This window comes from Bos indicus, chromosome 15 (genome assembly GCF_029378745.1).
Source record: "Bos indicus isolate NIAB-ARS_2022 breed Sahiwal x Tharparkar chromosome 15, NIAB-ARS_B.indTharparkar_mat_pri_1.0, whole genome shotgun sequence".
Lineage (NCBI taxonomy): Eukaryota > Metazoa > Chordata > Mammalia > Artiodactyla > Bovidae > Bos > Bos indicus.
The window spans coordinates 80,210,788-80,263,779 of record NC_091774.1 but is presented as its reverse complement, the minus strand read 5'-3'; the positions used below and the strand labels follow the sequence as shown (position 1 = coordinate 80,263,779).

The following is a 52,992-nucleotide window of genomic DNA, read 5'->3' as shown; positions in this document are numbered from 1 at the left end:
TGGCCAAAATATTGGAGTTTCAGCTTCAACATCAGTCCTTCCAATAAATATTCTGGACTGATTTCCTTTAGGGTGGACTGGTTGGATCTCCTTGCAGTCCAAGGGACTCTCAAGAGTCTTCTCCAACACCACAGTTCAAAAGCATCAATCCTTCAGCACTCAGCTTAGGAGCTTAGGTGCTGAGCAACTAGTTAAGTACATGCATAATTTCTGTAAATTCTAGACATATGCATACATCATTCGTATTCAACTTTACCTTCTAGACTTGGTTCTGTCTTTAATTAGTTACATGAGCTTGGGAAACCCACTTGAACATTTTGGAGTTCAAGTTATTCATGTATATATGTTGAACCAGTCAATCTTAAAGGAAATCAACCCTGAATATTCATTGGAAGGACTGATGCTGAAGCTAAAGCTCTGATATTTTGGCCACCTGATGCGAAGAGCTGACTTGTTGGAAAAAGCCCTGATGCCAGGAAAGGTTGAAGGCAGGATAGAAGAGGATGACAGATGATGAGATGTTTAGATATTATCACCAACTCAGTGGACATGAATTTGAGCAAACTCCAGGAGATAGTGAAGGATAGGGGGGACCTTGCATGCCGCAGTCCATTGGGTCATGAAGAGTCACTCACCACTTAGTGAGTGAACAACTAACAACAATATGTATTTTATTTCTCCAAAGAAGACATACAGATGGCTAACAAACACATGAAAAGATGCTCAACATCACTCATTATCAGAGAAATGCAAATTAAAACCACTATGAGATACCATTTCACACCAGTCAGAATGGCTGCGATCCAAAAGTCTACAAGCAATAAATGCTGGAGAGGGTGTGGAGAAAAGGGAACTCTCTTACACTGTTGGTGGGAATGCAAACTAGTACAGCCACTATGGAGAATAGTGTGGAGATTCCTTAAAAAAACTGGAAATAGAACTGCCTTATGATCCAGCAATCCCACTGCTGGACATACACACTGAGGAAACCAGAAGGGAAAGAGACACGTGTACCCCAATGTTCATCACAGCACTGTTTATAATAGCCAGGACATGGAAGCAACCTAGATGCCCATCAGCAGATGAATGGATAAGAAAGCTGTGGTACATATCCACAATGGAGTATTACTCAGCCATTAAAAAGAATACATTTGAATCAGTTCTAATGAGATGGATAAAACTGGAACCTATTATACAGAGTGAAGTAAGCCAGAAAGAAAAACACCAATACAGTATACTAACACATATATATGGAATTTAGAAAGATGGTAACAATAACCCTGTGTACGAGACAGCAAAAGAGACACCGATGTATAGATCAGTCTTATGGACTCTGTGAGAGAGGGAGAGGGTGGGGAGATTTGGGAGAATAGCATTGAAACATGTATAATATCATGTATGAAATGAGTCACCAGTCCAGGTTCGATGCACGGTACTGGATGCTTGGGGCTGGTGCACTGGGACAACCCAGAGCGAGGGTAGGGGAGGGAGGAGGGAGGAGGGTTCAGGATGGGGAACGCGGGTATACCTGTGGCGGATTCATTTCGATATTTGGCAAAACTAATACAATATTGTAAAGTTTAAAAAAAAAAAAATGCACTAGACTAGGTTATCGGAGAAGGCAATGGCAACCCACTCCAGTGTTCTTGCCTGGAGAATCCCAGGGATGGGGGAGCCTGGGGGCCGCCATCTATGGGGTCGCACAGAGTCAGACACGACTGAAGAGACTTAACAGCAGCAGCAGCAGGATAGGTTATCTCTCCACTTCCTTCTAATTCTTTAACTGTTTACTTGAAAAACTAGATGCTTTTGATACTTTTGCCAAAACTAATATAAATACAGATAAAGCACTATCTTTAGGTTACAAAATTTATTTCAAATTGTCTTACTCTAGCCCAGTTATCTGGTGCCTCAGACAGTAAACCGTCTTGCTTACAATGCGGGAGACCTGGATTCAATCCCTGAGTCAGAAAGATACTCTGGAGAGGGAAATGGCAACCCACTCCAGTACTCTTGCCTCGAAAATCCCATGGACGGAGAAGCCTGGTAGGCTACATTCCATGCGGTAGCAAAGAGTTGGACACGACTGAGTGACTTCACTTCATTTTCACTTTATTGTATTAATATTATACTCTTTATTTCTAAAAATTCTTATCTTGAGCAACTATAGCAATGTTATTCCACATCTGTGACTCATAGCTTGCCATTTTGAAATGCATTCTTCTAACCTACCTGAGCAGAGGCCGCACAAATTTCTCTTCCTAATAGTTTGAGTAACAGATGACTGCATGCTTTTGCCAGTATCTCTGTCCAAAAGGACTTTATCTCTGAGCGTAATGTGAGATCATCAAAAAAATTACAGTCTGTGCTCAGTTGGGAGGCGAAGGCTGACTGAAGATGTATTAACACAAGTCCATTTTTGAAGAACTGCATATCTACAGCTAAAAATTTCATGAAATATCTAAAGGGTTATTGTTCACTCAGTCATATTCAACTTTTTGTGACCCCATGGACTGCAGCACACCAGGCTTCCCTGTCCTTCACCATCCCCAGGTGTTTGCTCAAACTTATGTCCACTGAGTCATTGATGCCATCCAACCATCTCATTCTCTGCTGTCCACTTCTGCTCCTGCCTTCAATCTTTCCCAGAATCCAGGACTTTTCCAATGAGTCGGCTCTTCACATCAGGTGGCCAAAGTATTGGAGCTTCAGCCTCAGCATCAGTCCTTTCAATGAGGCGTTAAATATTTTAAAAATAGCAGCTTGATTATATTCTATAAGTGATGATCAGGATAGGAATTATATAGGCAGAAACAGTATATTGGAAATATTAAATATTCTATGAATATGCAATGCCTGTTTTATTTCATTAATTAAATTTATAAATGAATCTACATTTGAACAAATGTCCCATCTCTGCTTGTACCTTGATATCTCAATCCCTTTTATTTCTGGATAGTATTCCATTGCATGGATGTATTACAATTTGTTTATCCATTCACCTACTAAAGGATAAATGGTTGTTTTCAGTATCAATTATAAATATGGCTGCAATAAATAAAATTGCAGTTTGAATAAAGAAAATCTATTGGCTAACTCTCTAGAAATGTCATTTTGGAGGTGTCATGAGGATCTACAGCTTTGCTGCTAGATATGGGCTAATTTAATATGATGCAGAGCTTGAAGAAATCCATTTCTAGAGATGAATTTCAAAGCAAATGTGATCTCAGTGGCTTTTCTTGGAAACACTAAAGTTGTAGATAATGTGAAGTCACAGTACTGGTTGATAAAAACAATAGACTAGCAGATCAGCTGCCTATTTAATAGCAATATCAAACTCAAAATTATCAGCCACTAAGGAAAAACAAGTTAAGACCACAGCACTGCTTCACTACGAATACACTAGAATGACTTTAATGAAAATTACTGTCAATACCAAGTGTAAAGATATTAAAATACTCATTTGTCTGTTAGAATAAAAACTTTGGAAAACTTTTATTGGTATTTTCATAAAAGATTTAACATAAGACTTTCCAATCACCCTAGCACTTCTGCTCCAAAATATCAATCCAAGAAAGATAAAAATATGAACATGAGACAGTTACACAAATATACATACCAATAGTATTCATAATAAGCAAAAAGTAGAATAATCCAAATGTCTACCAATCAATAAATGAAGAAACAAAAATGGTATATGCATATAAGCAAATGCTATTCAGTAATAAAAAAATATTTTTAACACATGCTACAACATGACTGAAACACAAAATCTTTTATTAGTGTAAGAAGTCAGACATAGAAGTTTGCACATTTTATGACTCTATTTTAATGAAAATTCCTAAAATGGCAAATATATGAGACACAATGTAGATCACAAGCTGCCTGGAGATATGGATGGAAGTGAAAATTAACAGGAAATCAGCAGAAAGAAACTTTACGTGGTGACAACATAAATATTTACAACTGGAACATGATTGCATATGTACAACTCTATTTATAAACATATACTTTATAAACTTGCAACTTTGGAACTAAATCTGGATAATGATATGGTTGCATAATTACTATAAATTTACTTTAATAAAAGAATACTAATTCACTTAAAATTTATTTCCTCACAATAGGTGCATTTTATGTTGCATATGTATACTTTATTAAAGGTGTTAAAACATTATCAAATTCAATGTAGAGGATATTTTTACATCTCTTGGCTAAGGCCCAATTTATCCAGTCATTATAACATTTGTATAATCAATTATATATATGCTATAAATATTTAAATTTAGTTGAATTTTGTGTAGTGAAAATACGAACTGAACATGATTTGATGCTATGCAATTGTGTTTAGTTCTTTGGAGTGTGAGCTTTTGAGTCAAATTTCCATTTTGAATCCCAACTTTGTCATTTATTAGTTGGAATATTTTGGCAGTTACTCTTCTCAAAGTCATTGTTATTTTATCTGAAAATCTGTTTCAAATTCAAATGCTGTTTGATTTGAGTTAAAAAAAAAAACCAAATGGATTTAATGTAACTACTGAGTAGTCAATATGTCTATAAACTGCTTAACACACTGTCAGAAATAGTACACTTCAAAAATGTATAGCAATCAAAAATTATTTTTTCCATTTTTGTTATTTATTTAATTAACGATTTCCACGTAAATTAATTCACAAGCTGAAATGAACTTTTTATTTCAAAGTGTGGTCATAATAGATGACATAACATTTTAAATTATCTTTTCTTATGTCTTCTTATTTTAGGGATTGTGATGACTTTTGTTCCTTGTCTAAGAGTTGGTTCAACTTTGCTTTTTCATGGACTGTAATCTTATTCTTGTTGTACGTTAAAGGTCTTTGTGGTTTGTCTCTATTGTGACAAATAAGTCATGATGAGCAATATCAGTCCCCACTGAATATCAGAAGCTACTAGGCTGTATGAAAGTTTTCTAAGTCAGGAAATGTTAGTTTCTAACTTTTTGCTTACATCTATTTGGTCAGGAAGCAACAGTTAGAACTGGACGTGGAAAAACAGACTGATTCCAAATAGGAAAAGGAGTACGTCAAAGCTGTATATTGTCACCCTGCTTATTTAACTTATATGCAGAGTACATCATGAGAAACACTGGGCTGGAAGAAGCACAAGCTGGAATCAAGATTGCTGGGAGAAATATCAATAACCTCAAATATGCAGATGACACTACCCTTATGGCAGAAAGTGAAGAGGAACTAAAAAGCCTCTTGATGAAAGTGAAAGAAGAGACTGAAAAAGTTGGCTTAAAGCTCAAAATTCAGAAAACTAAGGTCATGGCATCTGGTCCCATCACTTCATGGGAAATAGACGGGGAAACAGTAGAAACAGTGTAAGACTTTATTTTTTGGGGTTCCAAAATCACTGCAGATGGTGATTGCAGCCACGAAATTTAAAGATGCTTACTCCTTGGAAGGAAAGTTATGACCAACCTAAATAGCATATTGAAAAGCAGAGACATTACTTTGCCAACAAAGGTCCGTCTATTCAAGGCTATGGTTTTTCCAGTGGTCATGTATGGATGTGAGAGTTGGACTGTGAGGAAAGCTGAGCACTGAAGAATTGATGCTTTTGAACAGTGGTGTTGTGGAAGACTCTTGAGAGTGCCTTGGACTGCAAGGATATCCAACCAGTCCATTCTTAAGGACATCAGTCCTGGGTGTTCATTGGAAGGAGTGATGCTAAAGCCGAAACTCCAATACTTTGGTTGCCTAATGTGAAGAGTTGACTCATTGGAAAAGACCCTGAAGCTGGGAGGGATTGGGGGCAGGAGGATGATAGAGGATGAGATGGCTGGATGGCATCATTGACTCAATGGACATGAGTTTGAGTGAACTCCAGGAGTTGGTGATGGACAGCGAGGCCTGGCGTGCTTGGATTCATGGGGTTGCAAAGAGTCAGACACGACTGCGCTACTGAATGACAAGTGGTTAATATGCTCAAGTCACCACCACACAGTCTTATCGTGTCACACTACATGTCCTTGTAGTACGTTTCTCTTGCCTTACATCTTTCTAATTATATACAGTCCTTAAAACCATTTGTGTGTGTTAGTCTCACAGTCTTGTCCAACTTTTGCAACTCCATGGGCTGTCGCCCACCAGGTTCCTCTGTCCATGGGATTCTCCAGACAAGAATACTGGAGTGGATTGACATTTCCTTCTTCTAAGAATGTTTAGGCTTTGAACCTATAGAGTGTTTCCCCTGTAGGTTGTGAATGCATATAACATCAGTTCAGCTCAGCTCAGTCATGTCTGACTCTTTGAAACCCCATGGACTGCAGCATGCCAGGCCTCCCCGTCCATCAGCAATTCCTAGAGTTTACTCAAACCCATGTCCATTGAGTCAGTGACACCATCCAACCATTCAGTGACCTCTCATCCTCTGTCGTCCCCTTCTCCTCCTGCCTTCAATATTTCAAAGCATCAGGGTCTTTTCAAATGAATCAGCTCTTCACATCAGGAGGCCAAAGTACTGGAGTTTCAGCTTCAGCATCAGTCCTTCCAATGAACACCCAGGACTGATCTCCTTTAGGATGGACTGGTTGGATCTCGTTGCAGTCCAAGGGACTCTCAAGAGTCTTTCCAACACCATGGTTCTAAAGCCTCAATTCTTCAGTGCTCAGCTTTCTTTATAGTCCAACTCTCACATCCATACATAACTACTGGAAAAACCATAGCCTTGACTAGACGGACCTGTGTTGGAAAGTAATGTCTCTTGCTTTTTAATATCCTGTCTAGGTTGGTCATAACTTTTCTTCCAAGAAGTGTCTTTTAATTTCATGTCTGCAGTCACCATCAGCAGTGATTTTGGAGCTCCCCCTCAAAATAAAGCCTGCTACAGTTTCTCCATCTATTTGCCATGAAGTGATGGGACCAGATGCCATGATCTTTGTTTTCTGAATGTTGAGTTTTAACCCAACTTTTTCACCCTCCTCTTTCACTTTCATCAATATAACATAGTGCACCTTATACTATAATGTCTTCATGCATTCTGTGTTCTCCTCATTCTCTTTTGATCTCTTGTCTTACTGTATTCATGTTGGTACCTGACTTATTTATCTGTGTTGCTATTTTTGCCTGTCATATCACACTGTTTGACCTGAAACGATGTCAGTTCTTTTTCTTTTTCTTTTTTTGTCTGTGTTGTGTGACATAAGGGATCTTAATTCTCAGACCAGGGATTGCACTTGCACCCCCTGCATTGTAAGTGTGGAGTCTCAACCACTGAACTGCCAAGGAAATACCACAGTATCAATTTTGAGTGCCTGGTTACAAGCTACTCTCTTTCATTTTCTTTAATAAATAGCATTTTCTAATAAGATCACACATTTCTATTTGCAATGATAGTATTAATAGTTCAGTTTGATCACTCAGTTGTGTCCGACTCCCTGCGACCCCATGAACCACAACACGCCAGGCCTCCCTGTCCATCACCAAGTCCCAGAGTTTACCCAAACTCATGTCCATTGAGTCAGTGATGCCATCCAACCATGTCATCCTCTGTCATCCCCTTCTCCTCCTGCCCTCAATCTTTCCCAACATCAGGGTCTTTTCAAATGAGTCAGCTCTTCACATCTGGTGGCCAAAGTATTGGAGTTTCAGCTTTAACATCAGTCCTTCCAATGAACACGCAGGACTGATTTCCTTTAGAATGGACTGGTTGGATCTCCTTGCAGTCCAAGGGACTCTCAAGAGTCTTCTCCAACACCACAGTTCAAAAGCATCAATTCTTCTACGCTCATCTTTCTTTATAGTCCAACTCTCACATCCACACATGACTACTGGAAAAACCATAGCCTTGACTAGATGGACCTTTGTTGACAGTGTAATGTCTGTGCTTTTTAATATGCCGTCTAGGTTGGTCATAACTTTCCTTTCAAGGAGTAAGTGCCTTTTAATTTCAAGGCTGCAATCACTATCTGCAGTGATTTTGGAACCCCCCAAAATAAAGTCAGCCACTGTTTCCACTGTTTCCCCATCTATTTGCCTAGAAGTGATGGGACTAGATGCCATGATCTTAGTTTTCTGAATGTTGAGCTTTAACCCAACTTTTTCACTCTCCTCTCTCACTTTCATCAAGAGGCTCTTTAGTTCTTCACTTTCTGCCATAAGGGTATTAATAGTGGTATTACACATGTACAGATATAGCAAATTCACTGTGCAATTTCTTTGTATTTTAAATATGACATCATTTTAAAGGCAAATGATAAATAGAAGTAAGTGACAAGACAAATTTATTCTGGTCCACAGAAGAGAGGTGTAAAAGAGACACAGTTGGGAAATATTTACCCAGTGTTGTTGAGAAGAAAATTTCTGAAATTAAAAAAGGATATTTAGAGATTTCCTTCCAAATGCAGTTACACCCATAGCACTGTTAGTTTGTACAACCTGATTTTTTTTTTAATTAACCTGATACATTTTATCATGAACCACTGAGGGTTTTAATATTCTCTATTTGAGGATCCAAATGAAACTAACCTTTTTCAGGGATACTATTTGTGTACCAGGTACATGGCTAGTCTAGAAATCCAGACATTTTTAGTAAATTAGTACCAAACAAGACTTACTGTTCTTCTTCACTGGAAATGCCCAGCTTGGTTACATGTACTATATAAATAATACTCCATTAATTTATCCTCATATTGGTTAACTCCGTTCTGGTCACCTGCATATATGCAAATTGTATGATAAATTTTGATATGCACTCAAAAACTATCAGAAATCAAAAAATTGCAAAAACAATTAAATTTTTTTCTTAATAATGCAAGGAACTTTCAAAAACATGATTCATTGAATGCTTACTTATATCAAAACTCAGTACATTTATTAAACATACTACAGAAAACTGACACTTGGAGTAAGGAGAAGGAAAATTCTTATAAACTCCACTACAATTATCATACAGTAGTGCTCAGAGTGAAAGCCATCAGTGATGATGCCTTGTGTTCTTCATTAATAAGTTGTATAAATTGTATTCATTGCCATAAAAATAATTTCAACTGCATTTTGGTTATCATTCAAAATACAAATGTATGAGGAGTGTGTAGCTTTTCCTTGAAACCATACTAAGAAAGAGTTAAGGATTGTTAGAAATAAATTTGTCAGTTTAATTTTGCTATTTGGTGATGAAAAGGATTTAGGCCATCTGCAATTCCAGATGCAGTGATCTGCTACATGCACAGAAAGTAAAAGAAAGCCAAAGACTGAGAAAAACCCACTTACTTCCCTCAGCTATTATTTTCCTTCTTCTGTTTTGACTTATTTAAAATTTTCAAATTCATATCTCCTGACTCCTGGAAATATTTATTTCAATGTAGATGTTTGTATAATCCTTGAGAAAATAAGTGAATAATGCTTTGTTTCTGTATTAAATTCATACATCCAGGAGCTTCAGATTATTTTTTAAATCTGCATCCTAAATTCTAGCACCTTTTAATTCCCAGAGTAGGCTGCATACCTATTAATCAGTCATCTAACCATTGCTTTTTCTGACACAATGGCAGTTTGTCTTAACTCTATATTTATTTACAGATTTCTAAAATTGCATCAGCTTAAAAGAACAGCATGAATTTGTCAGAAATCTCTTTAAGGCGGCTTTCACGTCCTTGTTCCTCAGGCTGTAGATCATGGGGTTCAGCATGGGGATTACCAGAGTATAAAACACGGAGGCCACTTTATCAGTATCCATAGAATGGTTAGTTTGAGGCTGCGCATACATGAATATCATTGTGCCGTAGAAGACAGATACCGCCATCATATGTGATGCACAGGTGGAAAAGGCTTTTTTCCTTCCTTCTGATGAACGTATTTTGAGAATGGACAAAACAATGTTGAAATAAGATATGAGAACTATAATTATGGAAAACGCCAGATTCGTAGCTGCAGATATAAACACAAATGTTTCTGGAAAGGAAGTATCAGAGCAGGACAATGCTAGCAGAGGGGCGATATCACAATAAAAATGATTGATGATATTGCAAGAGCAATAAGTCACAGAGAATACAGAAGATGAGGCCACAATAGCTGTGGAAAAGCTATAGAGGTATGTGAGGGAAACTAGCAGAAGACAGATCCGCCGAGATACAACCGCCATGTAGAGCAGGGGGTTACAAATGGCCACATAGCGGTCATAGGCCATCACAGCTAACAGGAGCACCTCAGCTACAATGAAAACCAAGAACCCCCCCAGTTGGGTGGCGCATTCATAGTAGGAGGTAGTGTGTTTCTTTACTAAAAAGCTGATCAGCATTTTAGGGGCAATGACAGTTGAATTGCCAAGATTGATGATAGCCAAGTGCCTGAGGAAGAAATACATGGGGGTCTGAAGCCGAGAGTCCACACTGGTGAGGGTGATGATACTTAGGTTCCCTGTCACGGTCAGTCCATAGATGACCAGGAAGACAAAGAAGAGTGGGATCTGGAGGTCTGGATGTTCTGAGACTCCTGTGAGAATAAATTCAATGACTCGGGTGAAATTTCCATTAGCCATGTAAGAGTGTAGAAAGTCATCTGGGAAAGAAATGAGAGTGATTACAGTTTTTAAAAATTTCCAGGACTGTTGTTATATGGCAAGGGCAATTTCTGGGGTAAGATTTCTTGGAATTATACTTTGAAAATATATCCATTCCCTTGAGTAAGTGAAAGTCACTCAGTTGTGTCTGACTATTTGTGACCCCATGGACCTTACAGTCCATGGAGTTTACCAGGTCAGAATACTGGAGTGGGTAGCTGTTGCTTTCTCCAGGGGATCTTCCCAACCCACAGATCAGACTCAGGTCTCCCTCATTGCTGACAGATTCTTTACCGTTTGAGTCACCAGTGAAGCCCATCAGTTCCCTTACTTCTGCTAAAATCAAGTGTCCTGTTGGTTTATAACTTCCCAGAGGGTGCAGTAGTACAGTCTATCTGCCAATGCAGGACACATGGGTTCAATCCCTGGATCAGGAAAATCACCTGGAGGAGGGAATGGCTACCTACTCCAGTATTCTCGCCTGGAGAATCCCATGGACAGAGGAGCCTGGTGGTCTACAGTCCATGGCGTTGCAAAAAGTCAGACATGAGTGAGTGACTGAGCACACGCAGGCTGGTTATATACTCTTTTTTTTTTTTTTTTTAAACTTTACAATATTGTATTCGTTTTGCCAAATATCGAAATGAATCCGCCACAGGTATACATGTGTTCCCCATCCTGAACCCTCCTCCCTCCTCCCTCCCATTACCATCCCTCTGGGTCATCCCAGTGCACCAGCCCCAAGCATCAAGTATCGTGCATAGAACCTGGACTGGTGACTCGTTTCATACATGATATATACATGTTTCAATGCCATTCTCCCAAATCTTCCCACCCTCTCCCTCTCCCACAGAGTCCATAAGACTGTTCTATACATCAGTGTCTCTTTTGCTGTCTTGTACACAGGGTTATTGTTACCATCTTTCTAAATTCCCAGACAAGCAAAAGCTGAGAGAATTCTGCACCACCAAACCAGCTCTCCAACAAATACTAAAGGATATTCTCTAGACAGGAAACACAAACACGGTGTATAAATTCAAACCCAAAACAATAAAGTAAATGGCAACGAGATCGTACTTATCAGTAATTACCTTAAACGTAAATGAGTTGAATGCCCCAGGCAAAAGACAAAGACTGGCTGAATGGATACAAAAACAAGACCCCTACATATGTTGTCTACAAGAGACCCACCTCAAAACAGGGGACACATACAGACTGAAAGTGAAGGGCTGGAAAAAGGTTTTCCATGCAAATAGGGACCAAAAGAAAGCAGGAGTAGCAATACTCATATCAGATAAAATAGACTTTAAAACAAAGGCTGTGAAAAGAGACAAAGAAGGTCACTACATAATGATCAAAGGATCAATCCAAGAAGAAGATATAACAATTATAAATATATATGCACCCAACACGGGAGCACCGCAGTATGTAAGACAAATGCTAACAAGTATGAAAGGAGAAATTAACAATAACACAATAAGAGTGGGAGACTTTAATACCCCACTCACACCTATGGATAGATCAACTAAACAGAAAATTAACAAGGAAACACAAACTTTAAATGATACAATAGACCAGTTAGACCTAATTGATATCTATAGGACATTTCATCCCAAAACAATGAATTTCACCTTTTTCTCAAGCGCACATGGAACCTTCTCGAGGATAGATCACATCCTGGGCCATAAATCTAGCCTTGGTAAATTCAAAAAAATAGAAATCATTCCAAGCATCTTTTCTGACCACAATGCAGTAAGATTAGATCTCAATTACAGGAGAAAAACTATTAGAAATTCCAACATATGGAGGCTGAACAACACGCTGCTGAATAAATGCCATATATATGCGTTAGTATACTGTATTGGTGTTTTTCTTTCTGGCTTACTTCACTCTGTATAGTAGGTTCCAGTTTGATCCACCTCATTAGAACCGATTCAAATGTATTCTTTTTAATGGCTGAGTAATACTCCATTGTGTATATGTACCACTGCTTTCTTATCCATTAATTTGCTGATGGACATCTAGGTTGCTTCCATGTCCTGGCTATTATAAACAGTGCTGTGATGAACATTGGGGTACACGTGTCTCTTTCCCTTCTGGTTTCCTCAGTGTGTATGCCCAGCAGTGGGATTGCTGGATCATAAGGCAGTTCTATTTCCAGATTCTTAAGGAATCTTCACACTGTTCTCCATAGTGGCTGTACTACTTTGCATTCCCACCAACAGTGTAATAGGGTTCCCTTTTCTCCACACCCTCTCCAGCATTTATTGCTTGTAGACTTTTGGATCACAGCCATTCTGACTGGCATGAAATGGTACCTCATAGTGGTTTTGATTTGCATTGCTCTGATAATGAGTGATGTTGAGCATCTTTTCATGTGTTTGTTAGCCATCTGTATGTCTTCTTTCGAGAAATGTCTATTTAGTTCTTTGGCCCATTTTTTGATTGGGTTATTTATTTTTCTGGAGTTGAGCTGTAGGAGTTGCTTGTATATTTTTGAGATTAGTTGTTCGTCAGTTGCTTCATTTGTTATTATTTTCTCCCATTCTGAAGGCTGCATTTTCACCTTGCTAATAGTTTCCTTTGTTGTGCAGAAGCTTTTAAGTTTAATTAGGTACCATTTGTTTATTTTTGCTTTTATTTCCCATATTCTGGGAGATGGGTCATAGAGGATCCTGCTGTGATGTATGTCAGAGAGTGTTTTGCCTATGTTCTCCTCTAAGGAGTTTTATAGTTTCTGGTCTTACGTTTAGTTCTTTAATCCATTTTGAGTTTATTTTTGTGTATGGTGTTAGAAAGTGTTCTAGTTTCATTCTTTTACAAGTGGTTGACCAGTTTTCCCAGCACTACTTGTTAAAGAGATTGTCTTTAATCCATTGTATATTCTTGCCTCCTTTGTCAAAGATAAGGTGTCCATATGTGCGTGGATTTATCTCTGGGCTTTCTATTTTGTTCCATTGATCTATATTTCTGTCTTTGTGCCAGTACCATACTGTCTTGATGACTGTGGCTTTGTAGTGGAGCCTGAAGTCAGGTAGGTTGATCCCTCCAGTTCCATTCTTCTTTCTCAAGATAGCTTTGGCTATTCGAGGTTTTTTGTATTTCCATACAAATTGTGAAATTATGTGTTCTAGCTCTGTGAAGAATACCGTTGGTAGCTTGATAGGGATTGCATTGAATTTATAAATTGCTTTGGGTAGTATACTCATTTTCACTATATTGATTCTTCCAATCCACGAACATGGTATATTTCTACATCTATTAGTGTCCTCTTTGATTTCTTTCACCATTGTTTTATAGTTTTCTATATATAGGTCTTTAGTTTCTTTAGGTAGATATATTCCTAAGTATTTTATTCTTGTCGTTGCAATGGTGAATGGAATTGTTTCCTTAATTTCTCTGTTTTCTCATTATTAGTGTATAGGAATGCAAGGGATTTCTGTGTGTTGATTTTGTATCCTGCACCTTTACTATAATCATTGATTAGTTCTAGTAATTTTCTGGTGGAGTCTTTAGGGTTTTCTATGTAGAGGATCATGTCATCTGCAAATAGTGAGAGTTTTACTTCTTCTTTTCCCATTTGGATTCCTTTTATTTCTTTTTCTGCTCTGATTGCTGTGGCCAAAACTTCCAAAACTATGTTGAATAGTAATGGTGAAAGTGGGCACCCTTGTCTTGTTCCTGACTTTAGAGGAAATGCTTTCAATTTTTCACCATTGAGGATAATGTTTGCTGTGAGTTTGTCATATATAGCTTTTATTATGTTGAGGTATGTTCTTCTATTCCTGCTTTCTGGAGAGTTTTTATCCGAAATGGATGTTGAATTTTGTCAAAGGCTTTCTCTGCATCTATTGAGATAATCATTTTTTTTTCAATTTGTTAATGTGGTGTATTACCTTGATTGATTTGTGGATATTGAAGAATACTTGCATCCCTGGGATAAAGCCCACTTGGTCATGGTGTATGATCTTTTTAATGTGTTGTTGGATTCTGATTGCTAGAATTTTGTTAAGGATTTTTGCATCTATGTTCATCAGTGATATTGGCCTGTAGTTTTCTTTTTTTGTGGGATCTTTGTCAGGTTTGGTATTAGGGTGATGGCCTCATAGAATGAGTTTGGAAGTTTACCTTCCTCTGCAATTTTCTGTAAGAGTTTGAGTAGGATAGGTGTTAGCTCTTCTCTAAATTTTTGGTAGAATTCAGCTGTGAAGCTGTCTGGACATGGGCTTTTGTTTGCTGGAAGATTTTTGATTACAGTTTCAATTTCCGTGTTTGTGATGGGTCTGTTAAGATTTTCTATTTCTTCCTGGTCCAGTTTTGGAAAGTTGTACATTTCTAAGAATTTGTCCATTTCTTCTATGTTGTCCATTTTATTGGCATATAATTGTTGATAGTAGTCTCTTATGATTCTTTGTGTTTCTGTGTTATCTGTTGTGATCTCTCCATTTTCATTTATAATTTTATTGATTTGATTTTTCTCCCTTTGTTTCTTGATGAGTCTGGCTAATGGTTTGTCAATTTTATTTTTCCTTTCAAAGAACCAGCTTTTGGCTTTGTTGATTTTTGCTATGGTCTCTTTTGTTTCTTTTGCATTTATTTCTGCTCTAATTTTTAAGATTTCTTTCCTTCTACTAACCCTGGGGTTCTTCATTTCTTCCTTTTCTAGTTGCTTTAGGTGTAGAGTTAGGTTATTTATTTGACTTTTTCCTTGTTTCTTGAGGTATGCCTGTATTGCTATGAACTTTCCCCTTAGGACTGCTTTTACAGTGTCCCACAGGTTTTGGGTTGTTGTGTTTTCATTTTCATTCATTTCTATGGGAATTTTGATTTCTTCTGTGATTTGTTGGTTATTGAGCAGCGTGTTGTTCAGCCTCCATATGTTGGAATTTTTAATAGTTTTTCTTCTGTAATTGAGATCTGCACAATTACTGCATTGTGGTCAAAAATGATGCTTGGAATGATTTCTATTTTTTTGAATTTACCAAGGCTAGATTTATGGCCCTGGATGTGATCTATCCTGGAGAAGGTTCCATGTGCGCTTGAGAAATTGCAAAAGTAAATGTTGAAAAGCAATCACTTAAATCACAGATATTATATTTTTCCTCTAAGTTTCTTTTAAAGCTCCACGTTGTATTTTTTGCCAATTTCCACATTTCTTTGCCATCTTAAGCACCCCCTCTCCTCCTTCTTTAGGTCAAGCTGTCATTAACACTGTCATGGACTACTGTATCCTTCTCTTCTTTAGGCTACCATTCTCTCAGATTTGTTGATAAGTAAGTAGGAGTCATTAAAACTTTCTGATTAATCAAACATGTAATCTGAGATATCTTTAAGAATAATTGAAAAAGCCTTGGTCTCATATTCAATGCATTCCACACTCAGGTCTGTATCACTTTTCTAGTCATATCGTTCCACCAGACATACACTCAACACTAGTCCCTCTGTTTCCCTACTGATATTAAAAGATACCAGTTGAGTAAAGACAAGCAATCTAGAAAATAAACATTTTTTCCCCCTCAGATTTTCTTTTCTCTTTAAGATACTACAGAGGTTCTGACTTCACAAACCAGAAATCTGGTCTGATCCAAGGAGTGGAGTTGAGAAGGAAAGACAGTGCTGGAGATTGCTGAGCCAATTCTATTCCTTCTTTCTAGATGGTGTTGTCTGCTGTTTCTCTGGAGAAGGTAATGTCACCCCACTCCAGTACTCTTGCCTGGAAAATCCCATGGACAGAGGAGCCTGGTGGGCTGCAGTCCATGGGGTCGCTAAGAGTCGGACACGACTGAGCGACTTCACTTTCACTTCTCACTTTCATGCATTGGAGAAGGAAATGGCAACCCACTCCAGTGTTCTTGCCTGGAGAATCCCAGAATGGGGGAGCCTGGTGGGCTACCGTCTATGGGGTCGCACAGAGTCGGACACGACTGAAGCGACTTAGCAGCAGCAGCAGCAGCTGTTTCTCTACTGAGTCCCACTCTGATTTACAGGGGTAACATGGCTTGCTATCTTTTTTTTTTTTTTTAAATAGAAAGAGAAACACATTGGATTAAGCAATGGAATTCAGATTTATAGTATCAGTTTTACCACTTTGAAGTCTTCATTTCTACTAAGAATCATCCTTATGTTTATTAGACATGTCTTCATTTTCAGTGTCAGCTATTACACTCTTCTACATTTCCAGATCCTTGCACCTTGCCCATTTTTAAAAATTTTTATTTTAAACAATGTGGTAAGAATACATAACTTGAAATATGCCCTGTTAAGAGATTTATGGCTGAACAGAACAGTATTGTTAAATACAGACACAATGCCGTGCAGCAGATCTCTAGATCTTATTCACCTCATGTAACTGAAACTTTATACTTGTTGATTAGCAACTGTCTATATGGTCCAGCTTACAACTTCCAGGTATTTATCAAAAGGAATTTCTATCAGGATGTTTAAGAGAAAGTGAAACCCTACCCATTCTGCTCTTTGGGAAATGATATCTCTGGTCATTTTCTAATATCCTGATTAAACATTTTATATACTTTCATTTAGGGCTAACCATTAGAGGACAATCCCACAGGTAGAGGAGCCTGGTGGGCTGCAGTCCATGGGTTCGTAAGAGTCAGACACGACTTAGACATTAAATCACAGAGTACAAAATTATGCAATGGGATGACTGACTTTTCAATCTTCAGACTTGGTGATAGCAGTTAGGAATTATTTGAGGTTCATAGCTTTCTCCATAACTCTTAAAAAAAACTCCATAACTCCATAACATTTTTTTAATTCTATTCATTTGCCAGTCTATTCACTCAGTTTGTAAATATTTGTCTGAAAAGAAACAAACATATGAACAAACATAAGCATAAGCAATCAGTAGGGAAAACAACTAAAACATCTCTCAATTTAAGCATGGGAGTTTATTCACATATATATGGAATAATATAGTAAAATTATTCAGTTCATAAAATGATTCATGAGTAACACATATCTTAAAATATTATTTTTCTAAGATTGCACTGGCTGTTTGTTTTTGTTGTTGTTCAGTCGCTAAGTCATGTTCAACCCCTGGCAACCCCATGGATTGTAGACCACCAAGCTCCTCCATCCATGGGATTTTCCAGGAAATAATACTGGAGAGGGTTGCCATTTCCTTCTCCAGGGGATCTTCCCAGACCAGGGATCAAATCTAAGTCTCCTGCATTGGCAGGGGAATTCTTTACCACTGATCCACCAAAGAAGACCTGTGTTGGGTATATTTATAGAAAAAAAGTCAAATATTACAGGCTGCTACTGCTAAGTCACTTCAGTCGTGTCTGACTCTGTGTGGCCACATAGATGGCATCCCACCAGGCTCCCCTGTCCCTGCGATTCTTCAGGCAAGAATACTGGAGTGGTTTGCCATTTCCTTCTCCAAATGAGCCAGATATTAAAACATAGTTATTATTTACCTGAAATTTAAATTCAACTGAACATCCTGTATTTTATCTGGAAATCTTAACTTTACTAATTTTAACAGATTAATTTGCTGATGATTTTCAGATATTCCTAATTACTTCTTCACTTGCAATATCCAACTACCAATTTTCATTTTCACAAACCAAATGAATATATGACCTCTAGTCAATTCATAGGATTTAATATCCTAAAACTGCCATGCTTTTCCAGGAAAACCAGTTAACAAAAGAGATAATGAAATTTTTGTGATGTAAAGAATAAGCTGTCAGTGACTGAAAGAGTATCCATAGTTAAGAATTAAGTGAAATTACCAAAATCTTGGTGTTAAGCAACATCTACAATTCTTATTTACTCACCTTTAATGAAGAATTCGAATTTCTGCTCTCAAATTACTCTGACTTGTCTTTGGGTAGGGGCAATTTATATGTTCCCTCTCTCCTTGTGATGTTCCCTGAGGAAGTAGTATGAAATTTATTCAGATGATTCTCCCCAAATTATATGAGTTTTTTTTTTTTTAATTGCCTGTGATGTCTTTGAATTACCTAGGATAACCTGCATATTCCCTAGTGAAAAATTGTAAGGAACAGTTTAAGGAAAGGAAGAACACAGTGTAATTTATCTGTACAGTTGCAGGGAGACACTTACTTAAAGACAGCTATTACAGTAACAATGAAAAAGATGGATGTGCTTTCTCACAGTAAAATTACAACTGTTTCAGAAGTTATGATAAAATTGCAAGCAAATCATCATCATTGGATAGGATTTTTTTACTTTATTTTATTTTAACTTTACAATATTGTATTGGTTTTGCCATATATCAAAATGAATCCACTTATAAATGGAAATAGAGATGAAATTATCTCATTGTGAGTTTAATTTTCATTTACTTAATCACTAATGACATTGGACATTTGTCAATGTATTTGCTGGTCATTCATATATATATATACATTTTAAAGTGTCTAAATTTTGTCCATTTTAATCAATCTTTTATTGATTTTTTTGGACTTTTTATAAGTGTGTTAGATGAAATTGCTTTTGGAGATTTTCTATAAGTTTTCTTAATTTATTTCATATTGAGGGAAATTTGCTTTTCAGTGTTTTGTTATTTTCTGCCATATAGCAATGCAAATCAGCCATAATTATACATGTACCACATCCCGCTGAGGTTTCCCTCCCCTCCACCTATTCCACCCCTCTAAGTCATGACAAAGTGCCAGTCTGGGCCCCTGTGTTATATAGCAACTTCTCACCAGCTATCTGTTTTACATGTGGAGGTGTATATACGTCAGTGCTACTTTCTCCATTCATCATGTTCTCCTTTTCCTCCACTGTATCCACAAGTCCATTCTCTATATCTGAGTTTCCATTCCTTTTCTGCAAATAGATTCATCAATACCATTTTTTTTCTAGATTCACTCTCTCTCTCTCTCTATGTGTGTGTGTGTGTGTGTATGTTAATAGGCAACATTTGTTTTTCTCTTTATTACTTACTTCACTCTATATAACAGGTTGCAATTTCATCCACATCCCTAGAATGGAGTTAAATCCATTCTTTTTGAGGCTGAGTAATACCATTTCTGTCCTTTATCGAGCCCATCTTTGCATGAAATGTTCCCTTGGTATCTCTAATTTTCTTGAAGAGATCTCTAGTCTTTCCCATTCTGTTGTTTTCCTCTATTTCTTTGCATTGATCGCTGAAGAAGGCTTTCTTATCTCTTCTTGCTCTTCTTCAGAACTCTGCATTCAGATGCTCATATCTTTCCTTTTCTCCTTTGCTTTTTGCTTCTCTTCTTTTCACAGGTATTTTTAAGGCCTCCCCAGACAGCCATTTTTCTTTTTTGCATTTCTTTTCCATGGGGATGGTCTTGATCCCTGTCTCCTTTACAATGTCATGAACCTCATTCCATAGTTCATCAGGCACTCTATCTATCAGATCTAGGCCCTTAAATCTATTTCTCACTTCCACTGTATAATCATAAGGGATTTGATTTAGGACATACCTGAATGGTCTAGTGGTTTTCCCTACTTTCTTCAATTTAAGTCTGAATTTGGCAATAAGGAGTTCATGATCTGAGTCACAGTCAGCTCCTGGTCTTGTTTTTGTTGACTGTATAGAGCTTCTCCATCTTTGGCTGCAAAGAATATAATCAATCTGATTTCGGTGTTGACCATCTGGTGACTAGAGATCTCTTTAAGAAAATTAGAGATACCAAGGGAACATTTCAGGCAAAGATGGGCTCGATAAAGGACAGAAATGGTATGGACCTAACAGAAGCAGAAGATATTAAGAAGTGATGGGAAGAATACACAGAAGAACTGTACAAAAAAGTTCTTCATGACCCAGATAATCACGATGGTGTGATCACTGACATAGAGCCAGACATCCTGGAACGTGAAGTCAAGTGGGCCTTAGAAAGCATCACTATGAACAAAGCTAGTGGAGGTGATGGAATTCCAGTTGAGCTCTTTCAAATCCTGAAAGATGAGGCTGTGAAAGTGCTACATTCAATATGCCAGCAAATTTGGAAAACTCAGCAGTGGCCACAGGACTGAAAAAGGTCAGTTTTCATTCCAATCCCAAAGAAAGGCAATGCCAAAGAATGCTCAAACTACCACACAATTGTACTCATCTCACATGCTAGTAAAGTAATGCTCAAAATTCTTCAAGCCAGGCTTCAGCAATATGTGAACCGTGAACTTCCTGATGTTCAAGCTGGTTTTAGAAAAGGCAGAGGAACCAGAGATCAAATTGCCAACATCCGCTGGATCATGGAAAAAGTAAGAGAGTTCCAGAAAAACATCTATTTCTGCTGTATTGACTATACCAAAGCCTTTGAGTGTGTGGATCACAATAAACTGGAAAATTCTGAAAGAGATGGGAATATCAGACCATCTGATCTGCCTCTTGAGAAATTTGTATTCAGGTCAGGAAGCAACAGTTAGAACTGGACATGGAACAACAGACTGGTTCCAAATAGGAAAAGGAATACGTCAGGGCTGTATATTGTCACCCTGCTTATTTAACTTATATGCAGAGTACATCATGAGAAACGCTGGACTGGAAGAAGCACAAGCTGGAATCAAGATTGCCCGGAGAAATATCAATAACGCAGATATGCAGATGACACCACCCTTATGGCAGAAAGTGAAGAGGAACTCAACAGCCTCTTGATGAAAGTGAAAGAGGAGAGTGAAAAAGTTGGCTTAAAGCTCAACATTCAGAAAACGAAGATCATGGCATCTGGTCCCATCACTTCATGGGAAATAGATGGGGAAACAGTGGAAACAGTGTCAGACTTTATTATTCTGGGCTCCAAAATCACTGCAGATGGTGATTGCAGCCACGAAATTAAAAGACACTTACTCCTTGGAAGGAAAGTTATGACCAACCTAGATAGCATATTCAAAAGCAGAGACATTACTTTGCCAACAAAGGTCCGTCTAGTCAAGGCTATGGTTTTTCCTGTGGTCATGTATGGATGTGAGAGTTGGACTGTGAAGAAGGCTGAGTGCTGAAGAATTGATGCTTTTGAACTGTGGTTGGAGAAGACTCTTGAGAGTCCCTTGGACTGCAAGGAGATCCAACCAGTCCATTCTGAAGGAGATCAGCCCTTGGATTTCTTTGGAAGGAATGATGGTAAAGCTGAAACTCCAGTACTTTGGCCACCTCATGCGAAGAGTTGACTCATTGGAAAAGACTCTGATGCTGGGAGGGATTGGGGGCAGGAGGAGAAGGGGACGACAGAGGATGAGATGGCTGGATAGCATCACTGACTCAATGGACGTGAGTCTGGTGAACTCCGGGAGTTGGTGATGGACAGGGAGGCCTTGTGTACTGCGATTCCTGGGGTTAAAAAGAATCGGACACGACTGAGTGACTGAACTGAACTGAATATTCCCTTGTATATTTGTATGACATTTTTTTATCCATTCTTCTGTCAGTGGACATCTCAGTTGCTTCAACATTGTAGCTATTGTACATAATGCCACTATGAACATTGGGGCACATGTGTCTTTTCCAATTGTTTTTCTCAGGGTATATGCCCAGTAGTGGGATCACTGGGTCATATGGTAGTTTTATGCCTAGTGTTTTTAAGGAGTCTCCATACTGTTCTCCATGGCGGCTGTATAAATTTACATTCCCACCAACAGTGCAATAGGATTCCCTTTTCTCCCACATTCTCTCCAGCATTTATTGTTTGTAGATTTATTAATGATGACCATTGTGACCTGTGTGAGGTGATACCTCATTGTGGTTTTGATTTACGTTTCTCTAGCAATAAACAATGCTAAGCATTCTTTTTTTCCATGTGTTTATTTGTAATCTGTATGTCTTCTTTGAAGAACTGTCTACTTAGGTCTTCTGCCCATTTTTGGGGGGTTGGTACAAAAACAGAAATATAGACAAATGGGATAAGATAGAAAGTCCAGAGATAAACCTGCACACCTATGGACATCTCATTTTTGACAAAGAAAGCAATGATATACAATGGAGAAAAGATAGTTTCTTCAATATGTGGTGCTGGGAAAATTGGACAAGTATGTGTAAAAGAATGAAATTAGAACAGTTCCTACCACCATACACAAAGATAAACTCAAAGTGAATTAAAAAACTAAACTAAACTAAATATAAGACCAGAAGCTATAACATTCTGAAAGAAAATATAGACAGAACACTCTTTGATATAAGTTACAGCAAGGTCCTCTTTGACCCACCTACTAGAGTATTGGAAATAAAAACAAAAATATACAAATGGAACCTATTTAAACTTAAAAGTTTTGCACAGCAAAGAAAACAATAAACAAGATTAAAAGACAATCCTCAGAATGGGACAAAATAGTTCCAAATGAAACAACTGACAAAGTATTAATCTCCAAAATATATAAGCAGCTGGTATAGCTCAATATTAAGAAGACAAACAACCTAATCAAGAAAATAAGCAGAAGATCTAAATAGAGATTTGTCCAAAGAAGACATCCAGATGGCCAATAAACACACAGAGGTTTTATTATTTTGATGTCTCTGTTTAATTCTTTGGCTCAAAATCCTGCAGTGATACAAAGCAAAAAAATGCACCAGTAGGGATGGAGAAGGCAATGACAACCCACTCCAGTACTCTCGCCTGGAAAATCCCATGGACGGAGGAGCCTGGCAGGCTGCAGTCCATGCGGTTATGAAGAGTTGGACACGACTGAGTGGCTTAACTTTCACTTTTCACTTTCATGCATTGGAGAAGGAAATGGCAACCCACTCCAGTGTTCTTGCCTGGAGAATCCAAGGGAGAGGGGAGCCTGGTGGGCTGCCGTCTATGGGGTCACACAGAGTCGGACACGACTGAAGCGATTTAGCAGCAGCAGCCGCAGCAGCAGGGAGGGAAAAAAATCTTCTCCTCTCAGACAGCTTCTCATGTACAGAACGGATTGGGATGCAGGAGATGGAGTGGGTAGAAGAGGCCATAAAGCTGATAAAGTCCCATCTCAAGGTACACAGACTAACACTCTGAAGACTGAGAAGCGAGAAGGAAAACTAGAAACCACTCTCTGTTATCAATTCAAGGATTGTGCTGTGTTAGAGAACTTTGGAGTCGAATTGGAAATTGTGATAGGATGCTGTGATGATATCTAAATACTGCTATATTTTTCTTAAGAGGGCTGAATTTATTTGTTCTTGCAGTTACTTATTTTTGCAGGAAATTAACAAAGTTTGTGTCAAACTGCAAACTCTGCCTCGTGGATGGTAATATAAATGTTCGTGTACATTTTTAGCTTTGTCTGGAGTCTTCAACCTTTCCCCCACCCGCATGGCTCAGGTTTGAGTTGGACAGAGCCCTAGGCATTCAGTGAGTTTTCTCACTAGAGTTTGACAGAATCGTGATGTGTTTCAATCCTGTGTGAAGTGGTAGTCTTCACCATCCAGACCTCCAGCCATTTCTCACTCCCTGGTAGCTGTTCTTGACCTGGCCTTATGGAATCTCACCTTAATAGGTATGATTCAGAAGTCGCTGGACCTCTCAAGCAGAATTCAGGCTGCTGGGTAGTCACTGTGTCTGCTTAGGTGTCTCCACTCCAGTTCCCAACTCACATATCCCAGGCGCTTCGGCCCTTCTGGTCTGACTGTGTCTTCAACTTTACCTGAGTACTGTGTTCTCTTCATGCTCACCATCACCCCATGTGAAGGACAGTTAACTGTACCCTTTACTGACATCACAGTCCTGTGCTGCCAATTGTCAGATATCTGAAAACACTCATTACATATGTGTCCTCTCTGTTCGCCAATTTTCCAGTAATTTTGCACACAGTGGATTGTACCTCTTCCTCTGCCACTATCTTATCTCTCTCCTCTTCCCTTTCCCCACTAGTCTGCTCTTTGTTCCTATGAATCTATTTCTATTTTGTTACAGTCATTAGTGTGTTTTATTTATTTTTTTATTTCACATGTGTAATGTTCAACTATACCTAAAACTAATATAATATTGTACATTAGCAACACTTCATGATAAAGTGTATCTAAATTTCCCTTATTTTCCTGATTTCATTTCCTCTCAATTGCTTTTCAGTCCTTTCAAAACATAAACTTCTGATATTTGGACATAAAACCCATTTTATATTGCATTAAAAATAAAGTGTGGATTGTATTTGAAAACTTATATGTGAATATGAGTCTCTACAATCTTATCTCTGAATATTTTTGTAACCTCAACTTCTTTCAACTTTTCTTAAAATATGGTTTTAGTAATCTTTATTTGGTGATCTGATTTAATAAGTCTGTGATATGGTCTGGTCACCCCCATCCATTCACAGTTGGAGAACAGATTTTAGTGTAAGCTCACTGATAAAAAACTATCAGAAAACATAACAGAATATTTTTTGAAAACAAATTGTTTTTGTAATGGTATAAAGAACTCTGATTGTTCATTGAATGTCCATTGTCTCACAATAAAGTCCATGTATTAAACACAGTAAAGAGGACTATACTTAGTAAGGAGAAAGGAAAATCTTAACAGTATCCACTAAGCTCATGAATAAAATGAAAGCATATTAAAAAAATTGACTATGTTTTTATGTTGATGTATAAATTATATACATTTATAACAAATTCAAAATATATAAAATATATTAATAGAATAAATTGTCATATTTTGGTTGACATTCAGAATATAAATTCACTCCTACTATATATTTTATCAAACAAACAATATTAAGAAAGAGTAGGGAGTTTTACTTTAAAGATAACTGGCATAATTTTGCTAGAAAGAGTAAAAAGGATTTTAGCCATCTCTAATTACAATTCTTAAAGATGTAGTTATCTACTATACCCATACATATCCAGGATAAAAAGAAAAAGAAACAAAATAATAAGAAAGATCAGCTTGCTTGTTTCATTTATAGATATTGCTCTGTTCTATTTTACTTATTTCTTAACATATCTCTCCTGACTCCTGGAAACATTTCTTTCAATCTAGATAACTGAACACTTAGCAAAGTTAGTGAATATGCTTCATTTCTGTATTTTTCTGAGAATTCCAGGAGAATCAGGTTATTTTTAAAATCACCATTTCCTAGAAACATAATCCTATTTAATTTCCAGGGTTACTTGAGAACCTATAAACCAGACATCTAATCTCAGCTTTCTCCAACCAATGGCAGCCTATCTTCATTTATCTACAGAGTTTTAAAACTAGAATGACTCTAAAAACAGCATGGATTTCTAATAAATCTCTTCAATGCAGCTTTCATGTCCTTGTTCCTCAGGCTGTAGATCATGGGGTTCAGCATGGGAATCACCAGTGTATGGAACACTGAAGCCATTTTATCAGCACCCATAGAATGGTTAGTTTGAGGCTGCAAATACGTAAAAAGTAGAGTTCCATAGAAGACTGAAACTGCTGTAATATGTGAGGCACATGTGGAGAAGGCTCTTTTCTTTCCTTCTGATGAACGTATCTTTAGAATGGACAGAACAATGTTGAAATAAAACGCTATGACAGTAATGATGGAAAACATCAAATTTGTAGATGCAGATATATATATATATATATATATATATATATTACTGCTTCTGGAACTGAAGTATCAGAGCAAGACAATGCTAACAGAGGGACGGTATCACAGTAAAAATGATTGATTACATTGGAAGAGCACTAAGTCATAGAGAATACAGATGGTGAAGTCACAATTGATGTACAAAAGCTATAGAGGTATGTGAGGGAAACTACCAGAAGACAGATCCTCTGAGACACCACCACCATGTAGAGCAGGGGGTTACAAATGGCCACATAGCGGTCATAGGCCATCACAACTAACAGGAGCACCTCAGCTACAATGAAAACCAAGAACCCTCCCAGTTGGGTGGCACGTTCATAGTAGGAGGTGGTGTGTTTCTTTACTAAGAAATTGATCAGCATTTTAGGGGCAATGACAGTTGAATTGCCAAGATTGATGATGGCCAAGTGCTGGAGGAAGAAATACATGGGGGTCTGAAGGTGAGAGTCCACATTGGTGAGGGTGATGATGCTTAGGTTCCCTGTCACGGTCAGTCCATAGATGACCAGGAAGACAAAGAAGAGTGGGATCTGGAGGTCTGGACATTCTGAGACTCCTGTGAGAATAAACTCAGTGACCTGAGTGAAATTTCCATTAGTCATGTAACAGTTTGGAAAGTCATCTGTTTGAAGAAAAAAGAAGTAGTCACAGACTTTATGAAATTATTTTCCAGGACTGTTATTAGATGTCAAAAGCAATCCTTTGATGAGATTTCCTATTGGTCTCAGTTATTAAACTCAGTTCTAGGTCTAGTAAACCAACTTTACAATCATTTACTGAAGAGATGAAACAGGTATAGCAATTTAAACAGACAATCCAGTGTAATGTATATTTTGAAAATTTATTTTCTCATAATCTTATTAAATTACGACTGTTTTAGTCTGTGGCGGATTCATGTTGATGTATGGCAGAACCAATACAGTATTGTAAAATAATTAACCTCCAATTAAAATAAATAAATTTATATTAAAAAATAGAATGGAGACTCCAATCTGATGCCTCTTGCACAAACTGTGAGGAAGACATGAGGAACTGCAAGTTCCCTAAGAATTCAAGATTTCCCAAGTGGCTTAATGGTAAAAAAATCTGCCTGCCAATGCAGGATATGCAAGAGACAGAGGTTCTATCCATGGGTTGGGAAGATCTCTGGGAATAGGAAATGCAACCTGTTCCAATAGTCTTGCCTGGAAAATTCCATGGACAGAAGACCCTGGTGGTTGAAAGTCCTGATGGGGGTCACAGAGTCGGACATGACTGAGTGACTAAGCACACAAAGACTTTGGCATCTGTTCTTAATTTCTTAATGTGAGATTTCTTGCTTTTTCTTAAGAATAGATAATTTAGCCAATGCTCTACCCCTTTTCATTTATACTGTATTTCTATAGCTTCTATTCAGTATATGTTGAACTTGCAAATTTGACCATCTATTTCTGATAACCTCTTTGATCATTTTTCACTTTATTACCAGAAAAAAAATATATGGAGACAAGTTCTCAGATATACTTTTTACATCAACTATTCTCTTTTCAGCTTTAAAAAAATTTTTTCTCTTTGAAAGTGTTTTCCTCACTTTCATAGCTCTTTTCCTTCTTGCCCACAAGTTGATGCAATTCCTCATATTATTTCAATGTGCTTTTATTTTAACCATTATTTTTTTTATTTTTACAATTTTATAATATTATTTTTTGAATTATGAAATACTTCTGACCTCAATTTTAGTTCATCACTTTACTGATATTTTATCAGATTTTTGATAGTTTTCATCAATGCAATAATATTAAACATCCTTTTATAGAACTTCTATCGTAATTTCATTACATATATTTTCTAAAGGGTCTACATTAGATTATAATACAACTGAATATTTTGCTAGAGATATTTGAAAGGTGATATTTGACTTCACTAAGTTGAGTTTTTTCTCAATAACAATTGATGTCTAGCTGGGGGCACCTGACACAGAGAAGCCTGTTCATAGCCTCTAATCCAAGGACTTAGAGAGAAGTTGTAGAGAGTCAACGCTACATGATCAGTTAACATAAGATTTACCCTGTAGCAACAATTAACATATATATATATATGCAATATATTAACAATAATTAATAAAGTGAGCAGGAAGAAACTTTTGTAGATGGTGACTCTGCTTATGGGATAGATTGTGGTGATGATTTCACTGATACACACACATCTCCAATCTCATCAAGTTGCATACATTAAACATGTAGAGTTTTTGCATGTCAATCATAATTCAATAAAGTGTTTTTTAAATCTATATATCATAAATATGTGACTTTTCAAAGACCAGAACTGACGTTTCTCTTCTAAACAAAATTAAAACAAAAATTCTACAGTAAGAAAGAAAAAAAAAAAGTTATTACAATGAAAAAGAATCAGAGATATAAGACCAAAATTACTTCTAATATTGTTGAATATTTTATACTAGTTTGTTTCTGACACCAAACATTCTCTTTGGTCCCTTGAATCATTTTCTTACTTAATTACCAGGTATTTGTTGATTTTCTACTTTTGTCAGGAAATAGCCAAGCTTCAGTTGAATGACTTGTCCCTTACCTCAGGGACATTCTATTCCAGTAATAGGGAAGAGAGAAAGGGCTGGTAAAAAAATATAAGCACAAGGTAATTGTAGAGTATATTAATTTTAATAAGAACAAGTAACAAAATACACATTAGGATAACCTGGGAGAATTATTTCACACAAGATGTTAAGAGAAGACCTTTTTGAGACATGACATTTGAACTAAAACTGAACAGTGAGGCAGAACCAACTTTTGAATGAACCACTGGAAGAACATTCCAGGATTCCAATTTCTTGAAGATGCTGTTTTGGGGTAGAAAATAACTATTCTTTTTCCTGTCAGTTTTTATAGGAAAACTTAATGGAGCCAGTGTGACTAAATAATAATGAGGAAATGGGGACAGTAGAATCATATGATATAGGTCACAGTAAATAGTTGGATTTTATTTTAAGTGAATTCTAAAGTATTGATGAGTTTGAAGGTAGATAAGGAACACGGCCAGTTTTAAACTTTAAAAAGATAATTCCTACTGTTATGAAGATAATAATTACATAATTGAAAGGAGGTAGAAATCATGAGTAAAAATTTAAAAGTGAGTTAAGCAGTTGCTATAGGATTCCTGATGGAAGATAATAAGCCAAAGTAGAGAAATGGAAATAGAGAGAAGATGGTACAATAACAGTTGAGAGCAGAAACAAGAAAGCATCAGCAACATAATTCATGGTGTGGGCTCTATGAGAAAGAGATGAAGGAATGACACTGAGATTAGGAACAAAAAATACTTTTGTGATTTTTTTTTTTTTTTTTTGTGACTAAATCAGATATGGTTTTTCAAATATTTGGGGTTATGATTTAAGATGGAGTGATGAAAGTGATATTATGAACTTATTAAATTTTAAGTGTTTATGAGACATTTAAATATTAATTTAGGCAAGCTACTATGTAAGTTAGACTTGCGGATATTTAGGAAATGAGCCCTAATGATCATACGATATTTTTTCATCTAGTTCAAGATTTTTTCATCTGCTTCGTTTTTTTTTTTTTTTTTTTTAATTGTGGCATAACTTCCCAATAGGTTTCTCAATCTACCTGCCTCCTTTTGCACTGAGGACAACCCTCTCTTTTGAGATTTTAGTTTTTCTTTTGTCCTGTAACACTGCACTACAGGATGTTGATTCTGTGTCTCTCATGCCTGTTTTTTTTCCCCAAGAAAAAAGAAAAATTTATTGAAGTATAGTTGATTTGGGCTTCCCAGGTGGCACAGTGGTAAAGAATCTGCCTACCAATGTGGGTGACTTGAGTTGTTTGATCTCTGGATTGGGGAGATCCCCTGGAGTAGGAAATGGCAACCCACTCTAGTATTTTTGCTTGGGAAATTCCATGGACCTTGTCTACTTTTTAAATTTTGGTTTAATGTGATAAAATACATAATATGAGATCTGCCCCATTAAATAATTTATGAGTGAACAGTACAGTATGGTAAATTACAGTTAAATGCTATAGAGTAGATCTCTAGATTTTATTCACCTTCCTTAACTGAAACTTTATATACCTGTTGATTAGCAACTCCCTGTATAGTCCAACTTATGACTTCTGGGCATTTATTGAAAATAATTTCCACCCAAGATGGAAGGGTCATGGTGGAGAGGTCTGACAGAATGTGGTCCACTGGAGAAGGGAATGGCAAACCACTTCAGTATTCATGCCTTGAGAACCCCATGAACAGTATGAAAAGGCAAAAAGATAGGACACTGAAAGATGAACTCCCCAGGTCAGTAGGTGTCCAATATGCCACAGTTGACTCATTGGAAAAGACTCTGATGCTGGGAGGGATTAGGGGTAGGAGGAGAAGGGGACGGCAGAGGATGAGATGGCTGGATGGCATCACTGACTCGATGGACATGAGTCTCAGTGAACTCTGGGAGTTGGTGATGGACAGGGAGGCCTGGCGTGCTGCGATTCATGGGGTCGCAAAGAGTCGGACACGACTGAGCGACTGATCTGATCTGATGCTACTGGAGATCAGTGGAGAAATAACTCTAGAAAGAATGAAGGGGTTGAGCCAAAGCAAAAACACCACCCAGTTGTGGATGGGACAGGTGATAGAAGCAAGGTCCGATGCTGTAAAGAGCAATATTGCATAGGAACCTGGAATGTCAGGTCCGTGAATCAAGGCACATTAGAAGTGGTCAAACAGGAGATGGCAAGAGTGAATGTCGACATTCTAGGAATCAGTGAACTAAGATGGACTGCAATGGGTGAATTTAACTCAGATGACCAATATATCTACTACTGTGGGTAGGAATCCTTTTGAAGAAATGGAGTAGCCATCATAGTCAACAAAAGAGTCTGAAATGCAGTACTTGGTTGCAATTTCAAAAACGACAGAATGATCTCTGTTTGTTTTCAAGGCAAACCATTCAACATCACGGTGATCCAAGTCTATGCCCTGAACAGTAACACTGAAGAAGCTGAAGTTGAACAGTTCTGTGAAGACCTACAAGATCTTCTAGAACTAACACCCCAAAAAGATGTCCTTTTCATTAAAGGGGACTGGGATAAAAAGTAGGAAGTCAAGAAACACCTGGTGTAACAGACAAATTTGGCCTTGGAATACAGAATGAAGCAAGGCAAAGGCTAATAGAGTTTTGCCAAGAGAACACACTGGTCATAGCAAACACCATCTTCTAACAACACAGAAGAAGACTCTACACATGGACATCACCAGATGGCTAACACTGATATCAGATTGATTATATTCTTTGCAGTCAAAGATGGAGAAGTTCTATACAGTCAGCAAAAACAAGACAGGAAGCTGACTGTGGTTCAGATCATGAAAACTCCTTAATGCCAAATTCAGATTGAAATTGAAGAAAGTGGAGAAAACCATTAGACCATTCAGATATGACCTATATCAAATCCCTTATGACTATACAGTGGAAGTGAGAAATAGCTTTAAGGGACTAGATCTGATAGATAGTGCCTGATGAACTATGGACAGAGGTTCGTACAGGAGACAGGAATCAAGACCATCCCTAAGAAAAACAAATTCAAAAAAGCAAAATGGCTGTCTGAGGAGACCTTAAATAGCTGTTAAAAGAAGGGAAGTGAAAAGCAAAGGAGAAAAGGAGAGATATACCGATTTGAATGCAGAATTCCAAAGAATAGCAAGGAGAGATAAGAAAGCCTTCCTCAGTAATCAGTGCAAAGAAATAGAGGAAAACAATAGAATGGGAAAGACTAGAGATCTCTTGAAGAACACTAGACATTCCAAGGGAGCATTTCATGCAAATATGGACTCAATAAAGGACAGAAATGGTAGGGACCTAACAGAAGCTGAAGATATTAAGAAGAGATGGCAAGAATACACAGAAGAACTGTACAAAAAGATCTTCACAATTCAGATAATCACAATGGTGTGATAATTCACCTAGAGCCAGATATCCTGGAATGTGAAGTCAAGTCAGCCTTAGAAAGCATCACTACTAACAAAGCTAGTGGAGGTGATGGAATTCCAGTTGATCTATTTCAAATCCTAAATGATGATGCTATGAAAATGCTGCCCTCAATATGCTAGCAAATTTGGAAAACTCAGCAGTGATCACAGGACTGGAAAAGTTCAGTTTTCATTCCAATCCCAAAGAAAGGCAATGTCAAAGAATGCTCAAACTACCATACAATTGCACTCATCTCACACGCTAGTAAAGCAATGTTCAAAATTCTTCAAGCCAGGCTTCAGCAATACGTGAACCATGAACTTCAGATGTTCAAGCTGGTTTTAGAAAAGGCAGAGAAACCAGAGATCAAATTGCCAACTTCCCCTGGATCATGGAAAAAGCAAGAGAGTTCCAGAAAAACATCTATTTCTGCTTTATTGACTATGCCAAAGCCTTTGACTGTGTGGATCACAATAAACTGCGGAAAATCCTGAAAGAGATGGGAATACCAGACCACCTAACCTGCCTCTTGAGAAACCTGTATGCAGGTCAGGAAGCAACAGTTAGAACTGGCCATGGAACAACAGACTGGTTCCGAATAGGAAAAAGAGTACGTCAAGGCTGTATATTGTCACCCTGCTTATTTAACTTATACGCAGTGTATATTATGAGAAACACTGGGCTGGAAGAAGCACAAGCTGGAATCAAGATTGCCAGGAAAGATATCAGTAACCTCAGATATGCACATGACACCACCCTTCTTGCAGAAAGTGAAGAACTAAAAAGCCTCTTGATGAAAGTGAAAGTGGGGAGTGAAAAAGTTGGCTTAAAGCTTAACATTCAAAAAACTAAGATCATGTCATCCGGTCCCATGTCTTCATGGCAAATGGATGGGGAACAGTGGAAACAGTGTCAGACTTTATTTTTTTGGGCTCCCAAATCACTGCAGATAGTGATTGCAGCCATGAAATTAAAAGACACTTACTCCTTGGAAGGAAAGTTATGACCAACCTAGACAATATATTAAAAAGCAGAGACATTACTTTGTCAACAAAGGTCCATCCAGTCAAGCCTATGGTTTTTCCAGTAGTCATGTATGGATGTGAGAGTTGGAAAGAAAGCTGAGAGCTGAAGAATTGATTCTTTCAAACTGTGGTGTTGGAGAGGACTCTTGACAGTCCCTTGGACTGCAAGGAGATCCAATCCACCCATCCTAAAGGAAATCAGTCCTGCATGTTCATTGGAAGGACTGATGTTGAAGTTGAAACTCCGATACTTTGGCCACCTGCTGTAAAGAGCTGACTCATTTGAAAAGACCCTGATGCTGGGAGGGATTGAGGGCAGGAGGTGAAGGGGATGACATAGGATGAGATGGTTGGATGGCATCACTGACTCAATGGACATGGGTTTGGGTGGACTCCAGAAGTTGGTGATGGACAGGGAGGCCCGGCTTGCTGGAGTTCATGGGGTCGCAAAGAGTCAGACACGACTGAGTGACTGGACTGAACTGATAGCCTGCCAAGTTGGTGTCTTTTTTTTTTTTCTTTTTTTTAAGGAAGGGATATGTCTGGTTATAGATGCAGTTTCTATTCCTATAGGGTCAGAAAGATGCCCTGGATGAGGAAATAACAACCCACTCCAGTATTCTGGCCTGGACAATCCCACAGGGGCTACAGTTCATGGGGTCCCAAAGAGTTGGACACAACTGAGCATGCTTGTGTGCATTAAAGCGGACAAGATACAAAATGTATACAAAGGGATGACTGCACTTTGAATCTTCAGATTTGCTGATGGCAGTTAGGAATTATTGGGGCTTAAAGTCTTTCTTCAAAACTCTTAAAAAATCACCCTCTATTTACCAGTCTACTTGCTCAATTTGTAAAGTCTTTTCTTTATAAAAAAAAGAAAAAAAAATGGACTACATAGTTAGCAAGTTATCAACTTGTACAGAAAACAAGAGTCGGACACGACTGAGAAACTGAACTGAACTGAACTGAGAGAAAACAAAGGAATAAAAAATCTCCAAGTTTATGCATGGGAGTTGATCTTATATATAAGAATATGAAAATCTTTAAGTTAAATTATTTTCAATTTATAAAATATTTAATGGGTGACACAGTATTTTAAAATATTGAATTGGTTACATTAACAAAAAAGCCAAATGTTGCATGAGGCAGATACTAAAAATATTTGTTATTGATCTGAAATTTAAATATGGCTGAATATTCTGTATTTTATCTGCAAATTCTAACCTTACTGGATTGTAATAGTTAGATTGGTGATGATCTGTGCACTCTTTTTGCACTTGTAATATCCAAATGCAGCTTTCAACTTTCACAAGTCAAATAGATATAGAACATGTTATCAGTTTATGGGATTTTAACACCTTAAAAACCATACTATTCCAGGGAAACCAGTTAAAAAAGGAAATAATGAAATTCCTGTGACATAAAGAATGATCTGTCAGTGACCATAAAAATGTCTTGAGTCAGAATCTAAAAATCAAAGTGAATTACCAACATTAGGTGATCATCAAAATCAACAGCAATGTTTATCTACTCACATTTAAAGAATAATTGCAGTTTTCTGCTCTCAAGTTTCTCTGACTTTTCTGAGTAATGAGAATTGACGCTTTTCTTCTCTCTTCCTGATGTTCCTTGAGGAAGTAGTATGGTATTTGTTCAGACATTTTTGTTTAAATCATCTGAGAGATTAAAAAAATTGCCTGTAGTTTCTGCTAATTATCCAAGATATTCTTCATATTCCCTAGTGAAAAAGTGTAAGGGGCAATTTAAGGAAAGGAAGAAAACAGCATAAATGATCTGCACAGTTCCATTGAGACCTACAGCCTGTTTTATGTGCTCATTCATTTACACAGAGTCAATGATTATAGTAACAATGAAAATGCTACTGTATGGGCTTTAACTCAGCAAAACTGAAACAGTTCCAAAAGTTGTGATATAATTGTAAATGAATCATCATCATCATTGCATAGAATTTTTTGAATTTATAATTCCAGTAAAAAATATGTAGTTGGCACTGGGGTGAAAATATATTATTTAACCTATATGATATAAATATGGACTATAACAATAAACAGAGGAAAACCAAGCTCAGATAAATTATGTAATCTGACCAAAGCCATGAGGAAATTAAAGCCTCATCTTTAAGTGAGTGGTGGTATACATACCCTGACCTTTAATATAACAAATCCATAACAATTATTGAAATGCAGTGTGTGTTTAAACTATAGTGCTTCCTGAGCTGAGACACCAACACACTTGGATAATGTTCAGTACAACCTCACAGAAGGTAAAATTTCATATAAGACAGTACATGCTCTCTCATAACATTTTACCTATACACTCATCCTTATGTATTAGAATTGAGTAAAAATCATAAACAGCTAAAGATGGATCTAAATTGCATAGATGGGTAAGTTTTGGAAAATGTGTCATTTGTTCTTAATAACTAAATCAAGATATAGAATGTTTTCAGCACCACAGAAACCTCTCCAGTGCTTTATAACCCCTCCACCCTTCACCTCTCCAAGAATAATGGAAATTTCCCTCATTTAACTCCACCAACATTCTCACAACTCTAGCAACTACTTGTCTGTTTTCTATCCCTAAACTTATTATCCTGCTTTTGAATTTCATGTACATGGAATAACACAATATTCTCAGTCTGGTATCTTTCACTCAGCATAGTGATTTTGAAATTTATCCATGTGTGATTTTATAACTATATGACATCCCACTGCATGTGAGTGTCACAACTCTTAAAATATTGATGGATATTGTGTTTGTGCTGTGCTATTAAAAATTCTAGCATAAAGAATCCTATATAAGTGTATGTGTGAGTATATATCCATTACTTTCTCCTAGTTAGGGATCTTAGAATAACTAGGACATAGGTCACTGTATAGTTAACTTTACATGAAACTGCAAGATTACCAAACTTACTGTAGCATTTTACATTAGCAAAAGCCGTGCATGAGAATTTCATTTTCACCATATTCTTACCAATATTTGATGTAAAAATTAATACATGCACATAAATATAAATGGACATTGGGATAAAATAATTCTATTCCTTGGTGCCTGCAATGTGGGAGACCTGGGTTCAATCCAAGGAGCAAGCATATTTTAATTTCATAGCTGCAGTCACCATCTGCAGTGATTTTGAAGGCCCCCCAAAATAAAGTCTGTCTCTGTTTCCATTCTTTCCCATCTATTTGCTGTGAAGTGATGGGACTGGATGCCATGATCTTCGTTTTCTGAATGTTGAGTTTTAAGTAAACCCTTTCACTCTCCTCTTTCGCTTTCATCAAGAGGCTCTTTAGTTCTTCATCACTTTCTGCCATAAGGGTGTTGTCATCTGCATATCTGAGGTTATTGATATTTCTCCCAGCAGTCTTGATTCCAACTTGTGCTTCATCCAGCCCAGCGATTCTCATGATATACTCTGCATATAAGTTAAATAAGCAGGGTGACAGTATTCAGCCTTGATGTACTCCTTTCCCTATTTGGAACCAGTCTGTGTTCAAATCTACATCTTACGTTGTCTAAATTTTGCCCATTGAAATTTAAATTTTACTTGATTTTTTGAATTTTTACATGTGCTAGATAAAAAAATTTTTGCATATTTTCTCCCGGATGTTTTATATTTTGATATTTCTGTTTTGTTCTATGTCCCAATATCTTATTGTATTACCAAAGAGATTTTTGCTATCATTAGGGAGAGCAAAAAGTTATCTCCCACAAGAAAAATTCCACAAGTACAAAACAGATTGGAATGCAGGAGATGAAGTGGGTAGAAGAGGCCATGAAGTTGACAAAGTCTCAAACAAAGGTACAGACTAATCCTCTGAAGATCTGAAGGCTGAGAAGGGAGCAGGAGAACTGAGAGCCACTCTCTGATGTCACTTGAAGGATTACTCTAATTTTCTTCTATTGACTATATTGGTTTGTCAGGAACTTAGAATCTGTCTTGAACATGGTTATATTGTGCTGTGAAGACATGTGAATATTGTTATCTTCTTCTTAAGAAGGTTGATTTATTTGATCTTTTTTAATTAGAGCAGGAAATTAACAAGGTTTGTGGCAAACTACGAAGTCTGCCTCACGGGTGATTTCATAAATATTAATTCATTTTTTTTTTTTTTTTGCTTTTTGTTTGTTTGGTCTGGGACAACTGAAATCTTACAGTAACCTACATGGCTCAGTAGGATAAATAAACTTGGCTCAGGATAAGTGAACTGGGCAGCTTTTACAAAGAATGGGGATCTCATTTTCATACACTGTTTCCTTTCTGCAATTCATTGCCAAAATTCTGAGACTATTGTCTAAATTCTAACTTTTTGTTCTTTAGATCAGAAAAAAAACTAGGTTATTTTTAAGATTTCTATTTGTATGATGCAGACTAGAGCCTTGCCTCAAAATAAATAAAATTGGGAAAACACCCATTCTGTTAGCTTCTAATGCTGTTGGGAATCTCCTCCACACAATACACCTTTCTTAACCATCTCCTCATTTACCTTAGAGTTAAAAATTACATCAGCTTAAAAGAACAGCATGAATTTGTCAGAAATCTCTTTAAGGCAGCCTTCACGTCCTTGTTCCTCAGGCTGTAGATCATAGGATTCAGCATGGGGATCACCAGTGTATAAAACACTGAAGCCATTTTATCAGCACCCATAGAATGGTTAGTTTGAGGCTGCAAATACATGAAAAACAGAGTTCCATAGAAGACTGACACAGCTGTCACATGGGAAGTGCATGTGGAGAAGGCTCTTTTTCTTTCTTCTGATGAACGTATCCTTAGAATGGACAGAACAATGTTGAAATAAGATGCTACCATGGTAATTATGGAAAACACCAAATTTGTAGATGCAAATACAAATACTACTGTTTCTGGAAAGGAAATATCAGAGCAGGACAATGCTATCAGAGGGACGATATCACAGTAAAAATGATGGATTACATTGGAAGAGCAATAAGACATAGAAAATACAGAAGACGAAGCCACAATAGCTGTGGAAAAGCTATAGAGGTATGTGAGGGAAACTAGCAGAAGACAGATCCGCCGAGACACCACTGCCATGTAGAGCAGGGGGTTACAAATGGCCACATAGTGGTCATAGGCCATCACAGCTAAAACGAAAATTTCAGCTACAATGAAAACCAAGAACCCTCCTAGTTGGGTGGCACATTCATAGAAGAAGGTGGTGTGTTTCTTTACTAAGAAGTTGATCAGCATTTTAGGGGCAATGACAGTTGAATTGCCAAGACTGATGATGGCCAAGTGCCTGAGGAAGAAATACATGGGAGTCTGAAGCCGAGAGTCCACACTGGTGAGGGTGATGATGCTTAGGTCAGTCCATAGATGACCAGGAAGACAAAGAAGAGTGGCATCTGGAGGTCTGGGCGTTCTGAGACTCCTGTGAGAATAAATTCAATGACTCGGGTGAAATTTTCATGAGCCATGGTAGAATTTGGAGAGTCATCAGTTTGAGCAAGAAAGGAGAAATGGTTACAGTTTTAAAAAACTGTATTTCCTAGGATTGCCATTAGATGGCACAGGCAATGCCTAGGGTGAGATTTCCTGGAATCACGCTTCCAAATTATACCCTCCTCTATTTCTGCTGAAATTTAGTGTGTTGCTGGCTACATATACTTTTTAAATGACAAAAATAAAAAATTTAAAGGAACCACTTTAAATCACAAATATTGTACCCATCCTCTAAATTTCTCTTTTAAAGTCCCACATTTTATTATTTGCCAGTGTCAATAATACTTTGCCATTCTACACACTCCTACTTCCTTAGGTCAAGCTTTAATTAATGCTATCATTGATGACTGTATCATTTTGATCTCCATGTCATGATTCTCTCAGTTTGGCTGATAGACAAATAACAGTCTTTAATACTTTTTGAGTAGTCAAATTTGTAATCTGAGATTATTTTTAAAATAATTGAAGAATAAGCTTTAGCCTCATATTCAACGCATTTGACATTCAGGTCTGTATCACCTTTCTACTCACATCACCTCACTCAGCATACACTCAGCCCTACATTTTTTTCTCTTGCCCTCTGTGTCTTTACTGATATTCAAAAATACCAGTTGACCTAAGAGCAACCTAGAAAATAAACATTTATTCCTGGTTTTATTTCCTTATTAAGATACTACAGAGTTTCTGTCTTGTTAAATCAAGAAACTGCTGCTGCTGCTGCTAAGTCGCTTCAGTCGTGTCCGACTCTGTGCGACCCCATAGACGGCAGCCCACCAGGCTCCCCCATCCCTGGGATTCTCCAGGCAAGAACACTGGAGTGGGTTGCCATTTCCTTCTCCAATGTATGAAAGTGAAAAGTGAAAGTGAAGTCACTCAGTCGTGTCCGACTCTTCGCGACCCCACAGAACGCAGCCTACCAGGCTCCTCCACCCATGGGATTTTCCAGGCAAGAGTACTGGAGTGGGTTGCCATTGCCTTCTCCGAAATCAAGAAACTAGCCTGATGCAAAAATGGGTTTAAGGATGGAAGGCGACCCTGGGCTTTGTGGAGCCAATTCTACTGCTTTTTCCTAGATGACACTGTCTGCTGTTTCTCTATTGTGTCCCATTCGGCTTTCAGGCTCTTTCCTCTTTCACAGAGAAGAACCATGTATTGCCTGGTCTGCTATCGTGGGTTTTCTTGTCAGACACACTGAATTAGGCAAAGGAGTTCAGACATCTGCTACCAATCTTACCAGTTTGAAATCTTCAGTTCTGCTAAGGATTAGTCTAGTGTTATTGAGGGTATCTTCATTTTCAGTGTCTTTTATTGTTTTCTTCTAAATTTCCAGATTGTTTTACCCTACACATTCATTTTTAATTTTAATTTTCTCCTTAAGAATATATAACATGAGATCTGTTCCATTAAAAGATTTAAGGTTGAATAGACTAGCATTCTTAATTATAGGTACAATGCTGTTCCTCTCTAGAACTTATTCATCTTCCAGTACTGAAATTTGATATCTGTTGATTAGCAATTCCTCATATGGTCCAACTTACAACTTCTGGTTACTTATCAAAAAGAATTGCTATAAGAATCTTAAAGAGCTAATGATACTCTGTCCATTCTTCTTATTTTGTGAACGATATCTTTGATCATTTTTGACCATTCTGATGCAACATTTATATGCTTCTATTTAGGGCTAATATTAGAGCACACAGGATATAAAAAATATGCAAAGATATAACTGATATTTCAATCTTCAGACCTGGTGATAAGAGTTAGGAACTACTTGAGGTTCATGGCTTTCTCCTTAACTCTTAAAAACGTTTTCTATTCATTTACTAGTTTACTCAATCAGTTAGCAAAGTCATTCCTGAAGAAAAAAAAAATAAGCAACTGTTAGGGAAAACAAACAACTAAAAATTCTCCAAGTTCATGTGTGGGAATTGATTCTCATATAGAAGAATATACATATCCTTATATTAAGATTATTTTCAGTTTATAAAGTGTTTCATGGGTAATACATATCTTAAAGTATTTTTCAAATATTACATTGGATATATTTATAGAAAATTCAAATATTATATGAGACAGGTACTAAAAAGTATTTGTCATTGATCTGAAATTTAAATGCAACTGAACATCTTATATTTTATCTGGAAATTCTAATCTTACTGGACTTTAATAGATTAGATTGCTCATGATTTTTTCAGATATATCTAACTCCCTCTGCACTTACAATATGCACATCTGACTTTCAGCTTTCATAAATAAAATAGATATATGGCTTCTAGTTAATTAATAGGTAATTCCCTGACACTACCACAGTATTCCAGGGAAACAAGTTAATAACAACAAAAAAAATTAATAATAATGGAGTTTTTGTGGTTAAAGAATATTTGTCAGTGTCTATAAAAGTGTTCATAGTCAGAATCTAAGAAACAAGGGAAATTACCAATGTCAACGTGATAATCAAAATCAACAATATCTGTCTACTCACGTTAATGAAGAATTGGATTTTCTCCTCTCAAATTTCTCTGACTTTTCTTTGAGTAGGGAGAATTTATGCTTTTTGTATCCCTTTGTGATGTTTCCTGAGAAAGTATTAATAGCATTTGAGTTATTCAACTGATTTCTCTTAAATCTTCTTAGAGATTTAAAAACAATTGCCTGTGTGCCTACCTATCCTCAGGGATATCTGGCCTAGTCTCTAGTGAACAGCTGTAAGGAATAATTTAAAGAAAGGCAGAAAAGAGCATAATGGTCCTTACAGTTCTACAGAGACCCACGCGACAAAAGTTCTCAATCGCTGACACAGAGTCAATGATCAGAACAACAATGAAAAAGACTAACGTGCTTTATTGCAGCAAAATTGGAACAGTTTCAATAGTCATGATAAAATTGCAAATTAATCACCACCATTGCATATAATTTTTTATTTAAATGTATTATTCCAGTAAAAATATGTCATAGATGCTGCATTAAAAATATACCATTTAACCTAAATGAGGTGGATATCACTATTCCCAGATTCAGAGGACACTAATCTCAGATAAACTATGTGATTTGACCAAAGGTATGTAATTGGTGACTAGAAGATTTGAAATTAAAGCCTTTTCATACACCTGCAGAAAAAGGCTTTAATTTCAAATCTTCTAATTAAAGCCTTTTCATATACCTGCAGAAAAAGGCTTTAATTTCAAATCTTCTAATTAAAGCCTTTTCATATACCTTCATATACCTTCATATACCTGCAGTCTTTTGGACTCTGTGGGAGAGGGAGAGGGTGGGATGATTTGGGAGAATGGCATTGAAACATGTATAATATCATGTATGAAACGAGTCGCCAGTCAAGGTTTGATGCACGATACTGGATGCTTGGGGCTAGTGCACTGGGACGACCCAGAGGGATGGTACGGGGAGGGAGGAGGGAGGAGGATTCAGGATGGGGAACACGTGTATACCTGTGGCGGATTCATTTTGATATATGGAAAAACCAATACAATATTGTAAAGTTAAAAAATAAAGTAATTAAAAAAAATCTAATATAAGGAAATACATTCCCTCTCATAACATTTAACCTATATTCTCTTCTTCTATGAATTCCTTTTGCTTTAGAATTGAGGAAAATTTGCATACAGTAAAAGATGGCGTTAAATTGTACAAATGGGTAAGTTTTGGAAAATGTGCCATTTGTTCCTAATACCTGAATCAAGATAACATTTCAACACCACAGACATTTCCCTGATACTTTATAACACCCGCTTCTTGGCTACTCCCATCATAAAGGCAATTTCCCTCAGACCTTAACTTCCCAAACAGCACGCTCTCACCTAGAGCAAATGCTGCTCTGGTTTCTGTCCCTAATCTCATTTTCCCTGTTTCTGAATTTCATGTAAGTGAAACCACACAATAAATATTCTTAATCTGTATCTTGCACTCAGCTTAATTGTTTTGAAATTCAGCTGTGCTGAGTTTATGTGGATGCATATAGTCCTCTGCATACATATATCCCATCTTACTCGTTCTTTTACCAATAGATATTTGAGTTTTGGTTTATTATAAAATATCTTGTATAAACACCCTTATAAAAGCATATGTGTGTATATATATATGTATTATTTTTACTAGTTATAGATCTAAGAGGTAATTACTGTAACATAAACATCTGCATTTTTAACTTTATAAGAACCTGCTAACTTTCTGAACTTATGGTAACATTTTACACTACCAAAGCCATGTATGAGAATTCTATTTGCCACATCACCTTGGCAATATTTGATGTAGACATTTTAAAAATAACTTATAAATGGAATTGGGATAAAATAATCTCATTGTGAGTTGAATTTTCATTTACTTGGTGGCTAGTGAAAGTGGACATTTTTCTATGTACTTGGTTATTCATATACCCACTTCTTACAGTTCTAAAATTTGCCCATTTTAATTGTTTTCTTCTTTTTATTGATTTTTTGAATACTAAAAGTTTGCTAGATAAAACTACATTTTCAGATTTGTTTTTTTTCCTAGGCTCTCTTGCTTCTGATGTTTCTGTTTAGTTCTGTCTCAAGTTGCTACAGTGATACAACTCAGAGTTGTGCGGCCAGTAGGAAGGGCAGAAAACCCTCTCGCACCAAAAAGTTTCAAACAAAGCAGTTTCGGATACAGGAGATAAAGTGGGTAGGAGAGGCCATAAAACTGATAAAACTGCAAGCCAAGGCACATAGAGAAACATTCTGAAGACAGGAAAGGAAGCAGGAAAACTGGGAATCTCTCTCTGTCATCACTTCAAAAGAAAAAAAGTGTAGTTGCTCAGTCGTGTTCAAGTCTTTGCGATACTGTGGACTGTAGCCTACCAGGCTCCTCCGTCCATGGGATTCTCCAGGCAAGAGGACTGGAGTGGGTTGCCATTTCCTTCTCCAGGGGATCTTCCTGACCCAGAGATTGAACCTGGGTCTCCCGCATTGCAGGCAGATACTTTACCCTCTGAGACACCAGGGAAGCCCCAAGAATACTGGAGTGGATTGCCCTGCCCTCCTCCAGGGGATCTTCCCAACCCATGGATCAAACTCAGATCTCTCACATTGCAGGCAGATTCTTTACCATCTGAGCCACCAGAGAAGCCCTATCACTTCAAACATTACTCTAATTGTGTTGCATTGAATATACTGCTGTGTTAGGAAATCTGGAGTCTATTTTGGACATGGTGACACTCTGCTCTGAAGATATCTGAATATTGTCATCTTCTTAAGTGAGTTGATTTTATTTTTTCTTTTTCTTGTTTAAAATTAACAAGGTTTGTGTTAAACTACAGACTCTGCCTCATGGGTGATTTCATAAATACTAGTTCATATTTTAGCATTGTCTGGGGTACTGGAATTGTCCCCTACAGCCACATGCATCAGGATAAGTGAAGTGGAAAATTCATACAAAGAATAAGGATCTGACTTTCATTGGCTCTTTTTTTCCCCTTCAATTCAGCCCCCAAATTCTGTGACTATTGACTCAAACATTTTTATTATTTAGATCAGAAAACCTGGGTTGTATTCAAGATTTCTATTTGAATGGTGCAAACTAGGACCTTTCCTCAAAACAGAAATTGCAAAATGGGAAAATAATCCATTCCTTTGACTTCTAATGCTGTAAGAATCTTCTCCACACAATGGCACCCTACCTTAACCATCTCTTCATTGACCTATAGAGTTCAAAAAGACATCAACAGCACGAATTTGTCAGAAATCTCTTCAAGGCAGCCTTCACGTCCTTGTTCCTCAGGCTGTAGATCATGGGGTTCAGCATGGGAATCACCAGTGTATAAAACACTGAAGCCATTTTATCGGTTTCTAATGAATGGTTATTTCGAGGCTGTAAATACATGAAAAGCAGAGTTCCATAGAAGACTGACACTGCTGTCATATGTGAAGCGCATGTGGAGAAGGCTCTTTTCCTTCCTTCTGATGAGCGTATCCTTAGAATGGACACAATGATGTTGAAATAAGATGCTACAACTACAGTTATGGAAAACATCAAGTTTGTAGATGCAGATATGAAGACTACTGTTTCTGGAAAGGAAGTATTGGAGCAGGACAATGCTAAGAGAGGGACAATATCACAGTAAAAATGATTGATTACATTGAAAGAGCAATAAGCCATTGAAAATACAGAAAAGGAAGTCACAATCGATGTGGAAAAGCTATAGAGGTATGTGAGGGAAACTAGCAGAAGACAGATCCGCCGAGATACAACCGCCATGTAGAGCAGGGGGTTACAAATGGCCACATAGCGGTCATAGGCCATCACAGCTAAAACGAAAATTTCGGCTACAATGAAAACCAAAAACCCGCCTAGCTGAATGGCACATTCATAGAAGGAGGTGGTGTGTTTCTTTACTAAGAAGTTTATCAGCATTTTAGGGGCAATGACAGTTGAATTGCCAAGATTGACCATGGCCAAGTGCCTGAGGAAGAAATACATGGGGGTCTGAAGCCGAGAGTCCACACTGGTGAGGGTGATGATGCTTAGGTTCCCTGTCACGGTCAGTCCATAGATGACCAGGAAGACAAAGAAGAGTGGGATCTGGAGGTCTGGACGTTCTGAGACTCCTATGAGAATAAACTCAGTGACTCGGGTGAAATTTCCATTAGCTATGTAACAGTTTTGAAATTAATCTATTTGGGGAAGAAAAGAAAATGTGGTTACAAACTTCCAAGTAATTATTTTCATGGATTGTCATTAGATGACAAGGGCAATTCTTGGGGTGGGGTTTCCTGAAATCATGTTTCCAAATTACATCAGCTCCTCTACTTCTGCTGAACTCTAGTGTACTCCAGCTTATATAGCTTTCCTAAATGGAAAAAAATAAATGTGAAAAAGCAGCCACTGTAAAGCACAAACATTGTATCCATCCTCTAATTTTCTCTGTCAGAGTTCCACATTGTATTTTTTTTTTTTTTTGCCAATTTTCATGATATTTGCCATTCTAAGCATCCCCTCACCTACCTCCTGAGACCAAGCTTGTATTAACACTGTCATGGACTATTGTATCCTTCTGGTCTCCACATCATGATTCATATTAGCTGATAGGCAGATAGCAGTCATTAAAATTTTGGGGTGGCATGTAATCTGAGATATTTTTAGAATAATTGAAAAAAAGCTTTAGCCTTGTTTTCAATGCATTCCATAATCAGATGCATATCATTTTTTCTATTCATATCACATCAGACCAGGCTTTTTGAACTCTAAATTTTCATCTCAGTCTTTCTGTTTCCCTGCTGACATTCAAAAGGACCAGTTGCACTAAGAGCACACAACCTAGAATATAAACCTTTTATTCTTACTGTTATTTTCTCTTATGCTGCAGAGGTTCTGGTTTATCACACCAGGAATCTAGTCCAATCCAAGGAGTGGGATTGAGAAAGAAAGGCAATCCTGAAGGTTGCTGAGCCAGTTCTATTCCTCTTTCCTACATAGTATTTTCTGCTGTTTCTCTAGGCTTCCGTGGTGGCCCAGGTGGTAAAGACTCTGCATGCAATGCAGGAGACCCAGGTTTGATCCCTGGAAGATCCCCTGGAGAAGGAGATGGCTGTTTCTCTACCGAGTCCGACTCTGCTTTCAGGCTCCTCCCTCACACACAGATAAGGACTAGGTGTTGCCGGGTCTGCTCTCATGGGTTTCACTGGACAAAGAGAGACACATTGGATTAAGCAAAGGAATTCAGATTTCTAGTATCAGTCCTACAACTCTGAAGTCTTCAGCTGTGCTGCTGCTGCTGCTGCTAAGTAGCTTCAGTCATGTCCGACTCTGTGCGACCCCATAGACGGCAGCCCACCAGGCTCCCCCGTCCCTGGGATTCTCCAGGCAAGAACACTGGAGTGGGTTGCCATTTCCGTCTCCAATGCATGAAAGTGAAAAGTGAAAGTGAAGTCGGTCAGTCATGTCCGACTCTTAGGGACCCCATGGACTGCAGCGCACCAGGCTCCTCCGTCCATGGGATTTTCCAGGCAAGAGTGCTGGAGTGGGGTGCCACTGCCTTCTCAGTCAGCTGTGCTAGGATTATTCAAATGCTTACTGAGGGTATCTCCATGTTCAGTGTCAGTAATTATCTCTTTCTGAAATTTCAGATTCTTTTACCTTGTCCATTCTTTTTTTAATTTTGATTTTAATTTTCTGCTTTAAGAATATATAGCATGTAATCTGCCCCATTAAATGACTTATGGGTCAATTGTACAGTATTGTTAATTAAAGTTACTATATTGTACAGTGGATCTCTATATCTTATTCAATCTTAGGTAAATGAAACTATGTTTGTTGATTAGCAATTCCCCATGTAATTCAACTTACAACTTCTGGTTATTTATCCAAAAAAACTGCTTCAGTATCTTAAATAGATAGGGATACCCTGCCGATTCTTCTTATTTGGGAAACGGTATTTCTGGTCATTTTTTAAATATTCTACTGCAACATTTTATATCCTTCCATTGAGGACTAATATTTAGAATAGACAGAATACAAAAATATGCAGTGGGAAGACTGACTTTTCAATCTTCAGTCCTGGTGATAGCAGTTAGGAGTTATGTGGGGTTCATGACTTTCTTATAGCTCTTAATAAATCATTATACTGTTTTACCAGTCTACTCACTAAGTTTGTAAAATCCTTTCTGAAAAACAAACAAACAAATGCTAAGAAACCAGCAAGGAAAACAAACAAGTAAAAATTATCCAAGTTTATGCATGGGAGTTATTTTCATACTGAAGAATATGCATATCTATATATTAAAATTATTTGGGGGCTTCCTTGGTGGTTCAGCTGGTAGAGAATTCCCCTGAAATGTGGGAGACCTGGGTTCAATCCCTGGGTTGGGAAGATCCCCTGGAGATGGGAACAGCTACTCACTCTGTTATACCCACAATATTCTGGCCTGGAGAATTCAGTCCATGGGGTCACAAAGAGTTGAACACGACTGAGCAACTTTCACTTCACTTCACTTCAGGGTCAATGTGGCAGATTCATTTTGATATATGGCAAAACCAATACAATATTGTAAAGTTAAAAAATAAAATAAAATAAAAGTTAAAAAAATATTTTAGGTATATACGTTTCATGAATAATATGTAAATTATTATTTTTCAAATATTGCATTGGGTATATATACAAAAAACAAATATTATATTAAATAAATACTAAAAAGTATTTGTTATTGATCTGAAATTTAAATGCCACTGAGGAGCCTGTATTTTATCTGGAAATCCTAACATAAATGGATTCTCTTAGATTGCATTGGTGATGATTATTTTCAGGTACCTGTAACTTCTTCACTTGCAATATCCAAATACCACTTTTGACTTTTACAAATCGAAGGATAAATGACATGTAGTCAAGTCATATGATTAATGCCTTTAACACTACCATCCTATTCCAGGGAAACCAGTTAGCAAAGGAAATAATGAAATGTTTGTGGTGTAAAGAATAAGCAGTCAGTGACCATGACAGTGTCCTTAGTCAGAATCTAAGAATCAAGGGAAATTACCAACACCAGAGTTGTTATCAAAATCAATATTTTTTATGTGCTCACCTTTATGAAGAACTGGATTTTCTGCTCTTCTGTTCTCCTGATATTTCTTTGGGTAGAGAGAATATATGCTTTCCCTCTTTCTTTGTAATGTCCCTGAGGAAGTAGTATGGAATTTAAATCATCTGAGAGATTTAGCAAAGAAATTGCCTGTGGTGCCTGCTAATTCTCCAGGATATTTTGCATATTCTCTAGTGGAAAAATTGTAAGGAATAATTTAAGGAAAGGAAGAAAGCAGCGTAAATGATCTGTAGAGTTCCACGGAGACCTACATGTCATAAAGTACTTACTCACAGAGTCAGTGATTTAAATAACAATAAAAGCATTACTGTATGAGTTCTATTTCAGCAAAACTGGAACAGTTTGAAAAGTCATGATAAAACTGTAAATGAATCATCATCACTGCATAGAGGTTTTTTTTTTTTTTTTAATTTTTCTAGTAAAATAAGTAGTAGGCCCTGGGTTAAAAATATAGCATTTGACCTATATGATATAGATATTACTATCCCCACATCCCGAGAGGACTCCGAGCTAAGACAAACTATTTCATTTGATCAAAAACGTGTAATTGGTGACTAGAAGATTTGCAATTAAAACTTCATCTTTGAGTGATATACATACATTGGCCTTTAACACGACAAACACATAATTCTTGCTGTGAAATGTGTTACAATAGTCTAAATGGTAGTGTTTTCTGAGCTATCTCATCATTCTTGCATAATGTTCAGCACAACTTCATAGATATTAAAATATAACAGAAGGTAATATATTCCCTATCATAACATTTAGCCATGCTCTCTTCCTCTATTAACTCCTCATGTAGAATTGAGGGGAATTCAATATAGTTAAAGATGGATCTAAAATGTAAAAATGGGTATGTTTTAATAAATGTGCCATTTGATCCTAATACCTAATCAAGATATAGAACATTATCAACACCAAAAATGGTCCCTGATATTTTAAATGCCCCCAGAATATCCCTACACCCCAGGCTACTCCCATTATAATGATGAACAACATCCCCCAACTTCTACTTATTGCTGCTATAAGCTTATTTTCCCTGTTTCTGAATTTCATATAAGTGGAATCACACAATAAATAGTCTCAAATAAGCAGTCTTTCACTCAGCATAGTGATTTTGAAATTTATTTGTGCTGCATTTATACAGATACATAATAATTGACTATATGCATATATCCCATCTTTAACTGTTCTCCTCTTATTGATGGGTATTTGAATTTTGGCTTGTTGTAATAAGTCTAGTGTTAACACTCCTATATAACTGTATATGTGCAGATATGTGGGGCTTCCCAGAGGGTAAAGAACCTGCCTGCCAATGAAGGAGACATGAGATGAGATGCAGTTTCCATCCCTGGGTTGGAAAGATCCTCTGGAAGAGGGCGCGCAACCCGCTCCAGTATTCTTGCCTAGTGAATTCCATGGACAGAGGAGTCCATAGTGTCGCAAAGAGTCGGGTGCAACTAAAGTGACTTAGCATGCATGTGTATCAGATCAGATCAGATCAGTCGCTCAGTCGTGTATGTGTAAAGAGGTATTAATTTCCATAGCAATAGATCTATGAGGGAAGTTACTGGAACATAGATAACTACATATTTAACTTTATAACAAACTGCAGATTTCTAAGCTAACTGTTGCATTTGCATTACCTAAAACCATGTATGAGAATTCATACTTTCCCCACATACTTGCCAATATTTGAAGTCAAAATTTAAAAAAAAAGATTTATAAATTGAAACTGGGATAAAAAATAATATTGTGAATTTGATTTTCACTTACTTGATTAATTATACTGAACAATTTTCTATATACTTATTGTTCATTCATATATCTCCATCTTAAATGTCTAAATTTTGTTCATTTTAATTGATTTTTCTTTTCATTGATTTTTAGAATTTTTATAATTGTGATAGATAAAATTACTTTTTCAAATTTTATTTGAGAAGTTTTACTTTTTGATTTTTCTCTTTAGCACTTTGACCCACGATCTTGCAGTTTTACAAAGAAGAGTTTTGCTACCACTGAAAAAGACAGAACAGTCTCTCCCACCAAACAGTTCTATGTGTACAAAACAGATTGGGATGAAGATGATGAAGTGGGCAGGAGAGGACATAAAGCTGAAAAATTCCCAACCTAAGATACACAGACTGACACGGAAGCCTGAGAAGGGAGCAGGAGCACACAGAATCACTCTCTGTTGTCACTTCAAGGATTACGCTAATTTTCTTGAAAACATTGATGTTCAGGGGACTTGGAGTCTGTGTTGGACATGGGGACATCATATTGCGGACATTTTTAAATATTGTTATAATCTTAAGAGAGTTTATTTGTTCCTTTCCTTTTTTATTTTGGAAAAAATTAACAAGGTTGTGTCAGACTACAAACTCTGTCTCATGAGTGGTTACATAAATATGTCTTTATATTTTTAGCCTTGTCTGAGATTCCTGGGTAGTTCAGTGGTAAAGAATGCAGGAGAATGCAGGTAAAAACCTGCAGGAGACTCAGGAGACGTGGGTTTTATCCCTGGATCAGGAAGATCTCCTGGAGGAAGAAATGGCAACCCATTTGAATATTCTTGCCTGGAAAATTCAATGGACAGAGGAGCCTAGTGGGCTAGTCCATGGGGTCTCAAAGTGTCAGACATGACTGGGCACATGCATGCACACACACACGCACACACAACCTTTCCTGGGATACTAAAGTCTCCACACCTACATGCCTCGAGACCAGTGAATTGCACAGATTTTGTACAAATAATATGGTTCTGACTTTCACTAGCTGTTTATCCCCAAAATTTCTGTGGCTGTTGTCTCAAATTTTTCACTTTTTAGATTAGAAAAAAGGGCTTGTATTTAAGATTTCTGTTTGAAAGATGTGGACTAGGACCTTACTTTTCTTAAATTCTTTGAATGCATTAGGTTATATGAAGCACTATTTAAAACTATCATGTTGGTTTTATAACATATGTAGATATAGTAATAGCACAAATGGAGAGTACAGTAAAGGTTCTGCATTTTACCAGAGTTAAGTTTTTATTAGTTTGAAGTACACTGTGATAAGGTACATATTATAATCCCTAGATAAATCAGTAAGAAAAGAACTAAAATATATATAGTAAAAAATCAACTTCTGCTTCTGCAAAAATGTAGAGAAACAGAGACCAGATTTATGCTGTCACCTGAAATAACCAAGGTAAAAGCCCCACTCAGTCCAAATGTATGAAACAATGGTTTTAAGACACTGAACATCAGGAAGGGAGAATTACAAAAGAATATAAGGAAACTTTGAAGGTAATGGATATGATATGTTCATTATCCTAGTTATAGTAATGGTTTCATTTATGTGTATATGTTTATTTCAAACCTTACCAAGCTGTCCAATTTAAATACATGTGGTATACGTCAATAATATAAAAATAAAACTTTAAAAGCAAAAAACAAAAAACAAAACAGAAATTGTAAAATCAGAAAATCATCCATTCCTTTAGCTTCTAATGTTGTTCAGACTATATTCCACACAGTGGTAGCCTATCTTAACTATCTCTTCAGTGACCTATAGACTTCTAACACTACATTAATAATTGGTCAGAAATTTCCTCAAGGCAGCCTTCACTTCCTTGTTCCTCAGGCTGTAAATCATGGGATTCAGCATGGGAATCACCAGTATATAAAACACGGAGGCCATTTTATCAGTATCCAGTGAATGATTATTTCGAGGCTGCAAATACATGAAAAGCAGAGTTCCATAGAAGACTGACACTGCTGTCATATGTGAAGCGCATGTGGAGAAGGCTCTTTTCCTTCCTTCTGATGAGCGTATCCTTAGAATGGACACAATGATGTTGAAATAAGATGCTACAACTACAGTTATGGAAAACATCAAGTTTGTAGATGCAGATATGAATACTACTGTTTCTGGAAAGGAAGCATCAGAGCAAGACAATGCTAACAGAGGGACGGTATCACAGTAAAAATGACTGATTACATTGGAAGAGCAATAAGACATAGAGAATACACAACATGAAACTACAACAGTTGTGGAAAAGCTATAGAGGTATGTGAAGGAAACTAGCAGAAAGCAGGCCTGTCGAGACACCACCACCATGTAGAGCAGGGGGTTACAAATGGCCACATAGTGGTCATAGGCCATCACAGCTAACATGAAAATTTCAGCTACAATGAAATCCAAGAACCCTCCTAGTTGGGTGGCACATTCATAGAAGGAGGTGGTATGCTTTTTTACTAAGAAGTTGATCAGAATTTTAGGGGCAATGACAGTTGAATTGCCAATATTGATGATAGCCAAGTGCCTAAGGAAGAAATACATGGAGGTCTGAAGTCGAGAGTCCACACTGGTGAGGGTGATGATGCTTAGGTTCCCTGTCACAGTCAGTCCATAGATGACCAGGAAGACAAAGAAGAGTGGGATCTGGAGGTCTGGACTTTCTGAGACTCCTGTAAGAATAAACTCAGTGACTCGGGTGAAATTTCCATTAGCCATCTATGAGTTTGGAAAGTCATCTATATGGAAGAAAGAGAGACTTGGTTAGAAATTAAGGAATTATCTTCTAGGACTGTCAATAGATGGCAAAAGCATCCCTTGGATGAGATTTCCTCAAAGAATTTATTGAACTCATGTTTCTAGGTATTAAATCATATTTGAAATCATCTATTAAAAAGAATATTCAAGTGTAGCAAATTAAATAGATGATCCAACATTATGAATATTTCAAAGATCCAATCCATTGAATTTTATTAAGTTATGGATATCTTATTAGCTTCAAAATATTTAAAGCCATGATTCATGCCATGACACCATATTGATATCTTCTGCACTGAGTGTGAGAAACTCTTGAGTAATTGTGTGCATCCAAATAATTCAATATTCCTTGTAATCTCTAATTTGAAA

At 37.2% G+C, this 52,992-nt stretch overlaps 3 protein-coding genes and 2 pseudogenes across 3 annotated transcripts; all 5 read right to left on the bottom strand.

The window, feature by feature from the left end:
- Positions 1-9,567: 9,567 nt before the first annotated feature.
- Positions 9,568-10,521, bottom strand: LOC109569463 (olfactory receptor 8J3-like). Its single transcript, XM_070803269.1, has one exon. The coding sequence runs from the start codon at positions 10,519-10,521 to the stop codon at positions 9,568-9,570; it is 954 nt and encodes a 317-aa protein (XP_070659370.1).
- A 15,159-nt stretch (positions 10,522-25,680) lies between these two features.
- On the bottom strand, positions 25,681-26,636 carry LOC109569113 (olfactory receptor 8J3-like; annotated as a pseudogene).
- A 10,922-nt stretch (positions 26,637-37,558) lies between these two features.
- On the bottom strand, positions 37,559-38,493 carry LOC109569379 (olfactory receptor 8J3-like; annotated as a pseudogene).
- Positions 38,494-44,212: 5,719 nt separating this feature from the next.
- LOC109569107 (olfactory receptor 8J1-like) lies at positions 44,213-47,867 on the bottom strand. The gene is made up of 2 exons (XM_070803268.1): positions 47,831-47,867; positions 44,213-45,141 (listed from the first exon to the last, which is right to left on the bottom strand). Exons 1-2 carry the CDS (start codon positions 47,865-47,867, stop codon positions 44,213-44,215), a joined length of 966 nt encoding a protein of 321 aa, XP_070659369.1.
- A 3,790-nt stretch (positions 47,868-51,657) lies between these two features.
- Positions 51,658-52,584, bottom strand: LOC109569106 (olfactory receptor 8J3-like). The gene has a single exon (XM_019974422.2). It carries the CDS (start codon positions 52,582-52,584, stop codon positions 51,658-51,660), a length of 927 nt encoding a protein of 308 aa, XP_019829981.2.
- Positions 52,585-52,992: the final 408 nt, after the last annotated feature.

What these genes read in the sequence shown, in the direction of transcription:
- LOC109569463 (XM_070803269.1), bottom strand. Translation starts at nt 10,521, where the DNA reads ATGGCTAATGGAAATTTCACCCGAGTCATTGAATTTATTCTCACAGGA.
- LOC109569107 (XM_070803268.1), bottom strand. Translation starts at nt 47,867, where the DNA reads ATGTCATTTATCCTTCGATTTGTAAAAGTCAAAAGTG. An exon ending in ATTTGTAAAAGTCAAAAGTG is followed by an intron (nt 45,142 to 47,830) that starts GTATTTGGATAT and finishes ACTGTTACATAG; the next exon opens with CTAATGGAAATTTCACCCGA.
- LOC109569106 (XM_019974422.2), bottom strand. Translation starts at nt 52,584, where the DNA reads ATGGCTAATGGAAATTTCACCCGAGTCACTGAGTTTATTCTTACAGGA.